Genomic DNA, 72,089 nt, shown 5'->3' on the forward strand with positions numbered 1-72,089 from the left:
ACCAACTGGCTGATGCCCTGGCCACTTTGGCTTCAATGTTCAAAGCAAGTAAAGAAGCAGAAATAATGCCCCTCAAAATGAGCATATACGAGGTCTCTGCACACTGTTGTAGCATTGAGAAAGAGGCAGATGGACGGCCATGGTTCCATGATATCTTAGAATATATCAAGAATCAAAGCTATCCCGAAAAAGCGAATGAGAACGACAAAAGAACAATCAGAAGAATGGCAATGGATTTGTTCTTGATAGGGATATCTGATAAAAGAGGAAAGGATCAAGTACTTTTGAGATGTGTGGATGATGTCGGCCGAAAGATACTTGAAGATGTCCATGAAGGAATCATGAGACACATGCCAATGGTTTCAAGATGGCGGAAAGATTATGAGACTCGGTTACTCTTGGTTGACGATGGAAAGCGATCGTATTAGTTTTGCGTAAAATGCCACAAATGTCAAATCTATGGCGATAAAATTCATGTAGCCCTTCGCCCTTCACATCATGACTTCTCCGTGGCCTTTTTCTATGTGGGGCATGGATGTTATAGGCCAATTTCTCCAAAAGCATTAAATAGACATCGATTCATTTTGTGGTTATCGATTACTTCACAAATGGATAGAAGCTACTTGCTTGCCAATGTGACGAGGATTGCAGCTTGCAAGTTTTTGAAAAAGGAAATCATTTGCTTAAGATGGTTTGCTCGAAAGAATCATTTCGAGATAATGCCACGAATCAACAATAAAATGATGAAAGAAGTGTGCGGCGGTTCCAAATAAAGCATCATAATTCTCACCCTATCGCCCAAAGATGAACGGGGCTGTTGAAGCAACTAACAAGAACATTAAGAGGATCATTGGGAAAATGACTGAGACATATAAAGATTGGCACGAGAAACTTCCATTTGCTTTGTTTGCATATCGCACATCTGTGCGAACATCTACGGGAGCAACTCCTTTCTCTCTAGTCTATGGAATGGAAGTTGTGCTACCTATCGAGGTTGAGATCCCCTCTCTACGAGTATTGATGGAATCAAAGTTAGAAGAAGCAGAATGGGTTCGAGCTCGATATGATCAGTTGAACCTCATTGAAGAAAAACGTCTAAGGGCAATTTGTCACGGGCAAATGTACCAAAAAAGAATGATCGCAGCCCATAACAAGAAGGTACGACCAAGAGAATTCCATGAAGGAGAACTCGTGCTGAGAAAGATTCTCCCAATACAAAAAGACCTGCGAGGAAAATGGGCACCAAATTGGGAAGGACCATACGTTGTAAAAAAGGCATTCTCAAGCGGAGCTTTGATCCTTACCGAGATGGATGGGAAGGAGCTACTGAATCCAGTGAACTCAGATGCAATGAAGAAATATTATGCTTGAGATGAAAACCTGAAAAGGGCATCTAAAAAAAAAAAAAGGGATCAGAGCGAAAACCCGAAAAGGGCGCTTTGGTTAAACATAAAAGATTAGGATGAAAACCCAAGAGGGCGTTCTAATGAAGCAAATATTCGGCTTACAAGGCAAGGTGTTTTAAACTGTACGACAAACAGTGAGACTACAGTATTTGAAGCATCTCTGAAAGCTCGAAATCTTCTACGCAAGGAGCCAGACTCTAAAAGATTCTTGATTGAGGAACGTGAAGAGTTCATGTGTCGAATATCTAAAGCATTTGTATCCATTGAATACGATCTCTTCTTTGCACATTTGTACTATCATTGGTTAACTTTCTTTGTTGGCCACATTTGAAATAAAGGAATATGATATATCCTTTTTGTCCCTACCTGACCATTTTCATGCATCTCATTATGTGTTTATTTGATGATAAATAGTGAAATGACATACTCTAAACAAAGGAAATGTTAAGCATTACCTAGATGAAAATTTGATAAGTACAAAAGCCTTAAAGCAAGGACAAAATTCAACTAGGAAAAAGAGTGTTATCTGAGAAACGTCGATTACTCGTGAAGCTTGAAGACGGGTACATGGCGTAAAGAGAAAGTCAAGAGCCGAAGTAATGAATGCGGACCATCACAAGAATCGTGACGAAAAGGACATACGACAAACATGCTTAAGGAACACTGCATAATCATGTAGGCATAAAGGCATTTAAGACAAACACGTGCATATCATGATAACATCATGCATGGCATATACAGTTAATCCAATAGAGCAAAGGACGTGATGATAGTTGTATTGAATTAAAGGAAAAGACACATGGTTTCCACCAGATGATATGTTTTGGGTACTCTGAGGTATCTTTAATTCATGTTTTCAAAAATCAACTCATATTATGAGAAATGAGTTGAGCCTCAGGTCACACGCTGAGGTATTTTTTATTTATGTTTCAAAAAATTGACTCATATTGCGAGAGGTGAGTCAAGCCTCAGGTCACACGCTGAGGTGTTTTTAGTTTATGTTTTAAAAATTGACTCATAGTGCGAGAGGTGAGTCAAGCCTCAGGTCACGTTGAGGTATTTTAATTCCTTTTGTTTCAAAAATCAGCTCATATTGCGAGGGGTGAGTTGAGCCTCGGGGCACGCCGGGGTATTTCTAGTTTATGTTTTAAATTAACCCATATTGTGAGAGGTGAGTTAAGCCTTTTAATTTTTGTTTTTCAAAATCAACTCATATTGCTAGAGGTGAGTTGAGCCTCGGGGCATGCTGAGGTATTTTCAATTTTTTGTGTTTTAATTTCAACTCGTATTGCGAGAGGTGAGTTGAGCCTTTCAATTTATATTTTTCAAAAAATCAACTCATATTGCGAGAGGTGGGTTGAACCTTTTAATTTCTACTTTTTCAAAATCAGCTCATATTGCGAGAGGTGAGTTGAGCCTCAGGTCACGCCGAGGTATTTTCAATTTCTGTTTTCATTATTATGTTTTTGAAAGAATCAACTCATATTGCGAGAGGTGAGTTGAGCCTCGGGGCACGCTGAGGTATTTTCAATTTCTATTTTCCAATTCCTGTTTTTCAAAAATCAACTCATGTTGCGAGAGGTGAGTTGAGCCTTTCAATTTATATTTTTCAAAAAATCAACTCATATTGCGAGAGGTGAGTTGAGCCTTTTAATTTCTGTTTTTTCAAAAAGCAACTCATATTGAGAGAGGTTAGTTGTACCTTTTAATTTTTGTCTTTCAAAAATCAACCCATATGGCGAGAAGTGAGTTGAGCCTCGGGTCATATGTCGAGGTATTTTCAAAATCTGCTTTTCAAATTAGGTTTCAAAAGACCAGCTCATGTTGTGAGAGATGAGTTGAGCTTTGGCTCACGTGCTGAGTTATTTTCAATTTCTGTTTTTAATGTCTGTTTTTAAAGAGTCAATTCATATTGCGAAATACGTTGAGCTCGTGGATCACATGCCGAGTAAGAATAAAGATTGAAGTTGATGAAAGACACGGACTTGGTCTCCCCGGCTACTGATGTGAGCCGGTCAAAGTTGCAAGTCTTGTCCCCCTGAAGCTGCAGTGGAGCCGATCAAAAGTTGCAAGTCTTGTCTCCCTGAGGTCGCAGTGGAACTGACCGAGGACATCAAATCTTGTCTCGCTAGAGTTACAGAAGAGAAGATCACGAATCTCATCTCACTAAAGCCATAGAAGAGCAGATTGAAGTTGTAGATTTTATCTTCCTGAAGTTGCAGTGAAGCAGATCGAAGCCACAAATTTCATATCCTCAAAGTTACTTTGGAATAGATTAAAGCTATGAGGCATATATCAGAAGGTGCAGTGGATTGAATCAAAGCTACAGGATGCAAAGGACTGAAAGGAGACTACCTGAACAAGAAGAGCACCAAAGAAGTCAATACTTGGCAGTATTGGGCAAAATTGGCCTTTCTTTGTGTCTTTGCTCTATTCTCGTTACACGACAAATAGCAAAGAGGGGCAGCTGTTGTAGGCCAATTTTGGGCCCTTCTACAAAATACCCACAGCCCAATAAACCCAAATATTTAAACCACTGACCCACAAAACCCCAAATACATTACAATACCCGGAGCCCAATAATCAAAACCCAATACACAGAAGCTCAAACCCCTTACAAACCCAAAACCCAAAATCCCAAAACCCTAATCAGCCGAACCACTCGCCGTTACCCCCATGTGCGAGATCACTCAGCCCCCATGCGAGCTGCCAGACCACTTCCTCCTCTGCCCGAGACCTGGCACTGCCCATACCGTCTGACACTCCCACCACTAACACCGGCCACCACACCCTGCAATCAGACAAGCACACGCAAACAATAAATTAATATTTGTGGAAGGGTTATAAAAACCCGAAGAAAATAATGTAAAAGGGTCCCCTTGGGCAGTTCAAAAAAAAAATCAGAAAAATAAAGAAAGCATTCGAAAAATCTTGATAAAAAACCAAACTTTAGCATTCAAATACAGAAGGATACCCCTGAGGTATAAAGAGCAGAAGAATAAATCGCAAATCGGAGAGTCAGACACCAAATAAAACCTAAACTAAAGGCCCAAGGTGATTTACATTATTTCATTCGCATTTTGAACCTATTTTCTTAAATCTATCAACACATCTAATAAAATATATATATATAAAAGAAAAATAAAAAAAGGGGAAAATTTTACCTCTTTTTCGAATCAAAGCCACTGCACGGTGGTTTGCAACGCCGACGAGCTCCAAGGATCGTCCGTGACCGTCGATGATGCCCGTGGTCAAGCCCTCTTCCCCGCTCCCTCTTTTCTCTCCCTCTTCTTCTTTTTTTTTCTTTCTTCTGTTTCAAATGAAAAAAAAAATTTGGCTTATATAGGGGTCCAAAACGCACCGTTTTGGACCCCCCCTTTAAAGCAGAAAACGACACCGTTTAGGCCCAGGGTCAGGTCGACCCGACCCGCGAACCGCAGGATCCGCGTGTTTTTAAACGCGGAAGGGCTATTTGCGCAATCAACCCTTTCGCTTTTTCAGGTGTTTGCAATCAGGTTTTTCTTGCTTTTAATTTGGCCCCGTTATTTAGCGTTCTTTGCAATCTGGTCCCCCACACTGCTATGCGTTTTGAGGAAATGGAATTATTGCTGTCCTGACCCCCCATATTTTTCTCGCGCGTTCAAATCAATCCTTTCTTTTTATTTTCTTTTTTAAATTAGCCTCATAACTTTGTTTTTGATTTAATTTTAGTCCTTTTTTCGTTTTTTTATTTTTAAATATCCATGTTTTGTATTATTCTTATTCTTATTATTATTATTATTAGGTATTAATAAATACTTTTTTTAAGTACGTATAAATATATATATATTTTATATTTTACTCACTTTATTTTAATAGTTTATTAATAATATGCTTGTTTCTTTTGTATTCCAATAAAATCATCATTGTTATTATTATTAGTTTATGTTCAGTATATATTTACATTTATAGTAATGTATACATATTTAATATATTTGTATATATCTAAATGATATTATTACTAGTTTTCTTTTATGTGTATATATTACTCAAGTGTTTTAGCATTATATATATTTTTGTGTTCTTAATACTATACTTTATATGTATCATATATTTTAATATTTTAATATTATATTACACATGTATATTTTCATATCACTTTATGTATAAGATATATTCTCGTATACCCTTATATATTATACATATATTTTAGTATTTTTTTATGTTTTGTTATATATTAGTATACATATTTTATTATACGCACTCTATGTGTGCTTTTTGTTTTCGTATATCATGCCATTCATTATTATACTTTATTATATAATTAACATCCGTGTTTTATCGTATATATGTATATACATGTGCTCTTTATTTGTATTATTTTCGTATGTCATATTATTTATTCTTATATTCATTATTTTCATTATTGTCACATATATGTTATTATTTGGTGTACATACATTATTATTATTGTTAATATAAATACACTTTTATGTTTATAGTATTCCTAATATATATTATGTATGTACATTTATACTATGTGTATATATATCTAGTATGCATATATTTAGTATCATTACGTGTATGTCTACGAGGCCTTATATTTTCATCATCTCGTGTATGGTTCAAACAATATATATAATATATTTCTAATATTATCACTACCTATACGTATATGTTTTATGTATATATTCTTAATGTCATTCTACATATGTATATTCATTACGTGTTCGTATTCAATATTGTGATCATATCTAATTTTATACGTATTGTTAGTATCTTTAAATATTTTTACCATATTACGATATTCGTTTCAAAATGTTTAAATTCTTCCATTTATTTATTCCAATTTACTTCACGTTATTTCAAAATCACATTCATGTTTTGCTAATTAATTTCAATAATCAAGGCAATATACCGATTTAACATTAAGTCATCGAGTTCATCGCTATCTTGGGTGAACGTCAATTGACTCGTGTTAAAGCGATATACCCTTCTCAAAAACCGAAATAAACCAAAATTTCTCGTCTTTTTAATCGGATTACAATTAAATTTTACATTAAACTCGTATTTTTGAAAATTAAGACAACACGTGTTTATGAGATACCAATTTTTAGGCGTCGCGAGGGTGCTAATACCTTCCTCGCGCGTAACGGACTCCCGAACCCTAATTTTTCTCTGGCTTTTAACCTAGACCTAAATTCAGCCTCCCTTTTGTTTTAAAAAATGAATCTAATAGGTATCCGATCACACCTAAGAAAAAGGATCGGTGGCGACTCCCTCTTTATTTTAAACTCAAACTTCAGGTTTTCAATTTTTCTAATCGCCACAATTAGCGGCCGAAAGCTAAAATTTTTACGTCGCTACATAAACAAATTAGAAATTTAAGTTATAAAATATAATACAGAAGTGGAGCTAAGGGGCTGACAGGGGATTCAACCCCTCAAAATGAAAAATTTTCCTTTTAGGACCCTTTATAATTTATATAATTTTAAATTAATAATAGTAAAATTATACTTTGGCACCCAAAATGATAAAAATTTGATTTAATCGTTTAAAAATTATTAATACATAAACTATTAAAATGGTGAAATTTTATTTTACTATTGTAAAATATACAATTTAATTCTGACCCTCAAAAAAAAATTTAGCTTCGTCCCTAATGTAATATATATATTTGCTTAGTCAACACAAAGACAACAAATATGGAAAGATGTTGGAGAAATCCAACCTCTTTCAAAGACAACAAGATTACAAAACATCCATAGTAGTCTTACATTATGAAGAACAACACGACTTGAAGCAGCCAATAACAATTCAAACAATCACAATAATCACCATCAGACTTTAAATAGCAAAGGTCTCCTTATACCTACTTTTGTCGGAGCATTAGCTATAATATTACCTTGTCATTGAATAATTGTGAATTGAGCACGCAACAATAGATTAATATCACAACCGATACCAATGAATAGATTCCACAACATCCATGGTCTATAGCTCCTATCCAACAACCCCTCCAGAACAACACTCAAGCTAGACTCAATAACTAGAGGAACTTTTTCATGCCAACCTATACTCATAAACATCTCCACGACTATTTTTATGGCTCTTACCTCTGCTTTTCCCAATCCTGTAGCTTCAATCGGCAATCACAATAATCACCATCAGACTTTAAATAGCAAAGGTCTCCTTATACCTACTTTTGTCGGAGCATTAGCTATAATATTACCTTGTCATTGAATAATTGTGAATTGAGCACGTAACAATAGATTAATATCACAACCGATACCAATGAATAGATTCCGCAACATCCATGGTCTATAGCTCCTATCCAACAACCCCTCCAGAACAACACTCGAGCTAGACTCAATAACTAGAGGTACTTTTTCATGCCAACCTATACTCATAAACATCTCCACGACTATTTTTATGGCTCTTACCTCTGCTTTTCCCAATCCTGTAGCTTCAATCCGCAATCACAATAATCACCATCAGACTTTAAATAGCAAAGGTCTCCTTATACCTACTTTTGTCGGAGCATTAGCTACAATATTACCTTGTCATTGAATAATTATGAATTGAGCACGCAACAATAGATTAATATCACAACCGATACCAATGAATAGATTCCGCAACATCCATGGTCTATAGCTCTTATCCAACAACCCCTCCAGAACAACACTCAAGCTAGACTCAATAACTAGAGGAACTTTTTCATGCCAACCTATACTCATAAACATCTCCACGACTATTTTTATGGCTCTTACCTCTGCTTTTCCCAATCCTGTAGGTTCAATCGGCCTAGAGAACATAACATAGGCCACTCCTTTATTGTCTCTCAATCCCCCACCACTACCCGCTTCATCCTCCATTATGACACCTGGGACACTGAACTTGATCCACCTAGGGGAAGGTGGCTTCTACTGAATAATGTTCTCGTTGACTATGCTTCTCAATGAACTACATTTCATAGGCCAGCACCACCATTATCCTTCCAAAAATTAACAGACATCATGAGCCGCCCTTGCCTCTATCAAAGCTCTCATTTTAGAATGGAACAACAGTGTATCAACAGTTATCAATCTTCTGTGAAACACTTTATCCTTACGTGCCAACCGTATTGGTCAACTTGACGTCAAAATCGATATCAGCCATAAACTTTTATGGAGTCCTGTCAAATTCACATTACAACATAGCAAAAAGAAATCATCAAAACTCCTAACAGGTTTCCATTGCAAAACCCCACCAATGGAAAATCTTGCACCTAAAACCATTAACAAATTTATATTGAAAGTCACCCTGTCAATATACCACAGACAACCATATTTTGACAGATCCAATCGCACGTCCCCTCATGTCAGAAAATTCGTATTTAGGATTCACTAAATCGCCATCATCCACAAGAAATTGCAAACTCTAGAACCTTCAGTTCCATAATCTCTTGGAAAAATAATGATTATAAAACTGTCAGTCTTTTTCATCAATCCACATTAGACGATCCTCCACTACAGGATCTAGCACCAAGTTCCCAACCAATGATTTCAACCTGCTCAATATACTTTTTTTCGAATCCAATAACGACCTTGAGAAAATATCATCCCACTGAACCTCACTAAATCCATTAAAGTTGCCTCCAATGATCCATGAATTCTTTAATTCTAGATTATCCCTCCATAGTGGTTTTTTATCTGAAATCCCATTAGGTGCATAACATCAATCAAGGATGCTTCCATTTCCTTAGCAATCCATTTACCTTCTGTCGTAACTATTCTTTGGAAAACGGGTATCGACTTGGAGAAAAAACGAAAACGGGAGTCGCCACCAATCTTTTTAGGTGTGATTGGATCACCTTGTAAAAGTGGTTGTTTTTAATGAATGGTTTGATTTATTTAAACAACGATTTTGGTCCACGTAAATCAAGAAAATAGGTTCGGGAGTCGGTTACGCACGAAGAATGATTAGCACCCTCGTAGCGCCCAAAAATTGGTACCTAGTTGATTAATTAATATCTTAGTGTCGGAAATGGAAAGCTTGAAAGACATTGAAATACGATCCCTCTTCGTAAAAATGCTAATTTGAAAATGACCGAATAAATTAAAACAAATGTTAAAGACTCTCTCATCTCGAAGTAATAAAATGTCATGCTCAGTAAGTTAGGACACAACATCTCAAACTTTGAGAATGAGCTTGCCTTTATTTAAAATTCATATATTCTAAAATTTTTTTAAAAGGCTGTTCGGTTATTTAAGATAAACAAGAAAAGTCGAAACCCAGTAAGTTAGGGCACGTTTTCTCAAATTTCCTAATACCCAATATTGCCTTTATTTTTAAACAAATTCTTATTTCGAGGTGACAAAATGTCGTACCCAGTAAGTTAGGCACAACACCTCGTACTTCCGAAAATAAGTGTTTTTTTGTATTGCGATTTAAGAGGATTATATCGTTATTTAGATTTAAACGAGGAAAACCGAAACCCAGTAAGTTAGGGCGCAATTTTCTCGAATTGTCTAAATACGAAACTTGTTTTATTTTAGAAAAACGCAATTATATGCGTCGAGTAAAAGACCAATGTAATCATAATCGCATGGTGAAATAAGAAACGAGTTGCAGTATTAACATGCATAATAATAACAAAGGTGGTGATATAAACAACAATTATAATGACAAAATAATATGGATTTGCAGATATATTGAGACATATAAGAATAAACGAATAAACATAATGAAATAATGATAATGAGAAACAAAATGAAATAAAAATACAACGATAAAGGAAATAACAAAGTAAATTATAGTATAAATTAAATTTTAAATTGGGGTAAGCAAATAAACATATGAGTAAGTAAACAAACTTATAATAAATAAAAAGCATAAAATAGTAATAATGGTATAAACATAAATAAGTATTATATAAAATAAAATAATGATACAAAATAAATAAAAGGTTTGGAATTACATAAAAGTACAAACGAATAAGTGGTAAAATCAATGTATTATATAAAACGAAATGTATAAAAGAGAAATCATAATAATAGTAGTAGGTATAATGAAAGTAAAAAATAATACTAGATATGACAATAGTAATATTAGTAATAAAAATAATAGCTATAAGAATACTAACCATGACAATAAGGAATAATAGTAATAATAATGATAAAATAAAAGTCATGTTAATAATACATTAAAATATAATAATAAAATAATGACAAAGGGTAGTGATAATATATGAGTAACACATAATAGAAAGAATATAAAAATACAATAATAATAATTGTAATAATATAAATTATAACGTATATGTATGTACAATAATAGTAATACAAAGAAGTAATAATAATAATAATATAAATGATAATATGTACGTAAAAATCATAATAGTTAGAGATAAAAGATAATAGAAGTAGTAATAATAATGGTATTAAAACAAAATATATATAGATATAAGTACAATAACAATAATGGTAATAAAAATAAAAATAATAGTAATAATAGCACGTTAAGTTATAAAAATTGTGATAAGAAAAATGATAGTAAAATAATAATAGTAATAATGTTAATAAAGATACGAAATGATAATAAGTAAAAATGTCAATGAAAATAATAAAAAAAGCAATAGTAGAATAGTAATGTTCATGCATAAATATAAAGATAGGTATAATACATAAAATATAAACATAAATATAAAGAGATAAATAAAATTAGATAAGACGAATATAAATTAGGATATAATAGCAATAATAGCAATAATAATAAATATTGATAATAAACAATAATAAAAGGAATAAAAATAATAGTAATAATAAGAATATTTAATAATAGTAATGATAACGACAATATAATATATACATGAAAAATACTAATAATAACGCAAATAATAACAAAATTAATAAAATTAACTAATTTAACAGTAAAATAGTTAAATAATAAAAAAGGGATTAAATTGAGCAATCAGAACAAATTATTAAGTACAAATTTAAATAAACAAAGAACTGATTGCAAACTGAATTAAAAGCGGAAGGACTTATTTGGCAAATAACCCACTATAGCAAAAACGCGCGGATCTCAGGTAAGGCGGGTCGGGTCGCACAGGTATGGAATAAAACGGCGTCGTTTTGGGTGTTTAAGACCAGTCCCAAAACGACGTCATTTTGGTGGCCTATATAAACCCCAAAATTTTTTTAAGTTCATTTCTTCTCCTCTTTAAAAAAAAAATTCCTTTCTTTTTTGTTCTCTGCAAGGGCCATTGCTCCGGCGAGGTTTTAGTCCGGTCGCCACCGTGGACCACCGCCATCGCTGCAGTCATGGCCACCGCCGCATGTGGGATTTCAAAGCACGCTTTTTGCTTCTTCTTCTTTTATGTCCTTATGATATATTGTATGTAGAGGTAAGCAAATTCGAAAATAAAATAAAAAGGAAAAAAATAAATAGAAAGAAAATAATAATAATGTAATATCACCTTTTGTTTTAGATTTTGATTCTTGATATTTCAACTTTTATTTTCCTGTTTCTTTGGTGTTGCTTGGATCTCTACTTTCTTTTGTGTTTAGATCTAAAAATTGTCAAATGCTTTTTTTTTGTATTTGCTCCAAAAAAAAAATTCTTCTTTCCTTACATTGAGATTGTGGCTTTATATAACCTTTTACAACTTGTTCTTTTTTTTTTAATTTATTTGTCTTTTCCATTGCAGGCAAGTGGAGCAAATGGGAGTAGGTGGCCAACTATAAAGTGGATTATGGTGGCAGACAGTAGGGCAGCACACCTAGGAATTTTTTTTTTTAGATATTGGGCTAGAGTTAGGTATTAAGTTGGGCCGAAATTGGGCATCAACACCTTCCACTAATACAAATCTCTTATAAATGAAACAATTACTTATTTGAAAAGTACTCTTATCCTATATTCTTATAACACCTTCAGAAGACCGCTCTACTACCAAAAATTTAAATTCAAGATTTTTATCACCAAACCTTCCTAAAAATATCGACAGTAATCGAGTTTAATTTTGATTCATGAATACAACACATATTCGCTTTAGCTTTGCATATCACTCTTCTAACATAGTCTAACTTAGCCTCCGGAGTCATACCCTTTATATTTCAAGACAAAATCCTATTTTTCCACCACCAAGAGAGAATCACCGAAACAAAAAAAATAAAACCACGAAACTTACAAATACTAACCTTCTTGGGTCAAGGTCGCGACCCACATTTCCCCCTGTCACACGGTTCTACAGGCCTTTTAACCTCATAATTCCTTCAACAACCTCTCACTCATTACCTCTAATGCTAAATCCCAATTTTTTTTCCAACTTCCCACGTGTTCCTTGCCTCCCTAAGGATCAGCCGCTTCCTACTTAGAATCTGAAAGTGAGGTGTTTGCTACGGTCTCCTCTCTACCCGAATTTTCTTTTCATTTTTGTCTCCTCAGCGCCCTGTCTCTCTTCTTTTTCTCTGTAATGGTGAGAATTCAATCTTGGATATTATACATCGAACAAATCCTCCTTCGTGACCTTTTTGTTTCTTCCTATTAAGAATTGATGGTGACTCCCCACCAGAAGCTCTTTCTTCTCTAATTTTAACCACCACATCCTTATTTCCCAACTGCTCGTGGATGATACTGGAACTTGATCCCCCTCCAGACCCCAACTGTTGGCCCGTTACATTCTCCAAGTCCACTGCCACTTCATCATCCCTTTGTTCTTCTTGACCCCCAACTTGATTTACTGAGCCTAATTCAGCTACTTGAAAGCCCATATTGCTGACATCTTCCAAAGCCCGGATGTTACAACAGTTTTTGACCTTCTCTCCCAAACTAATACCGGCCCTATAACCACTCAACTGTTCCTCTTCCCTTTTAAAACATTTTCTGCAGAACTCTAACACCCAACGTTGACGTTTGTTTTCTCAAGGATGATTACATTAATTACTTCGTCCTCCAGATTTTGTCTCTCTTCTGAAGCCTTTTTCGGCCTTGTCCTCGTCACCGATTCAGAATCTGACACAATGGTGTCATCCCTTTCCTGCACTAATTCCCACTCTTCTTTATCCTTCACTCCATAACCCCTGCTTGATTCGTCAAAAAATTCCGATAATCCTGTTTCAATAACTCTAATCGAAAATTCACCTTCCCCACCTCTAAATAGTTTAACTCATCAGTCCTTTCTGGTTGCTTGGTGGATACCAGCACCGCCATTTCATCGAAACTTTTCACCATCGTCGAATTCTCATCGAGAAATATTAATTCTCCCCATACTCCAACTATTCTTTTGAAAGAAGTATAGTTCCAACAGTGTAAGGGAATGCCTAATACTTCAATCCAAAATACTCTCTCTCCTTCACTGCCAAGCTCTCCGACCAAGGCTCAATTTTAACAAAAAAACTCCCTCAGATACGTCCAATCGTGCTGCTTTAATAACTCTAACGGTTGCATGTCGGGTATTTCAATCAAAAAATTCCTTCCTTGAATCCTTCTGATTTTAATCTCCCCCAATCCAATTCTAGCTATTCTTTTAGTTAAACTCTTTTTATCACAACACATTTGAGTAAGTCCTACTAGGCATTTTTTAAGCTTTCACAATTGCTCATCGTCAACATGTCCCTGAACCAACTTACTCAAGTTCCTCTCCTTGCAATCTTTACCTTCCGTCTTACTCAAATCGTTGCTACTTCTCATGGAGTTTTTTCCTAAATCCATTCTACTATCTTTCAATATTTTTACATTCTCCTTCCCTGCATTGTTATTAACAACCTGCTGTTGTTTTGGTATCCCTTCCGAAGAAACTTTTCTCCAAACTTGTCTTCCCCCTTGAATCTTGCTAAGTCTAGCCATAGCCTATTCCCTAAAATCACTAAATTGTTTTATTGGCTTATAGCCCTTTGAGCATCCATCATTTTCTCATATCTCACAAAACTGAATCTTCTTCCATTCTTACTCTTTTTTGGCCAGAATGAATGCATCAATGACGTCTCCATGGTTCCTGAACAACACCCATAATCTTTCCAGTGCATGGTCACCGGAATGTTGTGAAAGGAAACTGTTATCAGATCTGTCGTAACCATTTTTTAAAAAAAAACGGGAATCGACTTAGATTTTGAAAATAAAAGAACGGGAGTCGCCACCGATCCTTTTTGATGAGGTGTGATCGGGTCACCTCGTAAAAGCGGTTGTTTTTTTAATAAATATTTTGATTTATTTAAACAACAATTTTGGTCTACGCAAATCAAGAAAACAGGTTCGGGAGTCGGTTACGCTCGAGGAAGGATTAGCACTCTCGATACGCTCAAAATTGGTACCTAGTTGATTAATTAGTGTCTTAGTGTCGAAAATTAGAAAACTTGAAAGAATTTTAAAATATGATCCTTCTTTATAAAAAGCTCAAGTGTTAAAAACCTTCTCGTCTCAAAATATGAAATGTCACACCCAGTAAGTTAGGACACGACATCTTGAATTTTCGAGAGCGAGCTTGCCTTTCATGGAATCTGTGTATTTTATTAAAAGGGTATTCGATTATTTAGAATAAACGAGAAAGTCGAAACCCAGAAGTTAGGGCACGTTTTCTAATTTTCAAACACCGAATATTGCCTTTATTTCGAAACAAAATTCTTATTTCGAGATGACAAAATATCATACCCGGTAAGTTAGGGCACGACACTTCGCATCTTCGAGAATAAGCATTTTTCAAAACTCGTATAGTAATTTGAAAGAGTATTCCGTTATTTAGGTTAAATGAGAAAAAATCGAAACCCAGTAAGTTAGAGCACAATTATCTCAAATTACCTAATACCTAAGTCGCTTTTATGAAAGAATTATTTTAATACATTGAGTAAAAAACGTGATTTATAATAAAACATAAATGCTATGGTATTAATATGTATAATGACATAATGATAGATGGAATAGCGTCAAAAAAACAATTATAAAAGATGAAACAATAGTGAAGCTTAGAAATATGAAAATGTAAACACATACGTGAGGAAAATGAAATAATCGAACACGCAAGCAAATAAATAAATAACCGAATGTAAAAAATGGTAAAATAAAATGACAATGGTAATGATAATGATGATAAAAGAGTATATACATATATGTATTTAGGTACATACATAATAATGTAGTAATAAGAAATATATAAAAATATATACATACATAATAATAGTATAATATTAAAGGATATGTATGCGTAGTATATAAAAATGTATACGTAATAAAATTATATAGTATGTATATGTTAGTAATAATAACGATAATACAAATAATGGATGATTCAAAGTTTGAAATAATTTATAAAAGATGCAAATAAATAGGTGATGAAATGATAATAATAATAAGAGTAATGGTATATATAAGCAAAATAGGTGCGTCAAAATATATATATATGTGTATATACTAAATTAGTTAGTATAAAAATAGTAGTATATAAGTGATTGCAAAAGAAAAATGTAATAATAATAATGTTAAAATACAAAAAGTAAATATAATATGATAGTAAATAAGTAATTAAAATAATACTATACACATAAAGAAATGTATATACGTACACATGCAATAAAGTATATATATTAATAGAATAATGTAACCATGTAAGTGATAATAATAATAATGGTAATAATATTTAAAATATATGTATATGAATAATAATAAAAGGCATGTATATATAATAATAATAACAATAACAGTTAATATAATAATAAATAATGCTACAAAATAGAAAATAAGGTAAAAATAATATAAAAAATTAGATTAAATCTAAAAAAGGATCAAATCCGAAACTAAAACAGAGTTTTGGGCCTAATTCGAAAGGAAATATAAAAAGGGGACCTATTTGAATACGCGTGCGACTACAGAGGGCAAAAGGAAATTTTCCCAAGTCCTTAAAAGCGGCCATCAAGGAGGACCAAATCGCAGCGATAAACTTCGTGGCTAATTTAAAAGAAATGAAAACTTGATTGCAAAACGTGTGAAAAGCGGAAGGACCTCGCGTAATTAGACCATCGAGCAAAACACGCGGATCCTGTGGTAGGGCGGGTCTGGTCTTGGGTAGCGCCTAAACAGCTGCTTTACAGTTTAAAATGGTCAGCAAAACGCACCGCTTTGCCTTACCTATATAAGACATTTATTTTTTATTTTTTCATTTCTCCCTCTTCTCCTAAAAAGCCAAATCCTCTCTCCTCTCTCGGTCTGCCCAGGCCCAGGCGAGGTGCAGCCGAGCATGCGGGTTCCCGTCGCTTGACCACCGTGACACTGGGCGGAAATCGCCTTAGGTAGACTTTTCCTCTTTTTTATATTTTTTATTTATTGAATATATGTGTTGTTTTGTTAAAATGGGGATAATATATGTAAATAAATTCAAAAGAAAAAAGAAAATAGACCTTAGGCTTGCTGTTTTTGGTTCTCCGATCTTTGATATGAGGGTATTCCCTGCTTTTGATGTTGATAAAGTCTCTATTTTTTTTGAAATCGAATATTGTTTGCTTTTTATTTCTAAAAGAATCCGAATGTCCTCTCCCTTACATGGTTCTCTGATTTGGCTTTAAATAGCCACTACATTTCTTTTTTAATATTTGTCTATTCTGCTTTTTGAATGTTGCAGGCGCAAGTGGGGCGGTGGTACAGTGGTGGTGCTTGCAGACGTCAGTGGTGGAGCAGAAGGGAGCATGTGCTGATGGCTAGGGTTTCTTGAAGGAGTTTAGGCTAGTGGGCTAGGGTTAGGTGGGGTTTAGGCTTAGTGGGTTTTGGGTATTGGGCCCAAATTGGGCTTGTACAGCTGCCCCTCTTTGCTTGTTGTCGTGTAACGAGAACAGAGCAAAGACTTGAGAAAGACCAATTTTGCCCGGTCTCACTATGTCTGGACTTGTCTAGCGCTTCTTTTCCCCAGGTAGCTTCATTCCAATCTTGTTGCTTCACTCCGCTTCACTGCTCTACCGCAGCTCTATGGAGCTAAGACATGTGACTTCAATCTACTCCACTGAAACTTCAAGGAGATCTGCTATGGCTTCGATCAACTCCACTTCTGTTTTAGGAAGAAGACATTTAATTTTCAGCTGTTACCCTACCGCTAAGGGATTAAGGCTTGTCATCTTTGATTTGTTTCCCTCTCGCCTAGGGTTTTAGATCAGATACTCAACCTGTTACCCTACCGCTTGGGGTTTAAGGTTCTTCGTCTTCGATCTGCTCCATTACTGCTAGGAGATAAGATCTGCAATTTAACCTATTACCCTCATGCTAGGGGTTTAAGGTTCTTCGTCTTCGATCTACTCCACTACCGCTAGGGAGATAAGATCGCAATTTGGTCTTTTCTACCGCTAGGGGTTTAAGACCTATGAACATCGACTTGTTACCCTTCCGCTTAGGGGGTTAAAGCTTGATGGTTTGAATCTGCTTCACTGCATTCGAGGAGGCAAGATCTGTAATTTTCAACCTATTACCCTACTACCTAGGGGGTTAAGGTCTGTAAATCTAGCTTGTTACCCTACTGCTTAGGGGGTTAAAGCCCATCATCTTTGATCTGTTTCCCTACTGCTTAGGGGTTAAGATCTTCATCTTCGATCTGTTTCCCTACTGCTTAGGGAGATAAGATCTGCAATTCGGTCTGTTACCCTACCGATTAGGGGTTTAAGACCCTTCGTCTTCGATCTGTTTCCCTCTCGCTAGGGGTTAAGATCTGTAAATCTTCAACTGTTACCTTCTTCGCTCAGGGGTTAAAGCTTATAAATTTGGCTTGTTACCCTACCGCTAGGGGTTAAAGCCCATCATCTTTGATCTGTTTCCCTCTCGCTAAGGGTTAAGATCTTCATCTTCGATCTGCTTCCCTACCGCTAGGAGATAAGATCTGCAATTGATCTGTTACCCTACCGATTAGGGGTTTAAGACCCTTCGTCTTCGATTTGTTTCCCTCCGCTAGAGGATTAAGATCTCAAAATCTTCACTGCTATCCTATCTCTTCGGGGGTTAAGGCTTATGAATTCATCGATTCTAGGGACATGACCAGAGAATCGGTTCCTCAGATATATGCTTATGTCAAAGAATTAGGATGTTATGATCAAAATGAATCAAATGTTCCTAATTAGATGCACTTATGAATGATCTATGAATGTATGAGTGCAGCATGTTGTAAGCATGAATCCCTGTTTAGGTTGCCATTGCTCTTTGTTTATCAAGGTTCCTTTACTGAAATGGTATCCTGTCTTCTTGTTCAGCTCAAATTTTGAATAGAAAAACCCGAAGAGGTAGCCCCAATTTAAACTCTTTCTTCTCAGATGCTTCCAATCTTTGAGTTTGGTTAGTTCTAAATAATAGTCCTGTTTCAGGTCTCTGTACTATTTAGAAACTTTTGAAGTAATGTGCAGAACTCTTTTTACAAAAATGGTTTTAGTCCATTAATCATCATTTCAATGCAAAATGTTTGAAAGAGATTATAACAACGACAAAAACTGAAATTTATCAGAAACAACATTTGAAGGGAATATATTAACCGCAGTCAACAAACATTGCTGGAATACAAAACGAATAAAAGGGAATAGGTGCCCTAGATACCGCAGCGTGAGTTTCTCTGTACTGACTTCTTGAGGGCTCCTTTTTGCCCAATATATGTTTAAGGGATCTAGGGTACTCTTGCAGATGCCCCAAGATGTAACATCTCTCCTCCTTGTTAGTTTAGGCACCATAAGACCATCGCATGCCCCGCCTTTGCTCAAAATTTGAATCGCCCTTTACGGGTTTTCAATTCAAAATCCCTTTGGTCTCAAGATGCTCTTTGCGAGTTTTCACCCTGGCCTCTCCCCTTTTTTTTTTTTTTAGGCGAAGTATTTCTTAACTGAATCCGAATTCACGGGATTGGATAAGGTCTTGCCATCCATTTCAGCCAATACCAATGCTCCGCCAGAAAAGGCTTTCTTCACCACATAAGGCCCTTCCCAATTCGGCATCCATTTTCCTCTGAAGTCTTTTTGTATGGGCAGGATCTTTTTCAGTATTAGGTCTCCCTCGTGGAACTCTCTGGGACGAACCTTTTTGTCGTAAGCTCGCATCATTCGCTTTTGGTACATCTGACCATGGCGAATAGCCCGTAGCCTCTTTTCTTCAATCAAATTCAGCTGATCGTATCGGGACTGGATCCATTCTGCTTCATCCAACTTTACCTCTGACAAGACTCTAAGGGAAGGGATCTCGACCTCGATAGGTAAAACTGCCTCCATTCCATAGACTAATGAGAAAGGCGTTGCCCCAGTAAAAGTTCTGATAGACGTTCGATAAGCATAGAGGGCAAATGGTAGCTTCTCATGAATCTTTATAAGTTTCTGTCATCTTTCCTACAATCTTCTTGATGTTCTTATTGGCTGCTTCGACTGCACCGTTCATCTTCGGGCGATACGGTGACGAGTTGTGGTGTCTGATCTTGAACTGACTGCAGACATCCGCTATCGTCTTGTTATTTAAATTCAATGCGTTGTCGATATGATCCTTTCTGGCATTCCATATCGACAGATGATTTCCTTTTTTAGGAACTTGCTAACTGCTGATTTAGTGACATTGGCGTATGAAGAGGCCTCCACCCATTTGGTAAAATAATCGATGACCACAAAGATGAAACGATACCCATTTGAAGCTTTTGGCAAAATTGGCCCAATCACATCCATGCCCCACATCGAGAAAGGCCATGGCGAGGTCATGACATGCAGAGATGAGGGAGGCACATTAATCTTGTCTCCATAGATTTGGCACTTATGACATCTTTTAGCGTAGTTAATACAGTCTCCTTCCATGGTGGACCAATAATAACCGAACCTCATAATTTGCCTGGCCATTGTAAAACCATTAGCGTGTGTCCTGCAGATGCCCTCGTGGACTTCTTCCAAGATTTTCTTAGCCTCAATGGCGTCTACACATCTTAATAGTACCTGATCATTCCTTCTTTTGTATAGGATCTCCCCATCTAAGACATAGTCACTAGCTAGTCTTCTTAACGTTTTCTTGTCGTTCTTAGTAGCTTGGTCGGGATACTCACAATTCTTCACATATCGTAGGATATCGTGGTACCAAGGATGATCATCATTTTCCTCTTCTTCTTCAAGGTTGTAACAATGAGCCGGGGCCTCGTAAATGCTCATTTGGATCGGTTTCACATCTTCTGGTTGGTTCACCTTGATCATAGAAGCCAAAGTTACTAAGGCGTCGGCCATCTGATTTTCTTCTCGTGGAAGGTAGTAGAAGACAATATCATCAAACTCTTTAATTAACTCAAGGATCACCTTCTAAATTGATCAATTTGGGATCTCTTGTCTCCCATTCACCTTTGAGTTGATAAATCACTAGGGCAGAATCTCCGTATACTTTTAACACTTTGATTTTACGTTCCATGGCCGCGCGAATTCCCATGATGCATGCTTCGTACTCTGCCATATTATTTGTGTAGTCAAAATCCAATCTACTAGTGAATGGATAATGATCTCCGTTCGGGGATATCAGGACTGCCCCGATTCCGTTACCCACGGCATTTGATGCTCCGTCAAAGTTTAGCTTCCAAGGGTGACCTTCTTGAGGGTCTTCTTCAGTGGTTGCTATACACATTAGGTCTTCGTTTGGGAAATCAAAGTTCAGAGGCTCGTAGTCCTCTAGGGCTCTGCTGGCTAGGAAATCTACTATCGCGCTCCCTTTTATGGCCTTCTGGTTCACATAGACTATATCGAACTCAGAAAGTAGAATCTGCCATTGGGCTATTCTCCCATTCAAGGCAGTCGACTCCATCAAGTATTACAGAGGATCCATTTTAGAGATCAGCCAAGTTGTATGGTACAACATGTATTGTCTCAGTCTTCGGGTTGTCCAAATCAAAGCACATCACAACTTTTCGATGAACGAGTATCTCATCTCACACTCAGTAAACTTTTTACTGAGGTAATATATCGCTCTTTCTTTCCTTCCCGATTCATCGTGTTGGCCGAGCACGCATCCCATAGAATTTTCAAACACTGTCAAATACAGTATCAATGGCTTATTTGGATTAGGTGGTGTCAACACTGGGGCATTAGACAAATATTGCTTAACCTTGTCGAAAGTCTTCTGGCATTCCTTGTCCCAACTACCCGGGTTGTGTTTCTTAAGGAGACGAAATATGGGGTCACATTTCTCGGTTAGTTGTGAAATAAACCGAGCGATGTAATTTAGTCTTCCTAGGAATCCTCGAACTTCCTTCTGAGTACGTGGTGGAGGTAATTCTTATATGGCCTTGACTTTGTCTGGGTCGATCTCAATCCCTTTTCCATCGACCACGAATCTTAGCGCTTTTCCGACTGCTCAAGGTACATTTTATGGGATTGAGTTTCAACCGAATTTTCTCAACCTCAAAAATAATTTTCTTAAGACTTGCACATGCTCTTCTTCATCCGAGATTTGGCGATCATGTCGTCGACATAAACTTCAATTTCTTTATGCATCATATCATAAAATAGGGTAACCATGGCTCTCTGATATGTTGCTCCCGCATTTTTCAATCCAAACGGCATTACTTTATAGCAAAAGGTTCCCCACATGGTCACAAATGTGGTTTTATTCATGTCTTCAGGATGCATCTTGATCTGATTGTACCCCGAGAAACCATCCATGAAGGAGAAGAGTAAGTAACCTGCCGTGTTATCCATCAAGGTGTCAATATGAGGCAACGGGAAATTATCCTTCGGGCTGGCTTTGTTTAAGTCTCTGTAGTCTACACACATCAGTACCTTTCCATTTTTTTTAGGGACGGGGACGACGTTGGCTACCCATTCCGAGTACTTGACTACTTGTAAGAAACCAGCATCAAATTGCTTCTTGACCTCCTCTTTTATTTTCAACAGAACATCGGGCCGCATCCTTCAAGCTTTTCTTTGAACGGCTTGCATTCTTCTTTGATGGGGAGCACTGTACCATAATGTCAAGATTTAGCCTGCATATCCCGATATGACCATGCAAAGACATCTTTGAACTCTTGGAGTAACTCAATAAGGTGCCGCTTTGTCTCGTGGTGATGCAAGCTCCGATCTTTATTTCTCTCCTTTCTAGTTCATCTCCCAAGTTCACGATTTCTCGACTCCTTGTGAGGTAAAATCTGGTTCTCATCTTATTCTACCATTCTTACCAAATCGGGGGATAAGTTACAATCACTGTCATCTCCAAAATCCTCGGATCCCTCTAGACACATATCGCGCTCAAAAGGAGATTCCGAATTAATAGCAAGGTCACTCACATCGTTGATATCTGGAGACCTGTTTTGGGCAGAAAGGAAGATGCAAAGAACAAAAGAATCTAAGAACAATGGCATGTACGGTATGATTATGAATGAAAGAATAAAAGAATATTTGCACTGAATAAGACGAAAGGATGCATTTCATTGAAATAACGATTTCGAACATAGGTCTATTTCACAAAAAGACACTTATTACTCCTAGGCCTAGGGTAATAAGCGTGTTTTGGGCATTACTCTGTGTTAGTTTTAAAGACTACAGGAATCTCTTCCGCAGTCCAATTATTCAAAACACTTTCTGGCTCATAAGGGCGAATGCCTTCCCCATTCTCTTCTCTAGTTCTTCCTTCGAACGTGGCATTAATGCTTAAGCTTTCCCGCATTTCTTCAGTGGACTCTTGGCCTACCGATCTTCCTTCGGCATAAATAGTTTCTCCCGACACAAACGTTCTGGATATATGGGGAAAGGTCATTAGCTTCCATTTAACCTCTTCCCCGTTCAAACACGCTCTTCTCCTTTCTTGTTTCTTCTCTTGCTCCTCTTTCTTTTGTCTTGCATCTGGCTTGAATCCTAAGCCAAAGCGGTCCCGTTTGTCCGTGAGCATAGGTACTTTGACCCTTCCTTGTAGGCTTCTTCCAAGTCCTTTCCCTGGCAAGGCTCCCTTCCCAACCATCAGTTGTAGTCCCATTCTTGTGGTTTTGGAAAGTCTGGGTGTTGGGACTTTATTTCCTTCGACAAAAAAGGTCGTATTTACGAATTCCAACGATCGAAAAGAATATTCTATGGCTTCATCATCTGTCCTCACATATGGTGCATTACTGGTAACAGATGCAATGATGTCTTCCTCCGCATTTATAGTCACCAATCGACCTTCCGTTATAAGTTTGAGCTTCTGATGTAATGATGACGGCACTGCCCCTGCCGAGTGGATCTATGGTCTTCCCAATAGGAAATTGTAAGAGGGTTTGATATCCATCACTAAGAAATCTACCTCATACGTGCTAGGACCGATTTGAAGGGGTAATTCAATCCTCCCCATTACTTTCCTTTCAGTACCGTCAAATGCCCTTACTACATTTTGGCATGTCTTCATATGGGAACTATCCACAGCAACCTATTCAAGGTGGATAGGGTAAGACGTTTAGTGCTGATCCATTATCGATCAATACCCCGTAATGTGTATCCCCGCAACGCGCGGTAACGCAGGTGGCCTTTGTGGACCCCATACCTCCTAGTGGTATTTCGTTGTCGTTAAAGAAAATAAAATTGTCGTACGATATTGTTGACCAGCGGTCCAGTTTGTTGACAGAGATGTCATGCGCGACGTATGTCTCGTTCAGCACTTTCATTAACGCGCTCCGATACGTTTCTGAGCTCAAAAGTAAAGCTAGCACCGAAATGCGAGCCGATTGCTTATGTAGCTGTTCCACGATGCTGTACTCACTGTGTTTTAAAAATTTTAAGAATTCCCTGGTTTCATTCTCGGTTACAAACTCATTGACTGGCGATTCGAACCCGACTGTCTTTTCTTTCCTTTGCTCAACTGTTGGGATTCTTTCTTCGGCAATTTTGGTTCCTGTACCCTCGGAAACATAACGTCTCCCACTGCGTGTGAAAAAACCTACATCTTGGTTTTGTTGTGAAGTACTGGCCGGGCTCTTCTTTCCTGGGATCGTCACATTGCAGCTGTAATTCCATGGTACCCTCTTGCTATCTTTATAACGGAAAGCAACGGGCTTCTGGATCACGACTTTGGATGTGACTTGTGTCCCGTCTTTATTAGTTCTTAAGCGTGATATGATAACCAATGGGTGGTTGATTTTACAAGCGTTTCTCGTCGACCCTTCCTCTGAAGCACACACGTCTGTTCTTTCTGGGCTCCTAGCATACTCGAAGAATTCCAGCTCATTATTATCCAATAACCCTTGTACTAGAGCCCTGAATTCGCAGCATTTCTGAATCTCATGGTCCTCTTGATTATGGAACTCGCAATAACTTTTTGCTCCTTGGTGTCTCCCCCAATTCGTGTTACCAACCCTTTTCCACCATTTTCTTCCATACTTTTTTAGTGGAGTATTCACTTCTGCAACATTCATCTTAATTTCCTTCCCTGAACTCTCGATTATGGCATTTATACCCTTATCCCCATGATTAGGTAACGGGTTTTCTGCACTAGGTGTATCGTCGAATTTCACGATGCCTATGTTGATGAGTCTTTCAACCAGCTTCTTGAAAGTGGTGCAGTTTTCTATTGAGTACCCTGTGGCTCCTGCATGGTATTCGCATTGGGCGTTTGTGTCGTACCACTTGGGGAATGGGGGTTGCATTGGCTTTAGATAGAAGGGCGACACTACATGGGCATCGAATAAGCTCTGGTACAATTCCTTGTAGGACATCGGGATAGGAGTAAACCGGACTCTTTCCGTGTTAGGCCTTGGGTTGAAGTCCCGCTCATGAGCCTTGATGGTCGGTAGTCACCACCTTTGGTTGGCTCCTAGTGATCGGCTTATTATACATACTCGTGTTGTTCACATCGTTCTCTTTCCTTCTGGGGCTGATTTCTTGGCACTTTCCCTGCTTCAATCCTTCCACATCTTATCGCGTTCTCTATCATTTCTCCGACATTACTATGTCCGAGAAGCTTTAGTAGCGCTCCCTAGCATGTGGTTAATGAATGGAGCCTTCAACAGTATTGATAAAGAGCATGGTCGTTTCTTTTTCTCCGTAAGAGGTGGTTGAACTTGCGTTGCTACCTCTCTCCATCTTTGGGCGATTGCACAAAACTCTCATTTTGTTTCTTCTCCATGTTCTGTAACGTGACTCTATCAGGAGCCATGTCTGTCACGTGACTGTATTGCTTCATGAAAGCCTGTGCTAAATCCCTCCATGAACTGATCTGGTTACGACTCAGTTGGTTGTACCATCTAGAAGCGGCCCCAACCAGACTTTCCTGGAAACAATGGATCAATAGTTGGTCATTATTGACATAGCCTGCCATTCGTCTGCAGAACATAGTGATGTGAGCCTCGGGACAGCTAGTCCCGTTGTATTTCTCAAATTCTGGGGTCTTGAACTTGGGAGGGAGTACCAGGTCTGGAACCAAACTTAATTCCTTAGCGTCGATTCCACCACGATAGTCGGTGTTTTCCATTTCTTTAAATTTTTCTTCCAACCATCTACATCTTTCTTCAAGCTCTCTCGGGAATTCTACCCTTGTCTTTTCTGCTTCTATTACTTCATCGAGATTGAGGACCACAGGGTTGGTCGGATTGTCCCCCGGATTAGAGCCCAAACCAGTCTAATAATTCATCTGTGTCGAGACACCGGCTTGAAATGGTTGAGGCCTGATTGTGACTGATGGCATTCTTGGGTACACATCAGGTTGTGTCTAAAAAAAAGGATCAAATCCGAAACTAAAACAGAGTTTTGGGCCTAATTCGAAAGGAAATATAAAAAAGGGGGACCTATTTGAATACGCGTGCGACTACAGAGGGCCAAAAGGGAAATTTTCCTAAGTCCTTAAAACGGCGTCACTGAAGGGAGGACCAAATCGCAAAGCGCGATAAACTTCAGGGCTAATTTAAAAGAAATGAAAACTTGATTGCAAAACGTGTGAAAAGTGGAAGGACCTCGCGCGTAATTAGACCATCAGAGCAAAAACACGCGGATCCCAGGGTAGGACGGGTCGGGTCTTCGGGTCGCGCCTAAACGGCGCCGTTTTTGGGTTTTAAAATGGCCGGGCAAAACGCACCGTTTTGCCGGCCTATATAAGACATTTATTTTTTTATTTTTTCATTTCTCCCCTCTTCTCCTAAAAAGCCAAATCCTCTCTCCCTCTCTCAGTCTGCCCCCGAGTCGGCGAGAGTGCAGCCGAGCGCCAGGGTCTCTGTCGCTCCCTACCACTCAGACACGGTGGTCGAAAATCGCCTGTAGGTAGATTTTTCCCTCTTTTTTTTATATTTTTTTATTTATTGAATATATGTGTTGTTTTGTTAAAAATGGGGATAATATATGTAAATAAATTCGAAAAGAAAAAAAGAAAATAGACCTTAGGCTTGCTGTTTTTGGTTCTCCGATCTTTGATATGAGGGTATTCCCTGCTTTTGATGTTGCTAAAGTCTCTATTTTTTTGAAATCGAATATTGTTTGCTTTTTATTTCTAAAAGAATCCGAATGTCCTCTCCCTTACATGGTTCTCTGATTTGGCTTTAAATAGCCACTACATTTCTTTTTTAATATTTGTCTATTCTGCTTTTTGAATGTTGCAGGCGCAAGTGGGGCGGTGGTACAGTGGTGGTGCTTGCAGACGTCGGTGGTGGAGCAGAGGGGAGCATGTGCTGACGGCTAGGGTTTCTTGAAGGAGTTTAGGCTAGTGGGCTAGGGTTAGGTGGGGTTTAGGCTTAGTGGGTTTTGGGTATTGGGCCCAAATTGGGCTTGTACAAGATCTTTCTCCATTTTAAAAAATACCTCGCTTACCTATTAAACCCTAAACTCGAAAAGTTAATAACCATGTTGATTCTTAATTTATTGTAAATAGTAATTAAAATAGGGTAATCTATAAAAATAGTCACTTTTGTTTGTTTCAGGTTACATTTTAGTCATTTATATTTGAAATGTTACGTTTTAGTCACTTATGTTATTATTTTGTTACGAGGTGATCACTCTACTGTTAGGTTTCGTTATCTCTCTAACGATAATCCTACGTGGCAGTCCAACTAAATTTTAGGTGCCAACTTGGATTTCTAAATAGGATGAAAATAGATTTTTAATTAAAAATTTTAATTAATTAAAATTTTTAAACCTAAACCTTAACTAAAAAAACTGTTCATATCCTCTTTTCTACTTTTCTTCCTTCTCTTTTTTTTCAATGGTTTTTTTTTTCATTTGATTGATAAAACTATTATTAAGATCAAAATAGTTGAAATCAAATTGACTGCTTCATAAAGATGGATTCAATGGAGGATTTAGGTATTTCCTCTTTGCATTCCTCTATCTTTTTTATTCAATATTGAAAAACAAAAGATTGAACTTTTTATTATTTAGTGAAAACCCTAAATTAAAATTTAGGTATTTTTGTTCATCAAACAACAAAAAAACAAAAGACAAAAAAGAGAGAAGCTGTTCACTTAGCACAATTTCTGTCTCTTCATCAATGGTGGCTTCGGTGGAGCTTTACACAAACCCAATACTCACCCAACTAAATATTCTCTCTTTTATTTTTATTTTTCTTTTGATAGAGAAATAAAAGGAAAGACCAAGTAAAATTTTTTTCTCTTCTAAACTCCTTTCGATTCCAAATAAGTTTTTTTTTTTCATTTTCTTGGTTTTTAAGGGAAAAATGAAAAACTAAAAAAGCATTGAAAAAAAGAAGAAATGGAAGAAAAATAAAAAAGGGGAGATGACCAGCTCTTTTTAGTTAAGGTTTAGGTTTAAAAATTTTAATTAATTAAATTTTTAATTAAAAATCTATTTTCATTCTGTTTAGAAATTTAAGTTGGCACCTAAAATCTAGTTGGACTGCCACGTAAGATTACCGTTAGAGAAATAACGGAACTTAATGGTAGAGTGATCACTTTGTAACAAAATAATAACATAAGTGACTAAAACGTAACATTTCAAACATAAGTGACTAAAGTATAACTTAAAGCAAATAAAATGACTATTTTATAAATTATCTATTAAAATATTCAATTCAAATGTTATCGCGATATTTAAAATAGTATATAATATATAGTATATATACATATATATCATTCGTAAGCATATCGAAACCGTCAGTGTCTATGTAAACAGATTAATCCAAATGGTTGTGATTTGTGACGGCCGGCTGCTAACGAATAACAAAAAAAAATAAAAGGAAAAAAAACAATCTTACTGGGAAAGTTAATATCGCTATTCATTGTATAAATTATTTGTATAATAGAGATTTTTTTTTTCACACAAAAAAATAGTTTATAAATCTCCTGAATTGTATATAAAAGGTACCATTCAAGCATTATTGTTTGATATAAACGCAGAGATGAGCTCAACAACTCAGGCAATGGTTCCAGTCATAGATTTCTCAAACCAAAACCCGAAAGCGGGCAGCCCCGAATGGGATTTAGTGAAATCCCAAGTTCGGGAAGCACTGGAGGGGTACGGTTGTTTCGCAGCTTTGTTTGATCCAATCCTGGAGCTACGAAAGGCCGTATTTGGGGCTTTGCAAGAGGTCTTTGACTTGCCTTTACAAACAAAAAAACTGTGTGTTTCCGACAAGCCCTTTCGTGGCTATTCGTGTTCTCCATCTGGTGTGTTTCAAAGCATGGCGGTGGATGATGCTCATATTGCTGAAAACATTGAACAATGCCTCACCACCAGTTTATGGACTCAAGGAAATATAAGTTTCAGGTACGGAAATTGTCCCCTCTAGAAGTTAGATTACAGGGATAAAATATAATCTGATTTTTAATTTTAAATATGCAAAAGCCCCTTTAGCAAAACTACTAGACTTGGATTTTATTAATTATTTGCTTTCTATTTGGCAGTAAAACTCTGGCATCTTTCATTCAACTAACATCAGAGTTAGAAAAGACAATTTTGAAGATGATTTTGGAGAGTTTTGGGCTTGAGAAATACATGGATGAGCTCACTGACATCGCAAGCTATCAACTGAGGATCATGAAATATGAAAAGCCAAAAGCCAACGAGCAAACCATTGGGGTACCGGCACACTGTGACTCTAATATGATGACCCTTTTGTATCAAAACGAGGTTAATGGATTGGAGATTCAAAACAAAGATGGTGAATGGATGAATTTGAAGCTTTCCCCCAACTCTTTCATAGTCATAATTGGAGAGTGCCTTTGCGTAAGTTCAACTTATTTTGATATAATCAAGTATTAATTTTTAATATATATGTTAGCAAAATATTAATTCAATCGGTAGTCAATTCACATGATTTATTTCTAGCAAAGAGGAGCAAAATGTCTAAATTCTTACAATAGTTTTTACTCGTATCTCTAGTTTCAAATCAAACTTATACTGAATATACTTTATGTTATATCTAACAATAGATACATAATAAATAAAAAATTTATACCAACTAATAACAAAACTGGTCACAACTGTTTAAATAGCTTGACTTAAACATAAACTTTTATATTGTTGCAGGTATGGTTAAATGGTCGATTGTCTTCGCCTTATCATCGTGTCTTGATGAAGGGTAACGATGATAGGTATAGCCTTGGACTGTTTGCAACTGTAAGAGGAGGCTACATGGTAAAGGTTCCAACTGAGCTTGTGGATGACAAAAACCCCATGCTCTTCAAACCTCATGATCATGAAGAATTTTTGAAATATTTCTCCTCCGAAGTCGCTAAAGGTGTTGTTAAATCTGGGGCTGCTATATCTCGTCTTAAAACTTATTGTGCTGTCTAAGATTTGGCCTGTCCATAATTACTATATATTGTAGCCAAATTGCTTATTGCAATGTTTAAGATTTGGCAATCAATAATTACTATGTTATAAAATTATGTGTGTTGGCTTGATAATTATACTATATCGTAGCCAAATTGCTTATTGCAATGTTTAAAATTTGGCCATCAATAATTATTATATTGTAATCAAATTGTTTGAGGTCTTTCTATATATATATGTATATGTAGAATTTCATGTTTTATGTATCCAAAATGCAATGGAATGCTTAAATGGATATTATATATATATATATATATATATAGGTTTGGATTCTCTTTTCATGTATGGGTTAGATGTATATATTAATTTTATAATTTTTATAGCATTAGTTTTCTCTAAAGTCATTAATGAATTGAATTGAAAAAAAGAAATTTCAAAATATTTTTAAATTTATTTAAATAATTTTAAATATATTATATAAATGTTATTTAAACTTAAAAATATTTAATATTAAAGTACTACAAAAATTCTTCCTAGTATAAATATTAATATTAATTTGTTATAATTTTAAAAATATTATTAATATTTTATAGGTTTTTACTTTATATATATTGTTAAATTTATTTATTTTTGAACCAAAAAAACTAATTTATTTTAATAAATTTTAATACTCAATTTTTTATAATTTTATAATTATCTTTTCTCTACTTTAATAAATAAATGTAATTAAAATTTATTATATTCGAGCAAAATCTAAATTTACTTTTGATAAATGTTTTAAGCTTAGAATTTTGATATTAAGTATTTTTAATATAAAAGGTAATTCAATTGAGTAAATTCTTAAAATAAAAGATAATTTATTTAAAATAAATTTTATATTTAATATATAAAAATTTTAAAGAAAATAAATTTGAACAAAAGACATGAAATAATTAAAAAATTAAAAGGCAAGGCGCAAAAATGTAATTTACTAAAATTGAAAATAAGTGTTTGAAATAAAGAGTATCATGTATTAAAAATTGTAATATAAACATGAATATTTATTTTTTTATTTAGTTAGAATATTGTAATATTATATATATGATTTTAAGTTAAATGAATGATGTTAAAATTATAACGTTGTAACACTTTCTATTTAAGATTATAAAATCATTAGAATATGTTAAGGACTAATCTACAATTTTACCCTTTTTCAATTATTTTTTCGATTGATTCAATTCTAGATCAATTTTGAAGGGTTGAATGGTTTGGAATCTAAGAACGGCTTGCTAGATGTCACCCACCACTGCTTGAGCATTTAAAAATGGTCTTATTGCTTAATTGGTCCATCAATTAATTAATCAACTTTTATTTCAATTAAACCTTAATTAATTAGAGGCCTAATAGTAGTTATCCCAAAATTTAATGGAGTATGGAACCATCCACCACCGCTTGGACTTTTGACAATGGTTTATTCATCATTTTGATCCCTTAGCTATTTAAAATCTATAGTGACTAACTTTTACTACTTTTACAATTTAGTGCTTATACCTTAATTAACTATTTGAATGAAAAAAATTAGTAGACCAAATTTTAATTAAACTTTATACTAACCTAATAAATATTAAATAATAATATTTATGAACTCGATCATTGGAATTGGGGTTCCAAAACCACCGTTTCCAACACAACTGAAAACAGGACTATTACACTTGGTATACCATCAAGCAAGCCCTCAAGAATACCGATGGAGAAAGGAATTTATTATTGTTTGCATCTGATCTATATGGATTTGTTAATGTAAATCTGTATTAATCTAATTCTAGCTTGATTCTAGCATGTAAATCTGATTATAACATGATTCTAGCATGCAAATTAGGCTATAATCTAAGATTTTTGTCTAGTTAGTTTTCATGTATAGTTCATAGGTACTAGTATAAATATCTAGCACTTGTACAGCAATAGACATACATAAATTCATTTCTTTTTCTTTTTTATAAGTTTATAACATGATATCAAGAGCTTAGGTTCCCCTTCTTATTTTTTTCCTTTATTTTTTGGTCCTATTTTTAGTTTTATCCTCTTTTTCTCATGCTTTGCCTTTCTTTGCCTAAGCCGAGCCACCTCCAAGCCAAACTATCATACTCAAGCCATTTTGAGCCATTGAATACTTTTTTGACCAAACCGCTCTCACAATTTCCATCAATCTACTCTTATTTATTCGCTCTATTTTTATTTGATTTGTCTCTATCATGGGGAAAATGGATATTACTTGCCCTTAGCAAGGTTTTCTGTAAAAATTGTCGTCAAATCAGTGAAACTACAAAGGTTGGTGGATCTTCTAACTCCAAAGGAGTTTTTCCTATTCCTAGTTCATTAGTTGTTATTGTTGCTTCCACAGATTCTACTTCCCTCTCATTAAGTGGCTTAGTACCTCTCCTGAAACAAGTTTTATCTTCTAGTTCCTCTTTACATTCCATCCTATCTGTTACTTCGGGTAATTTTACTTGGCTTTTCGATTCTGCTTGTTATAATCATATGACACCTAATTTACAAAATTTCTTCACACATGTCTGTACCTCCTTTCTTCCACCTCTTCATACAACTAATGATACACAAATGCCTTCACATATATAGGTCATCTATCCACTTCCACCCTTAATCTCCTGGACATCTACTGTGTTAGCTTTTAACCTCATTTCTATTAGACAGCTTTGTGATCTTAGTCATACAGTTATTTTTTTCTTCATCTAGTTGTCAAGTGCAGGATCTAGCTACGAGGAAGATTCTTGGAACAGTTCAGAAACTAGAAAGATTATCTGAGCTTGTTATGCTACATCTACCTCATGAAACTATCTTTGCTATCACCATCTTATGACCTTCTTTACTTCAGTGGCATTTTTGACTTAGTCATGCCTTTGAAAGTAAACTTCGTCTATTAGTGTCTCGCAGATTATTAGGATCCACCAAATTTGAGTTGTTTAAATATTTTGAGTGCAACTTGCTAAACAACCAACTTTTTCTTTTACTAATAACACTTATTTACTCTAACAATTGGGGTCCTTCGCATGTTTCTACTGTTATAATTGATTCTCAGTATTTCGTTATTTTTATTGATGACTACTCTCGTTTTATGTGGATTTACTTTATGAAAAATAGTTTTGAATTATCTGTTATTTCTAATAATTTTTTTAATATGATCAAAACTTAATTTTATTCTACTATAAAAACTTTTCATACTAATAATGTTGCAGAATAAAAAGAATCATCTCTTCTTCAATTCTTTTCTCAACAAGGTACTCGAGTTCAATGTTCTTAGCCCTATACTTCTCAACAAAATGGTCGAGCTAAGCATAAACATAGACACATCTTGGACTCTACTATGGCCCTCCTTCTTTCAACCAAATGTCTTGAAAAATTCTAGGGGGAAGCTACTTTATATGTTGTCGAAACAATCAACCATACACACACTAAAGTTCTTAATGATCTCTCTCCGAATGAATGCCTTTTTTACAACCCTCTAGATTATTCAATTTTCAAAACCTTTGGATGTGCTTGTTTTGTACTCCTCCAACCTCATGAACATAATAAACTTGAACCTCATGCTCGTCTTTGTTGTTTTCTTGACATTGAGCATAAAGACTAGAGTTGTTGGGATCCAATATCCTATCTCCTACATGTTACCTTTTGGGAGAATGTTAAGTTTTCTTCTTTGTCCACATTTCATTCTTCGTTGTCTTTTTCTCTATATTTTTTCACTAATTCTTCTATTGAGTTGTTCCCCTGTTTTGATGAATCCTATGAGCTCAGTTTTTTCCATCTTCCACTTCTACATCGACTAAATTTGAACCAGTTGAAGATCCTGTTCCACTTATGTTATTCATTGGTCTAATCGAGTAAGAGAACCACCTTCTCACTTAAAATATTATCATTGATTTTCTTCCCTTGTCATTCTCCATGAGCTCCAATCTTACCGTTAGGCTATGCAACACCCTTAGCCCGTCTCTGTCGTTGGATTAGGGTTACGAAGCATTACTGAATAAATCAGAACATATATGCAAAATAATTAGTATCATTCATTAATTCATTCAAACCAGAATAAAAATACACTTACAAGCCTTAAATTTGGTTTATGAGGCCTTAAAAAAAATGGAATCAACCCAGGATCAATTTGAAGCAAAATAGAAATTTTAAGAAAAACTTGAAAATTTTGAGAAACAGATGTCACACGGCCGTGTGAAATAACCCAGACCATCTAGACATTCAAGGTCAGGATACACAGCCATGTCTCAAACTGTGTATTTGCTCGTGTGAATATTCAAAATAAGGTCACACGGTCGTGTCACAGGCCGTGTGCCAACTCGTGTGTACATTCGATGTTAGGTCACACGGTAGTGTCACAAGTCGTGTCTCAGACTATGTGAAACCTATACTCAAAGCTATAAATGATACATGGCCATGTGGAGAGACCATGATGTACCTTCAAAATCAAGTTTACCAAAACATGATTACTTAGACATCAAGCAACCTAATTACCATCAATTAAGCTCACTTAAAACGCGATTAAACAAGCTTAAAACATGTCAAAACATACATCCATCCAAAGTGCCTAACCAATGTACCCTCATTGACACCATAATTCAATTATCAAATCATGATCATGTTCAAACCATATTATAATCATTCAAATACACAACCATTAATAACAATTCATGCCAAAACACTACTTATTTCAACTCATAAAGCACTTAACAATATTCACACTTTATAAGGCTTATCTACATATACCAAGCAAGTTTCATATACACATATGTAACAAACCTAACATCATATTTACAAATGCCTAAAAACTAACTAAGACAAGTATCATCCATCTTTTACATCTTCACATATAATCAACATAAATTCAATCACCTATTACATGCCATATAACCCCTTAAGTTAAACATTCAAAAAACTACCAAAAGATTTCTGGGTAGCGTGATTCTTTGAGTCGACCCGGTCGCCCGTATCAACAAAACATATCTACAAGAAAACAATAGAAAAACACGAGTAAGCTTACTTAAGCCTTGTAAACGAATTTAAAACAATTAACTTACCAAATAAACTTATCTAATATAGAATACAGAAAAGACATAGATTATAATCCTGTCATCCATAATCAAACCATGGGTAAGTTTTAAACTTAATTACAATAGAACAAGCCAATCAATTACATTATACCATCGAAAATAAACCCGATGAATGTTATAACGGACCAGGATACATGGTTAACTATCCAAACACACCAATAAACTCAAATGAGCTAACCATCTGAAAACACACCTAGGCACCAAGTGCCAAGCCCCTAGGCTAACATCCCTCTGAAACATACCTCGGCACTAAGTGTCAAGTTTAAAGGCTTTACATCTGCCCCCGAAACACACTTAAATCACTGTAATATAACGCAATAGTTTGAAAAAAAATGTTGAACTTTGGTATATTCAGCAAACAATAATAAAACAGAATCATCATCTCAATGTTAATCAATCTCGTATAGCGCGATATAACCTATTGGCATGTCAATCGTATCCTATCCTACGTTCATCAGTTCACTTATTTATCCCATAACAACATTCAATATGATTTCGAATCATTTAGTAATTTCAATTCATAAATAATTAAATGATTAAATGATACAAAATAAAACCGTACAAACTTACTAGGGTCAAACTGCAGAAACAACAAAAGTCCAAGGACTGATCAACAACCTTCCCTTTTCCACGATTATCAACTTGATCTTGATCTATAATATAACTTATTTCAATTATTAGCCTCAATTTTCTCATTCTATTCAATTTAATACATCTAATTTCTTATTTACGATATTTACACATTAGCCTCAAACTTTTATATTTTACTCAATTTGGTCCTTAAGACCAAAACGTAATTATTATTTCTAAAATTAACCCCTTTTCCCCATAGAACCCAATTTTAACTACTCCAAACCAACCCCCACTCATGCTAAAATTTCCAAGAAAACCTAGTAATTTCAACATCTAATAATTTCAACATTCTATTTATTTAATCCCTAATCTTAAAAATCACTCAAACATACTTTACAAAATAGTTAAAAATTCATCATTTAACTTTAATCCAAAACATAAACATCAAGAAACACCAAAACATCAATGGACATTTTTTTTCTAAACTTCATCAATTTCATAAATTAATCCCTATACTAGATAAATACCATTTCAACTAACTCGAAAACATACAAATCATGAAAAATAAACTAAAATACAGTTACATGCATTCAAGAATAGCAAAAACCAAAGCTCCCAGTCTTAGAACAATGGTGTTTTGGCCAAAACCTAAGAAAAATAAAGAAGATGACAACTACCCCACTTTTATTTTACTTTACTTTTATTATTATTATCATCTTTATTTAATGTAATTATAACATTATAAAACATCAATTTAATATTTTTTCTCCTTTACCGTCCATATTGCTTAATTATGGACTAATTGCAACATAAACCCCTACTTTACTTATTTAGGCTATTGTTAAAATAAATCAATAATAAACAACTTTTCCACCTATTACAAATAATCATTTTTCTTTAATTAATTAACTAAACGATAAAATTTCTAAATCAAAATTTAATAAGACACTAATGACTTCATAAAATATTAAATAATTGATATTTACATAATAACATGTAAGAATTATGGTCCCAAAATCACTGTTTTTGACACTATTAAAAATCGGGTTGTTATAGGCTAGTACTGATCCTTCATGGCAGCAAGAAATGTTTGACTAACTTCAAGCACTGAAGAAAACTCATACTTGGGATCTGTTGATCTTCCTCCTGGCAAGATACTGATTGGCTATAAATGGGTGTACAAGATCAAGATCTGTTCTAATGGATTTGTTGAGTGCTATAAAGCCCGACTTGTAGTCATGGAATACATCTAGGAGTATGGTATTGACTATAAGCAAATGTTTTCTCCTGTGGCTCATCTCAGTTCTATTTGTAGTCTACTGGCTATATCTACAGTAAAAACACTGCAAATTGCATCAGATGGGTGTCAAGAATGCCTTTCTTAATGGTGATTAACAGTAGAAAATCTACATGCATCCTCCACCAGGTTTTTCTCATTCTCTCAATCAAGTGTGCAAACTTTAGCGTGCTTTGTATGGTTTGAAAAGGACCTTCGAGCTTGGTTTTTCGGATTCAGCTCTACTATATTTGCATTTGGCTTTGTATCAAGTCCTCATGATTTTGCATTATTTATTCGACGCTCTAATTATGGTATGGTCTTACTTCTTCTCTATGTGGATGGTATGATTATCAAAGGGGATGACAAAAATGGCATTATTGAACTGCAATAGTACCTTAGTCAACATTTTGAGATGAAGGATCTTAGGTCTCTTAGTTTTTTCGGGGGGCCTTAAGGTTTTCTTTGATGATGATGGCTACTATCTTTCTCAGGCAAAATATGCCTCTGATTTACTTTCTCCTGCCAATATTACTGACAATAAGATTGTCCTTACTCTCTTGGAACAAAATGTCAAACTTACTCCATAGATGGAACTACTCTTTCTTACCCTACTTTGTACCGATAGCTTATCGACAACCTAACCTACCTTATAATGATTCGACCTGATATCACTCATGTAGTTCATCTAGTTAGTCAGTTCTTGACATCTCCTAGATCATCTCATTTTTTAATAGTTCTTCGTATTCTTTGATATGTCAAAGGTACACTTTTTTGTGGTCTTCATTTCTCTGCTTACTCCTCCTTGGTTCTTGCCAGATATTCTAACATTGACTGGGTAAGAGATCCTACTGATCAATGTTCAGCCACTAGTTATTGTTTCTTTCTAGGTGATTCCCCCATTTCTTGGCAAAGTAAGAAATAGATTGTTGTTGCTCACTCCAACACCGAATCCGAATATCATGCTCTTGCTAAAGCCACTTCGAAGTTACTTTAGCTACACTGACTACTTTAAGATATGAGACTCTCGTCTCCCTGCTACAATCCTACAGTGTGATAATTGCAGTACAATTCGGTTCGCTCATAATGATGTGTTTCATGAGCGTGCAAAACACATAGAGATTTATTGTCATTTTGTACGACATCATGTTACTCAAGGCACTCTACACCTTACTTTTGTCTCATCATCAGCTCAGATTGTAAACATTTTCACAAAGACATATCCTCCAACCAAATTTCAAGACTTAATTTCTAAAATCAAGCTACGGTCCACAATACCACCTTGAGTTTGAGGGAGGAATGTTAATGTAAATCTATATTAATCTAATTCTAGAATGTAAATCTTATTATAGCATGCAAAGTAGGCTATAATTTAGGATTTTTGTCTAGTTAGTTTTCATGCATAGTTTCTAATAGTAAAAATACCTAGCATTTGTAAAACAATAGACATACAAAAATTCATTCCTTTCTTTTTCTTAAATTTATAATAGGATTGTTAGTCTTTCTGAAGGTGTTGGGGCATGCTAATTTGTGGCTCGAGGATTTCCTTTACAAGATAGAAGGTGGGATGAATTTAACACCTGCTTTTCTAGCTGAAACTATCATGTCTCTTAATTACATTACATAGAGAGGTGAGGGACGTGTCTTCAGTTGTATCCAAATTTTGTATGTATGGATGAGACATCATTTTGAGTGCAATGCAAGTACTTTCAGAAAGTCCATGTACCTTTGATGTGCTCGTTATCTAAATTCTAGAGAAGTTCCTGGTTTAGTTTCAAGCATATAGATGAATAAGTTTTTTCTTCAATACTCTAACTCACTCAAATATAGGCTGGAGAGGCCCATAGATGCTCAAGAGTTCAATTTTAATCGAACGTGGGAACCATTTTTGGGTTCCATTAACTGATATTTGGAGACCGATTAGTTATTTTTCATTAATGGTGCTTTGGCAATTTGGTTATGACCATTGTGTACTGGCCACTTATGGTTTAAATCAAATTGGGACCTTGGTATCACATGATTGTTTTTGGAAAACATTAAAGGACATCTCTTTTCATTCTTCTTCTACCATGGTTTCATCACATATAAACCCTATTCATGCATCTAGTAATTAATAAGACTCTAACACATACATGCATCTTAGATAAGCACATCCATGCATGTTAATCAAATGACTACTAGTCTCCCTAGATTCATCCATCTTAATCACTTTTATCAAATACAACATTGATGACATCACATTATTTAACACTTTGACAGGGTGATTTTCGTTGATTTTTTGAGGGGTTGTACATGTTTCGATATGCTATTTTGTGTTGGTGTGTGTTTTGTAGGTGACTGTAGTTGTATTGTTGTTGTCTTTAAGCATGATGTATGTTCTTTATCTCTAACCTTTTGGTTTGTCCTCCCTTTGTGGGATTTAATAAAAATTTTACATTGGCTGAGAAAAAAATGTATCATTGTTGTCAGCAGATGTTCATCTTTTCTCAAAATTTTATCCTCGTAACAAAGTTCATCCTTTTTTAATTTTTTTAATTAATTTTCTACATTAACTTCTAAACTTTTAAATCTAAAAAAATCATGAAAGTTTGACAAAGCCTTAACTCGGTTGGTATCGGTATTACTATCAATGCAAAAGGACGTGGACTCGAGCACATTGAAATGTATTTATCTTCATATTTGAGTTTTAAGAGAGACTATGAATAATTTTAGATATTAAAAAAAAAATCATGAAAAATAAAAACTCGTTGAATAAATGGAGGCTGCTAAACCACTCACTATTCGGTTGGCTATTACATCCAACCAATTTTTTTATAGGTTCATGTTCATATAATTTTTACTTACGGTATTATAAATTTATATATACTTTTACATGTTAATAATTCACTTTATGTACACGGTTTTAAAATTTATAGTAATTTGTTAGGTAAATTATAAGTTGAATCATTAATTATAAATAAATTGGAAACACTTACAATGAAATATCCCATTAAAATTTATATTAAAAAGACAGAAGGATTTATATTGCAATTTTCCTTTCCACAAATACTTTCTTTATTTGTCACATTTCAAATTTTCTTAGCTAAACCCTCAACAAATTAGAAATTTATGTTGTAATATATGATAGAGAGGAGAAACCAAGAGGCTGGCAGGGTCCAACTCCTTTAGAATGGAACATTTTCTTTTAGGTCCCTTTAAATATAAAGTTTTAAATTAATAATGTTAAAATTGTACTTTAACGTCTAAAATGATAAAATTTTGATTTAATCGTTTAAAATTATAAATATATAAACTATTAAAATGATAAAATTATATTTTTACTATTATAAAATATACAATTTAATTCTGATTCCAAAATAATTTATAACTTCGTCCCTCATATAATAAATAATATAATTCGTAAGCATATCGAAGTCGTCAGTGTCTATGTAAAAATAACAGGATAAAGAATTCAAATTAATCCAATAACAGTGTCTATGTGATTTGTGACGGCCGGCTGCTACTTGCAGACAAATAACAAAAAACCAGGAAAAAAACAATCCCAACTGGGAAAGTTGGATTGTATCTAAAAGGTACCATTCAAGCATTATTTGTATAAATTATTTGTATAATAGCGATTTGTTTTTTATCACAAAAAAAAGTCTACTTTCCTTTGATTTGCAAGGAGGGACGCAATTATAAATCTCCTGGATTGTATCTAAACGGTACCATTCAAGCATTATTGTTTGATATAAACACAGAGATGAGCTCAAAAACTCAGGCAATGGTTCCAGTCATAGATTTCTCAAACCAAAACCTGAAAGCGGGCAGCCCCGAATGGGATTTCGTGAAATCCCAAATTCGGGAAGCACTCGAGGAGTACGGTTGTTTCGAGGCTTTGTTTGATCCAATCCTGGAGCTTCGAAAGGCAGTATTTGGGGCTTTGCAAGAGGTCTTTGACTTGCCATTAGAAACAAAAAAACTGTGTGTTTCGGACAAGCCCTTTCGTGGCTATTCGTGTTCTCCATCTGGTTTGTTTCAAAGCATGGCGGTGGATGATGCTCATATTGCTGAAAACATTGAACAGTGCCTCACCACCAGTTTATGGCCTCAAGGAAATATAAGTTTCAGGTAAGGAAATTGCGCTAGAAGTTAAATTTAATTTTGTCCTCTCTATTAAATAATTGGGCAAATTAGTCATTTTATGTTAAGTTAAAGAATAAGTTAATCCTTCTATTAATCAATTTCTATTATTGAAAACTAATCCCTGTGTCCCAGCACGAGTAACACATGGTAGTCACGTGTAACCGTATGATTATTTCGTTCACCAAACCAGTTTTTAATAATAGAGAAGGATAATTTTTAATACAAAAAATTAATTTACTTTTTAATTTAATATACATAGTTGAATTTTTTCATTTTTTGAATCAAAAAATAAAATACAATCTAATTTAAATATTGCAAAAACCCCTTTAGCAAAACCACTTGACTTGGTTTTTATTAATTATTTACTTTGTATTTGGCAGTAAAACTCTGGCATCTTTCATTCAACTAACATCAGATTTAGAGAAGAAAATTTTGAAGATGATCTTGGAGAGTTTTGGGCTTGAGAAATACATGGATGAGCTCACTGACACCACAAATTATCAACTGAGGATCATGAAATATGAAAAGCCAAAAACCAACGAGCAAACCATGATGGCACCTGCACACTGTGACCAAAATATGATGACCCTTTTGTATCAAGACGAGGTTAATGGATTGGAGATTCAAAACAAATATGGTGAATGGATGAATATGAAGCTTTCATCCAGCTCTTTCATAGTCATGATTGGAGAGTGCCTTAGCGTAAGTTCCCCTTATTTTCACATCATCAATATTAAGTTTGATATGAATATTATTTTTTTATCATGTTATTAGACTAATAGCCAAAGGGAGCACAAGTGTTTAAATAGCTTGACTTAAACATAAAACTTTTATATTGTTGCAGGTATGGTTAAATGGTCGATTGTCTTCGCCTTATCATCGTGTCATGATGAAGGGTAACGATGATAGGTATAGCTTGGGACTATTTACAAGGCCAAGAGAAGGCTACGTAATAAAAGTTCCAAATGAGCTTGTCGATGACAACAATCCCATTCTTTTCAAACCTCATGACCATGAAGAATTTTTGAAAATTTTCTCCTCCGAAATGGCTAAAGCTGATTTTAAATCTGGGGTTGTTATATCTCGTCTTAAAGCTTATTGTAGTGTCTAAGATTTGGCCCCCTCAATAATTATTATATTGTAGCCAAATTGAATATGGTATCTATATCCCTTATTTAATAATTTTATGCCTGAGTATTTTCATTCTAAAAAATTTAAATCCAAATTAAAATTTTAAAATTTAGGATAAAATTACTATTGTAGCATAAAAATATTGGAAAGAGATAATATCTTTATTTCATACAGTCATTTCTCTATTGTAATAAAAGTGTTTCATGTTGCAATGAAATGCTTAAATGGCTATTATATATATTTATCAGTTTGTATTCCTCTACAATGTAGGGGTTGATTGTTTATAATAATAATATTAATATTTTATAGATTATTTACTTTATATATTTTTAAAATTTAATTTATTTTGTTTTAAAAACTAATTTATTTTAATGTCAAAATTTTCAATTCTCAATTTTTTTAAATCTATATTCATTTTTCCTCTAATTTAATCAATGAATGTAATTAACTTTTATCATATTTGAACAAAATATAAATTTACTTTAATAAATGTTTTTAAGCTCAAAAATTTAATATTAATTAGTTTTAATATAAAACTCAATTCAATTGAGTAAATTCTTAAAATAAAAAGATAATTTATTTAAAATCAACTTTATATTTAATATATAACAAATTCTAAAGAAAATAAATTTAAACAAAAGACATAAAATAAAAAATTAAAAGATAAGGAGAAAGAGAGTAATTTACTCAAACTGAAAATAAGTGCTTGAAATAAAGGGTATCATGCTTCAAAATTTATTGTAATGTAAACTTGAATATTTATTTCCTTATAACCTTGTAATAATATATATATGATTTCAAGTTAAATGAATGATTTTATATATATATATATATATATGTATGTATTGTGTTGGTATGGAATATATATATATTTTTTAATGTATTGATAGAGAAATTGTATTTTTAAAAGTTATTTTTGAAATAATATAGAAAATATTATGATAGTTTGAATACACTAAAGATAATATTATTGTGGATATCTAGAAGTATTAAAAGTGGTTAACTAAAATATACTTTCAAATTAAAATATTTCTTTGGACTTGGTAAGTATCCGATGAAGATCAGATTAGGCTCGTGATAAGGCTTGGCAAAGGAGTTAAGTCAAATATGAGTCAAGGTGTGGGGTATGCCTCGCATTCCAGGCCAAAACAGAGAGTGACGTTGCAATTAGGGAAGACACGACATCGCAACGAGTAGCCATCGTCACGATGAGAAGAAAATCTTCTTCCCGACAATGTGACGAGATATGGAAATATGCAATTGATTCCTTGGATGGAAATTTTGGGATTAGTTCTTAATTATACCCTAAGCATTTAATGGTATATTGCATTAATTAGTATCTAGAGGAAATGGGCACCAAGTAACATATGGCCTGTATAAGTTACCTTAGAGCCACTGGGACTGAAGAAAAAGTTAGACCTAGATATAGAAAATAACACAATTAAAAGAGAATTCTGTGTTTCAGTTTGAAGGGGCTTTTCTTTTAGGGTTTTGGGTTTTCTTTGTTTTGACTCTCTTCATCGTATATTTTTTTTTATTAGTGAAATCTCCTTTTAGCGGTGATTTTTTATCCTCTTTGAGAAGTTTTTCCACATAAAATTTGTATGTTCAATCTTTTCAATTTCTTCGTTATTATTCTTGTTCGTTGCTTACACGAATTTATCTCCAACAAAAGTAATTGTAATTCATAATAGAATTCATCATAAGTTCATCATTAAAATCAAATGAATTTGTAGCAATGTGAAGTACAATCATCCCAAAAAAATAAGTTAGATTAGACTTAATATTGTGAACATTAGTTGAAAATAGTAAAGTATGTAATGATTCTTTGTTAAGCATGTAATTTTTTTATTGATATGAGATAAATTGATTATTTTAAAGAAAATTAATTAGGTTGTTTAGTTAAATTACATAATAGATTAAAGGTACCTAAATAAAAATGTTTGATTTTATGTCATATGAGATTTAAGCATTATAGATATTTGTAAATATATGAATGATTGAATTGATTGCTATTCTTTGGTTTAATTCAAAGCACCAAAGAAATTGTGAATTGTGAGATGTTTAGGGATGATCTAAGGTATTGTTCGAACAACGAGTTTCCAAATGACCATACCTTAATGTTGTAAGACTCAATTTGTGCCCGAGCTTACACAAAAACTAAAAAAACAAATCAAAATATAAAATAATAATAATAATAATAATAATAATAATAATAATAATAATAATAATAATTCAATGTCCATTTCTTACATAGCCCAGCAACCAAAATAACAGGATCAAATTATTAAACTTAACCCAACTAGCCTAAATAACCCAAAATACCCCAAGCCCAAAATACCTATGGAATTTTCGGCAGAAACCCTAGAAGCTTCAGCCACCGCAGCCTCTAGCCCAGGGGCGAAACCAGGGGGGGCAGGCATGGGCCCCGGCCCCCCCCTAAAATGGGAAATTTTCATTTAGGCCCTTTAGATTTTTTTAAAATTTTAAATTAGTAAAGGTAAAATTACACTTTGGCCCCCCTAAAATTATAAAAATTCAATTTAATCCTTTAAAAATTATAAATATATAGACTATAAAAAATTAAAATTTCCTTCGGCCCCCCCAAAATTTTTTTTCTGGCTTCGCCCCTGCTCTAGCCGATTCTTCCACTCGTGCCATGCTCCACGAACGACTCCTCCACGCCATACACACCTACAACAAAAAATAACCACAAGCAATGGACAGCAAATGACAGCAAATGACAGTGATGAAATTTGTATTTTTTATTTTATTTATTTATTTTTGTTTTTCGGCTATAAAACCGAAGGAAAATGGTGTAAATGGGGGGTTCCAAAAAAAGATATACGCATATTGAAAAAAAGCAATAAAAAATCGAAAAGGTGATTCTCAATCTGATAGTTTTTTTTTTCCTTTTCTGCGTTTTTCTTCTTTAAGTCTACAGGAAATTTTAAAATAAAAGAAAAAGGGATTTACCTTAGTGGTCGAGACCCGTCTTCTTCGTCGCAATCGAAGTAGGGATGATGTTTCGAAATTGAAGTAGAGTTCTCAAGGTTTGATCCTCCATGGCTCCCCTGCACCACTACTCAAATTGAAGCAAGAACATGAGAATAAGGGGCTATGGAGATTGGCCGAATGGAGAGGGAAAAATTAGAATGCTTCTGTCTTTTCTCCTTTGTTAGTAATTTAGGTTTTTTTTTTTTCCCTTTATAAACAAGATGAAACGGTACCGTGTAAAGCCAATTCCAATGGATCCCTTATTGACGGGATATTTGCGCACATAGCCCTCCCCTCCTGCACTGATCTCTAATTAGGTCTCAATTAGGATTTATTTGTTTTTTACATTTTCCCTAAGATTTGCACATTGTTACGATTTAGTACTTATTTGAACACTGCGTTTTAATATTCGGTATATTCTCGTTCCAAGTCCTTGCTCATTTGTGCGCGTTTTATTTGGATCCTCGTTCTGTTTTAATAATTTGTTTTACTTATAGATTATCCTTTTGATTTTGATTTTATTTCAATTAAGTTAAATTTAGGTTTTATATTTTTAGGATTTATTTATTATTTTGTTTGACCTATTATTTTAACATGTTTTTTTTATTTTTTTAAAGTTCCATTTTGTTTTAGTTTTCTATATATTGTTGAATTGTTTTACTATATAAGCTATGGTTTTGAAATTCTCTTTATGTAAATTTATATTTAAAATATTTATGTAATATTCATTCTCATGCATTGATATTTATATATACATATACATATTTTATGTCAAATTACTCATTTGAATCCTCTTTTGAACATGTTCATATAATTTTTCTTTAAAATTTTATTTATATATTATTTGTTTCTTTTAAATCCAATTTTGGATGTTATATACTTTGTTTGTTTCAAATATTTTCCTATATTATTATTCTCTTATATATGCATTCTTTGTACTAGGTCTTTACTCCATGTATACTATTAATTTTATATTATTTTATACATACGATTTTTTAAAACCTATTCTTATATTTTGTTATATATATTTTGTGTTATTTAAAGGAAAATTCACATATTTCATGTTATCATTTAAACTATTATTATTCACATACCGGTGTATATTTGATCATGTTATTTTAAATATAGAGTTTTTTTTGAAGAAAAGAGATCTATTTATATAATTATGTTGTTAAAATATATTACATATATAGCTTATGATAAAGTTAATTTAATCTTATAATTTACAATTAAAAAAAACCTTCAATAAATTTACAATTAAAAAAAATGTAAAGCGCACTCCGGCACACCATCACACTACGGACAACTTATCGATAAATTTCAAATGTTCACTCCTCTTTTAACCAGAAACTCCTTTGTCGGTATTCTGTCAATCACGAGCATCCAGAAAAAGCAACGCACTCTAGAAGGAACCTTAATTTTCCATAATTTACCACAATCAAAAATATTGTTCTTCCCATCATAATAAAAGATGATTTTATACTCTTCTCAAGCTTCCTGGTTGTGAAAAACTCTGACATCAATCCAAATAAATCATTCTTCACAATCTTCCAACATTTTCTAAAAACACAAAAGTTAAAGCCATCTGGCCAAAACACTTTAGATTCATCGCAACTCCAAACTGCTTTTTTAATTTCTCTCATAGAAAATGGTTCCTTCAATTTCCTCAACCTATCCTCGTTAAGAATTTTAAATTTCAAATCTAATCCTATTTTCCAACTTCTTACAGAGCAATAAAACTAATTTTTGAAATAATTGAACAGCCCCTCTTTCATTTCTTTAGGATCCTTGAAACACCGACCCCTAATTCTTAAGCTAAACACCATTTTCCTCTTAGCTTTGATTTTCACGGCTCTATAGAAAAAAGCACTGTTGGCATCCCCTTCTTTTAACCATGTCATTCTCGATTTCTGTCGCCAAATGGATTCTTTGAATCTTATTGATTCCCAAAGCTCGGTGTTCAAATATTTTAGCTCTTCCAATTCCTTCACTGTCAACTTCCTTTTTTCGCTTGCTTCATCAATCTCCTTTATTCTACTTTCACTTTCGATAATTCTATTTTCCAGCATGTTTCCATCTTCAACATTCCATTTCTTCAGGACTCCCTTCAATTTTCGCAGCTTAATAGCTATTTTCCTTCTTAAACATCCCATTCCAAACCATTCCCTTTCAATCAAACTCATACAATCTTTCTTTTTAAACCAAGCATTTACAAACTTAAAAGGCCTAGGCCCCCAATCGATCGACTCATTGACCAACAAGACTGGTATAATGCCCCAAAATCCCATATATTTATTTTCGTATTTCTGTGACACAACTGTGTATCTGCTTCAGTGGTTAAGTGTTCTGGGTATGTAACGCCCCAATTTTCGGGAATCCTGTGAATGTTGGCATAGGTTTAATTATGTTAGTGGGCCTCTAGAAAGCCCAAGCTTAAGATAGAACCCGACAATTTTAGTTAATTTTTGTTCCATAAGAAAAAGGGGGTGAAATTATGAAATAGGACCTATGTGAAAATGTTTGAAAATGCTATAGGCTAAATTGAAATGGCCAAATAAATAGGAGTGCAAAATAGGAGGATTTGCATGACAAACCTCCCATTTTACATGAAGTGGCCAGCCATCATGTTGAATATAGACAAAATGTACACTTGATATCCATAATTTATGGTACAAATTGATACAAATTGATAATAGGTTAGGTAAATGTTCCATGATAATGGGTTAGGTAAATGTTTCATGATAATGGGTTAGGTAAATGTTTCATGATAAGAATTTCATGTCTTTTGTATTAAAGAATTAAATGGATGAAATATGAAGTTTTATTAAAAGAAAAGGGTGAAAAGAACAAAGTTTTGTCCATCTTTGTTCATCATAGCTGAAAGTTAGAGAAGAGAAAGGAGAGGAGAAAGCTCTTGAGTATTCGGTCATTAGGAGGAGGAAAATTGAAGGTAAGTTCTTGGTACCTTGCTTCTATTTTGAGGTTCATGAGTTCTTCTTGATTCTACCTTAACTCTTGAAGTATATTTTGATTTTTAGTTGTGTTGTGAGCATTTGGTCATGAATTAAAATGAAGGAAATGGTTGTTGTTTCATGTTCTTTTGATGAAAAATGGAAGATATGTGAAGTTGAGCCAAACAAATAAGCATGCATGTGCCTTAGATGTTAAAGGAAAAATCAGCTAACATGTTGTGCTTTAAAATGATGAAATGGAGATTATACTTAAGTAAAATCATAGATATGTGATGATTGATTGGTGATATACAAGTTTAAATAACATGCATGCAAGTTATGTGTGAAAGAGTGATTTGGTAATAAATCTGCTTGGGACAGCAGCAGTAACGTGACTTTGGAAAATCACCATAAATTGTGGGAGATGAGTTAGAAGGTGAATAAATTATGTAATTAAAGCTTGTTGAGTCTAGTTTCAAATGGAATAAACAAGAACATATTTTGAATTCTGTACAATGAGAAATTTGATTCGTAATGAAGAGTGGTCAGATTAGTCAAACAGTGAAACATGGGAAAATTTAAGAAAAATCTGGTATTGATTGGACATACCAAAAATTCTGAAAATTTTATGGATAGAAGATATATGAGTCTATTTTCAGGGAAAATTAACGGCACTTGATTTGGAGTTTCGTAGCTCTAGTTATAAATGATTTAGTGACTATTGTTCAGAAAGACAGCTAGCAGTGAAATTATGATTATGTGGTAAACATTGACAAAAATTTGTTAATGAGTTGCTTATTGATTTCTTATAAGCTTACTATGATCTGTAGGTGTGGTTGGCCGAATATTGTAAGAGGTTAATATGTAGTTCGTGTTTGAATAGTTAGATTAACGTGTTAGTAATCCAATTGTAGGCAGTTCGTGTGTGTGGATCTCGTCAACATATCTTCGCAAACAGGTGTGTAACTAACACCCTCTTTCTTAGTCTGGATCGGCAAAAGTCGAAAAGCCGAAATGCCAAAAACTGGTATTTTGTAGATTTGCGAGTGTGCGAATGCTCGTGAGATAAATCGATTAATGTTTTTGGTAAGCTGCAAAATTTGAATTGTAAAGTGCATGATTTACGTGCCTCGATATTTTTGGGCTTAATGGGCCAAAATTGGAATGATGGGCCAACTGCCCAATTCGTAAGAACCCTCAGTAGTGATTCATTAGTACGTGAAAGGTAGGAATATGCATGAAAACCCTAAAATAGATAAATTATGAAATACCTTTAAAAGTGGAAAATTTACGCTTTACCCCTAGGAGATAAATTACCAAATACCCCTAGGTTAAATTGACCTAAATACATGTTTGATCGTTGTTATTTATCGCATGCCATGTTGTTATTATCGATGCATGGACCGGGATATTGACGAGGAAGTACTTGAAAGTGGCTTGTCCACGTCTTGGAGGCTTTGCCTCAATTTATCGATAATCGAGCAAAGAAGGTCAAGAATCGTGGAGTGTTAATGGGTGGGTTGAGCTATTCCCCACATGGAGTGTATGGCTGGTACGGTGGAGTGTAGTGGTTGGTGGGTTGAGTAGTCTCCCAAATGGGCTTGCATATGTTTACTTGATGTTACATGTATTTTGAAATGGGCCTATGGGTCATCTTGTTATCTGAATAAGGGCTAAGGCCCGCTTTATTATAATTTGAAAAGGGCTCGCCCAAGACCACTATTACCCAAATGGGCTTGCATATGTTTATTGATGTTGCATGTATTTTGAAATGGGCCTATGGGCCATATTGTTATCTGAATAAGGGTTAAGGCCCGTTTATTGTAATCTGAAAAGGGCTCGCCCAAGATATCACATTACTTGAATGGGCTTAGGCCCAATGGGCTTGAGTGACTTGGACTTTGAATGGGGTTTCCTTACACACGAGTTTCCCAAACTCACCCTTTTATTTTCATCCACGCAGAAATACCCAACCATAGTGGGCTTGGAGTCGTGAGGGAATTCGGAGTGGCCACCCGCTCGAAAGTTTGATTTTCTTCGGTGAATGACATCCTTTTATTACGTTTGAGGTTTTGGGCTTTTAAATGTAATAAGGCCGCTTATTTATTTTTGATGGTTTTAATATGTATTACTAAGATAGGTATTACTTATTTTAACTGTTGAAATTGGATAGCTTTAGGCGCTTTTCAAAAACAACAATTGATTTCAAAATAACACGACAACAAGCAAAGCTTCCGCAATGAAAGTATTTTCCAAAATTAATCACTTTTCCTAAAAATGACTTAATCAAATCGGTTTCCTAGAAATATCCATGACGTTAAGGTGTGGCAATGGCGGTTTGCATGTCTAGGATTGGATCCGAAGGGAGCTTGGTACTTAAGCAGTCCGATGGACTCACCACCTCTTTTCCGGTTTCCTACCTGGTGCACAGCTTCCATTCACTTTAATCCTTAATGAATTAATCTTTTGAACATCAAGTACGATTTTCTGGACTTAGAATGGAAATTTTTTTTTAACGTTTTTGATGTGGCATGCCGGATCCGGCCATAACTTCTGGGCCGGGTTTGGGGTGCTACAGGGTATGTGTTTGAGGTCCCAAGTTCAAGCCTTGCATTTGGCAAATTTTGTTATTTTTGTGAATAAAGTCTTACTCTTGTTCAGTAGGCTTAAGTTTAAATGTAAATAAGATTATATCAGAATGGGCCTGCTGGTTTAGTGGATAAGAGGAGCGTTGGTGTTGCTGGAGATCTGGAGTTCGAGCCCTTGCGCGAGTAAGGAATTTATTTTTGCTGCTAGTGCTATGTAAGAGTTTGAGTTTCAGTAAAATGCTAGCTAGTGGAGAGGTTGATGGAGAAAACTAAGGAGTGGGTGATAGGGGAGTTGTCAGAATCTGAGTAGTTGTTTCAATAAGAAATTTTTGGCCCCTCTCTTTCTCTCATATTTTCTCCCTTTGTTACCGGGTTCTTCACCACTCTCCCTTGCTGCCGATTTTTGCTTTCACCTTTTTGGAGAAATTATTCTCTTTCTCTTTTCTCCTTGGTTGTTACTTTGTTTCATGTCTTGACCTCTCTACTGTCTTTCTGCTCATCGTCCCCGTCAATTGTTTGGTAAGTATAGTTTTGATTAACTTTATTTGAGTTTTAGACAAGTGCTAATAAGGTTTTTAGCTGGTGGTTAGGAGTTATTCAGAGGACTGATTATTGTTCTTGAACGAGTTAAGCGCGTAGAAGTCACAGTTTTTCGTGAAGGTAAGGTTGTCGATATTTTTTGAGAGTTATTTATCCCTTAGTAATTTGATTTAAGTGACTGAAATTGGACTTTCTATTGTCGAATATAGGTTCTGGAGTGTTCGGGGGTGATTTCACGTAAAAAACGATTAGATGTGTACTCGATTGCACTGAAAATAGGAATCAACGAAAAGCTAAAAAAGCTCTCTATCGACACCATACGAACGTGTGGTCGCCCGTGTGGTAGCCTATGTGACGATACATGGACGTATGGTCGACGAATCAAGTCGTGCGCACATGACACGGGAGTAAGACACGGCCGTGTGATGGCCGGTGAGGCCGTGTAAGAGACACGGGCTCGACCACTTGGGCCATGTGGGCCACACGGGTAGGTGGGCCCACACGAGTGAACCACAATGGCGTGTGGGATTTTAGACCAGGTCGAGTGGCCCACACAGGCGTGTGGGCTCACACGGGTAGATCATATGGGCGTGTGAGCCCAATTTACTGATTTGTTTGATAAGGTTGCACGGGTCGCCCAAGAAGACTGTAAACCTACTGTGGGGTCGGTAAGCAATCCTTTGATCCCTAATTGACTGAATGATACATGTATGACTATTTACTGAGCATGATTAAAAAACTGTTCTGATTATATGCATGAGACTATGTGATAACTTGTCATAACTGTATGATGCATTGCATGGGGATGGGATGATATGATTGGAGGAAGTGTATTGTACTGGCAGCTCTGCTGCAAATCACTGATGGCTCTAAGCCTAATATACTGGTAGCTCTGCTGCAAATACTGTGTAGTGCCGCAACCGATGATAACTTGTAAGTGTAGGGATGGGTGGGTAATTTATTCCCCACAGGAGTGCAAGGTTGGACAAGAGATGGTGTATAGCGGTTGGTTGGGTAGGATTTGCATGTTGTACACCGTGTTATTGCCATCGCATCTTGACATAATAATGGTTAAGGCCTGCTACTCATCAGATATCGAGGTCAGAATGGGCTAAGGCCCAAACTGATCTGTTACGGAAAAGGGCTTAGGCCCAATCTGTTACTGTTTGTATTTGACGGTGTTACTGCATGGGGATTACACACTGAGTCTTCGTAAACTCACCCATTTTGTTTTACTGTACAGGTAATCCCCAGTCTTAGGCGGATCGGTGCAGCGAGGGACTTAGAGGTGGCCACACGACCGTAACTATTTTTGTACTTAATTTTGATTTCAAGTATTTTTATTTGGGAGTATTTTTACTGTAATTATGGCCATTATGGATTTTGGATTAAATTCGGATTTTATACGGTTTTATGACTAGAATATGCTAGTGTTAGGTGAAACTCAAATTTTTAAAAGATATGCATGATTTACCAAAACACCACGAATACACAAATTATTTTAAAAGCTTCCGCAAAGTATAACGATTTGAAAGTAAATAATATTTTGAAAATGTATAACCTATATGGAAACAAATGACTTGATTCAAATAAAAAAAACAAGATGATAAAAAGAGATTGTTCAAATGGGGAAAATGATTCAGCAACGACTTAGTTTGGGAAAGCACTTTCATGTGACGTCGCTGGATTCAGCCATAACGTCCAGGTTGGGTTTGGGGTGTTACAATTAGGATATGATCCGATATAGATCTGTTAAGGCCTTGCTATTGAAGATCCTTTAAATGAACCATCAAATCTTCCTCTATTAAAAATTATCCAATCTACTATGTTTACAATCCAGACCAAACCACGTGAAATTTTTCCCTACTAACGGCAAATCTACCAACTTATATCTATCAATAAACTCACTGAACTCCTTAAAGCCCTTCTCAATGCTCTTACAGTTTATGTGTTCACTTCGATTTCTCACCACATTAAAATCTCCACCAATAATCCATGCACTTCTAAATTAATTTCTCAAACCAGCAATTTCTTCCCATAAATTTCTTTGGTCAGCAAGGCTGTTAGGGGCATAAATATTTATCAGAACTGCCTCATTCCCCTGAAGCACCCATTTACCAGCTACAACAATGAATCTCCGCCCACACAACACGACATCCCCCGAGAAACATCTCTTGTCCCAAATCGATAATAATCACCCTAATCTATCTACAGAAGTAGCAAATTTGAAGTCAAAGCCGTCATCCCCCCATAGTTTTCTAACTAACTCTATCGATACCGATTCTAGTTTGGTTTCTTGAAGAAAACAAACTTTCGCCCTCATCTTCCTTACTACTCTATTAACGACCACAATTTTGGGATCCAAACCCAATCCTCTAATGTTCCATGTAACAATTCGCATTATTCCTACCAAATTAGAATAAATGCCAAAGCAAAACTCAAATACAACCACTCACCAAAAAATCGAAGACCCTCAAGCTCCTTATCACATTCCTTTGATCCTCATGATTTCTTCAATAATAATCTCCTCATCACCTTGCACACTAAATCCCAGTCTTTTCCCTACCTCCTACGTCTTCTTTGCTTCTCTTAAAATGACTCACCTTCTGTTGCTAATGTCTGAATTCGAAAGCGATAAATTAACCATGCTATCGTCGAAATTCGAAGCCCCATTTTCCCTTCTATTTTCTTGATTCCCCGTCTCTCATTTGCTTCTCCTTCGTTGTGAGCATGATATCCTGGATCTCACGCATAGATCTAATTTTCTTGTTCATACTTTTCTTATTCCTTTTACTCTACTTAATTTAGAGAATTTCCTCTTTAATTTCAGAACCAGAAACACGATCCCTAATGCTTTCTGTATCTACTAAGTAAGAAGCATTTTGAATAAACATTGGACTATTTGCCATGCCTGAACGCAGCAGCCCATTTTCACTACTCCCCACTTCAATACCCTTCGACATAATATTCTCCACCCCAACATTCTTTCCGGGCCCACATCAACACCCTCTAAGTATTGGTTCTCCAATCTTTCCACCCCAACAATCTATTCCCCTCAAAGCATTGGGTCTTCAATCTTTCCATCATATCCAAGCCCAACTTTGAGTTAAGACCCTAGTCAAATGAGTCGGCATTTGCACCCTTCCTAAATGACCACTCGACACATTGCAGGGTGAAATATCTTCCTCAATAAAAGCCACATCTGACAAAACTTGCACCCCACTCACATTTCCTTCATTTTCAAGACAAGTTGCATTAACTCCTACACTCCCGTCTATGCGTATTCCATCCGGTGACACTTCAGATTCTGATTTGTTTGCCCGATCCATTTCCGATGATGCTTCCTCTTCTCTCACCATTTAATCCTCCCCCTTTTTATGCCTATCATCTAGTTTTTCCACCAAGCCTCTTTCTGTTATACGAATTGGAAATTTTTCACTTCCAACCTCCAGCATAATTGTAACACCCCTAACCCGTATCCGTCGCCAGAACAGGGTTACAGAGCATTACCGGAGATTTCAGAACAATTATAGATAATTGTGATATTTACTGTTCATAACAAAACTGTCCACTTGAATTATAGTCATTAAATTACTTATATCTTGAGCTACAGAATTCTAAATTAAGATCTGCTTGATTTTTCCGAAACTAGACTCAAATATCTTCCTACATAAAATTTTCAGAATTTATGGTTTAGCCAATAAGTACAGTTAATTCTTCAAATTCATCCTTGTTTTGCTATTTGACAGTTTCGACCTTTCTTCACTAAAAATTAATTATCTCTTAGTACGGGATTTGGATGATGTTCCTGTTTGTTTCTCTTGAAATTAAACTCATTAAGAATTTCAAAAATATAAAATTAAACCTCCAAGTATTTTTATACAATTTTTAATGATTTTCCAAAGTTAGAACAGGGGAACCCAAAATCATTTTGACCTTGTCTCACAAAAATTCAAATATCTCATAAAATGAAATTATTTTGCTTATATAGTTTCTTCTATGTAAAAGTACTAGACTCAATACGCTTTAATTTTATATTTTCTTAATCCTCTAATTCAATTTTCACAATTTTTGATGATTTTTTAAAGTTATACTATTGCTGCTGTCCAAAACTGTTTTAATGCTAATTTTACTCTTTCATGATTTCTTTGTATTAACTTTCATTTAGACATACATGACACCAAAGCATATCCATAACTAGTCATTCCAATAGCTAGTCATTATCAAATATTTACATGCCATTCATTAGCCAATTTAACATATACATCAACAATAAAGGCTTAAACATGTCATTTCCTTACCTTCATATACATCCTCATAACATCATACTTTATCAAGTCCACACATACCCAATCACATTCAACATAACAATTTCCCACATGTATCATCTAGACTAATTTCATTAATATACCTGTGAAAATAAAATAAAATAAAATAAAGAACACACAGATTTTACGTGGAAACCCTTTCGGGAAAAAAATCACGGGAATCACGGGTAGATGAGAAGAAAATTCACTATGTCGAATTCGAATGATTACAAGAGTTTCAACTACATCTATTTATAGGTTAAAAAAACTTAATTCTAATCAAAGTCAAATATATCATGCTAATAAATGCTAAATATATTATACTCATAAATGCTAAATCTTCTAGAAAGAAGATATATTTTGTTTAACTTGACTTGCAAGCAATCTCTTAGAATTTGGGTCACACAACTCTAACAATCTCCCCCTTAACACGAATTCTCAACGAACAAGTTTTTCACCTCTTCCATAAAACCCCTTAAGGGTTTAACTTCAACAATGAACACCAACCAAGTCTAAGCAATGCTCAAACTTGGTTATAGGAAGTGACGTAGTCATCATATCTGCATGATTTTCATGAGTACTAATTTTGCTCACAACAATATCACCAGGAGCAATAATATCACGAACAAAATGATACTGAACATCAATGTATTTTGTTCTGTCATGAAACATTTGATCTTTTGTAAGAAAGATTGCACTCTGACTGTCACAAAATATTGTACTGATTTGAAGGTCTTCATTGAGTTCATTAAAGAGTCCCTTCAACCAAATAGCTTCTTTACAAGCCTCAGTAATCACCATGTACTCAGCTTTAATGGTAGACAAAGCAACTATAGTTTGCAAAGTTGCTTTCCAACTGATTGCACAACCTCCGATTATAAAGGCATAACCTATGAGAGATCTTCTTCTATCAAAGTCTCCAGCAAAATCAGCATCAACATACCCAATGACTCCATCTCTAATTGTTCCAAACTGTAAGTAGACATCAGTAGTACCTCGTAAGTATTTTAAAATCCACTGAACTGTTTTCCAATATTCTTTATTGGGATTCATCATGTATCTGCTAACTGCACTAACTGCATATGATAAATTTTGACGAGAACAAACCATAGCATACATGAGAGATCCCACTGCACTAGAGTATAAAACATGTGACATGTACTCAATCTCATCATCTGATTGTGGAGACAAAGCCGATGAAAGTCTGAAATGGGCTGCTAAAGGAGTACAAACAGGTTTAGCACTTTGCATTTTGAACCTGCAAAAAACTTTCTCAATGTACCCCTTCTAACTTAGGCACAATTTACTTGATTTTCTATCTCTGAGAATCTCCATACCAAGTATCTTCTTTGCTGGTCCCAAATCTTTCATCTCAAATTCTTCACTTAGTTGGGCTTTAACCTTTCTTATCTCTCCTTTATATTTTGCTACTATCAACATGTCATCAACATAAAGAAGTAGATACACGAAAGAACCATCACTTTTTTTCTTAAAGTAAACACAACTGTCAAAACTACTTCTTTTGAAATCATGAGAAGTCATAAAGGAATCAAACCTTTTGTACCACTATCTTGGGTATTATTTCAAACCATAAAGGGACTTTTTCAGCAAGCAAACATAGTCTTCTTTTTCTGAGACTGTAAAACCCTTTGATTATTGCATGTAAATGTCCTCCTCAAGTTCTCCATGCAAAAATGTAGTTTTTACATCTAACTGCTAAAGCTCCAAATCATGCATGGCCACAATACCAAGCAAAGCTTGAATCGAACTATGTTTCACAACTGAGGAGAACACATCTATGAAGTCAACTCCTGGAATTTGATTGTAACCCTTTGCAACAAGTTTTGCTTTATATCTAGGTTCTTCAACTCCTAGATTCCCTTTTTTGTTTTTAAATACCCATTTACATCGAACAGCCTTTTTACCTTTAAGAGGTTTCACAAGATCCTATATTCTATTTTTGTGGAGTGATTTCATCTCCTCTTGCATAACAAACATCCACTTTTCTAAGTCTTCACAGCTAACTGCCTCAGAATAATTAGATGGCTCTCGGTTTGCATCTATATCTTCAGCCACATTTAAAGCATAAGTAACTAGATCAACCTCAGCATACTTCTTTGGAGGTTTAATTTCTCTTCTAGTTCTGTTTTTGGCAATAGAGTATTGTGGTGAAGAAGCAACTCTATTCTCAATTTTTGTACTGGCTTGAGGAGTCGACTCTATATTAATCTGATGCTCCACCTGCTTTTGATTTTCTTTATTGAAAGAGTCTTTAAGAAATAAGTTAGGTAGCATATCAGTTTTATAAAAAACGACATCTCTACTAATTACAACTTTTCTATTTTCAGGACACCATAACTTATACCCTTTTACACCGGCTTTATAACAAAAAAAAACGCATTTAATGGATCTCGGTTCCAATTTTCCATTACCAACATAAGCATACGCAGGACACTCAAAGATCTTTAAGTTATAATAATTAGCAGGATTACTAGACCATAACTCTTGTGGAGTCTTTTTTTTAATGGCAACGGATGGAGATTGGTTGATCAAAAAACATGTAGTAGAGGCTGCTTCTGCCCAAAATGACTTCGGTACGTTGGCATTTGACAACATACATCGAACCTTCTTCATGATCGTTCTGTTCATTCATTCTGCAATGCTGTTTTGTTGTGGAGTATGACGATCTGTCAAGTGTCTCACGATCCCTTCTAACTCATCAGAACAGAACTCTAAGCCATTATCTGTGCGGAAATATTTTATTTGTTTTCCCATCTGTTTTTCAATTATAATTTTCCAAAACTTAAATGTGGAAAACACATCGCTTTTCTACTTCAAGAAGAATGCCCAAACTTTTCTGGAAAAATCATCAATAAAAGTTAGCATATAATTAGCTCTACCTCTCGAAGGCACTCTAGATGGCCCCCCACAGATCAGAATGAATATACTCCAACGTTCCCTTCGTGTTATAAATTCCTCTAGCGAATCGAACTCTCTTTTGCTTCCCAAAAACACAGTGCTCACAAAACTTCAGTTTGCAAATTTCTTGCCCATTAAGAAGTCCTCTTTTGCTCAATTCTATCATGCCCTTCTCACTCGTATACCCTAGGCGCATATGCCAAAGTTTAGTAATATCATCATCTGAAAAGGAAGAGGAAGCGACAGCTGCATCACCAGTAACAGTAGAACCCTGCAAAATATATAACTTGGTAGTCTTTCTCTGCCCTTTCATCATAACAAGGGAACCTTTGGAAATCTTTAAAACTCCATTTTCAGCTATGTATCTGTACCCTTTTAAATCAAAAGTACTCAACGAAATTAAATTTCTCTTCAATTCTGAAACATTTCGTACGTCACTAAGTGTTCTGACAACTCCATCAAACATCTTAACTTTAATTGTTCCAACACCTTGAATTTTACATGAAACATTATTTCCCATCAAAATAACACCTTCAGACACTATTTTGTAAGTTGTAAACCAATCCTGATTGGGACTCATGTGGAAGGTGCAGCCTGAATCAAGTATCCACTCCTCACTCACTTTAGAATTGTTGATAGAAGGGACTAGAAGTTCACCATCACTGTAGTCTTCTAGAACATCAGCTTCACCAGAATTTTCTGGTTGTTTTCCCTTTTGATTCACAGCCTCCCTTTTAATATTGTTCTGTAGCTTATAGCACTCAGATTTAATGTGTCATTTCTTCTTGCAGAAGTTACAAGTTTTACCTCTATTTGAAGACTTCGATCTACCCTTAGATTTACCGTGAGGATTCCGTTTCTGTGTCCTTCTACGATTATCATCTGCATTCCGATCTTGTCTCCTATGAACAATGAGACCCTCTCCCTGAAAGTCGAGTTTAACCACAAGATGTTTCATCTTATCATACGAGGTCAAAGAATCATAAACCTCATCAACTATAAGAGACTCACGGCTATATAAAATCGAGTCTCTAAAGGTTGAATAGGACGGGGGCAACGAATAAAGTAGAATCAACCCTAGATCTTCCTTATCATATTGAACCTCTATGGCCTCCATGTTTGAAAGAATTTCTTTAAACACTGTTAAGTGTTCGTGTAAACAGACGCACCTTTCTCCAAACGATGAGCATAAAGACGCTGCTTCATATGCAACTTGCTTGTTAGAATTTTCTATATACATATCTGTTCTATCCTCTTCCATAATGCAGTGGCAGTCTTCTCCTTCACCACATCCTGTAAAATTTCGTTGGACAAATGCAGATGTAATTGTGTTAACACCTTTCAATCCTTACGCTTCTTCTCTTCATCTGTTAATGTCGAAGGCATCTTATCTATCCCTAGCAGGGCATCCTCCAGATCCATCTGTGCAAGAACTGCTTACATCTTAATCTGCCACAACGTAAATCTGGTGTTATGATCCAATAGCAAAATTTCATACTTTAAAGACGCCATTACAGTGATTGAGATGAACTACCGGAAGCTCTGATATCAATTTGTGAAAATAAAATAAAATAAAAATAAAAATAAAAATAAAGAACACACAGATTTTACGTGAAAATCTTTTCGGAAAAAAAACCACGGGTAGAGGATAAGAAAATTCACTATGTCGAATTCGAATCATTACAAGAGGAGTTTCAACTACATCTATTTATAGTTTGAAAAAACCTAATTCTAATCAAATTCAAATATATCATGCTAATAAATGCTAAATATATTATACTCATAAATATTAAATCTTCTAGAAAGAAGATATATTTTGTTTAACTTGACTTGCAAGCAATCTCTTAGAATTTGGGTCACACAACTCTAACAATACCATTATAAACCACATCACACAATGATATTGGCATAGGCATATGAGTAATTAATATGCTTGCAACCCATTAGCCAATATAAGCCAATTTATATGGCTACATACCAAACCAAATCCTTACCATCACAAGCCAATACATTTGGCCATATCATAATGACACATACACAAAATGACTAAGTCCCTATACATGCCATAGACTCAAAGGTTTGCGTTCATTTACCCAACATGATAGCTTGATAGTGTGATAGGATCTCCAGCGATCTCCAACCCGGGCTAGCTTAATAACCTTATAATACATGGGAAAGGAAGGGGGTAAGCTATATTATATAGCTTAGTAAGTTCATATTCAAATAATAAGCAACTTTTACCAATCATTTATCACTTCCCAACAATACAAGCACAAACTAACAAATTTAAAAGCATAATTCAACATGTCTTGGTATTAGTCTAACAGCTATAATTTTTCCATTGCAACATATTACACAGTTTATTTCAAGTCTTATAGTAAACATACACATAATTTATGTGTACTCATATTTCCAATCATACACATTAACATCTTTTTTTTGTCAAAAGTACTCATATTCTCATAATTTCATAACCATATTTAAAAGACATTTGTACTAATCTTTTCTTCTTTATATTTTCATTGAGTCACAAACCAAGGAATTAAAATATCCCATATCTCAATTACATATTGCCTAAAAGCCCTTCTCGTAGGTATCAATCAACCTTACCATGATTTATACATTATACACATAAACCAAAAAATCACAATATTAACTCAAAGTCACATTCATAATGATCATGAACTCATAATATCATGAAGCCAATGCTTATAAACTTTATGTACATACCTGTACCAACTCGTAACATAATCATACCTTTCACATCTTTGTCATAGTCTCTGAGTTACCCGTTGAACCACTTGGAATACTAAAGGATACTCGGGAATCTCATACACATAATATCATACCAACGCCATATCCCAAACATGGTCTTACATGGAATCTCATTTTGATGCCAATAGCCCAGCTATGGTCTTACACGAAGTCTCATATTGATGCCATGTCCCAGACATAGTCTTATACGAAATCTCAAATTGATGTCATATCCCAAATATGGTCTTATACGAAATGTCATACGATGCCGTATCCTAGATATGGCCTTACACTTAATGTCAATAACCCTAATGTCATGACATTTGTATCCTATCTATTCCTAAGGTTCAACCAGGATTCTCATTCTTCGATTCTTCGTCAAATCATCATCAATTGAATCCGTAAAAACATATATATACAATTCATGCAATATAAAAATATTAAATATGTAATATAATGTTGTATTATTTACACACGAACTTACCTCAGAAGCAAAATTAGTGAAAAGGGACTTATTCGTCAAATACTTATTTTTTTCTCGATTTAGGTCCAAACCTCGTTTTCTTGATCTATAACATCACATTTAACTTATTTTATTAACATAATATTCAAATCAGCCAAAATCACATTTTATCAAAATTTACATTTTTGCCCCTAAACTTTATCATATTTACACTTTTGCCCCTAGGCTCGTAAAATGATTTTTATTTGATTTATTTGTACTGTAAGCCTATAAAAACCATTTTTCATGCTTCTAGAAACCAAAAATTTCCATTAAAACACACTTTTACTACATATTTTATAACTTTTACAAATTAGTCCTTTTAGGTATTTTCACCGAAAATCATTTAGTAAAAGTCATTTCTCTAACCATAAACATGCATTTTCTACCATTAAACATCAAAATACACACATATTCAGCATGGTTAAAAACCATAGACTTTAACCATATCTCAAATTAGTGGTAGAAATAGATAGATCTTATTACGAGGATTTCAAAAACGTAAAAATCATTAAAAACGGGGCTAGAACGGACTTACAATTGAGCTTGGAAGCTTGAAAACCCATATTCATGGTTTCACCATACAATTTTCGGCCAAGGGGTTGAAGATGGACAAAAATTGGCTTTTAATTTTGTTTTGAATTCATTTTAATAACTAAATGACCAAAATGCCCTTAATGAAAAACTTTGGAAACATGCCTAACCATGTCCATTTTTGTCCAAAAAATTAACCAATGGTCTAATTACCATATAAAGACCTCCAATTTAAAATTTCATAACAATTGAACACCTCTAGCATGTAGAACTCAACTTTTTCACTTTTTACAATTTAGTCGTTTTGACTAAATTGAGTGGCCAAATATCGAAATTTTCAAACGAAATTTTCATAAAATCATTCCATGAAATTTTAGACCATAAAAATATAATAAAAAATAATTTCGCGGCATCAGATTTGTGGTCTAGAAACCACTGTTCCAACCAGGCCCAAAATCGGGCTGTTACAATAATCATTTCTTCTAGCTTATGGATGTGCTTAGTAAGAATTAAAATATCTATCTTATCAAAGCTGTTTGCCATTGTAAAATTCTCTCCTATCGCAATAATCTCGCCCCATAAATCCACCACTCTCTTAAATGTTTGGTAGTTCCAGCAATGAAGAGGAATCCCTGCAATTTCAATCCATACTGCCCTTTCCAAAACTTTGAATTTTTTCGACCATGGTTCTATATTGATGAAGAATTCTTTAAGATATGTCCATTCCCTTTGTCTTAAGATCTCCAGCAGTTCTTCATCAGGGACTTCGACAAGGAAATATCTACCCTGAAGTCTCTTGACTTTTAATTCTCCAAGGCCCATGCAAGCGATTCTCTTTGATAAGCTATTTGAGCCGCAAAAGGACGCTGTCTCCCCTACTAAGCAACGCTGAAGCTTCCATAGTTGTTCATTCTCAACATGGCCGACAATGACTTTTGAATTGTTCACCACTTTGTCCTTCAAAATATCCCAATCCCTATCCTGATTTCTCATTCCTTTCGACTGACTCACCTTCAATTGACTAATATCTTCTTTAGCTTGTACTTTTTTCAAATTATTCTTTTGCCACTATATCTGGCTATCTTCACCCTTATCTTTTTACCTAACATTACGAAACCTTCGAGCCTAATAATTGCCCTTTGAGCATCCTCCCGTTTGGAAAACCTTACAAAACCAAACCTCTTACCCTCTCTTAGCTAGAATGAAAGTATCCAATACATTCCCATGAAAGCTGAATAGCATCCATAATCCTTTCCAGTACATGCTGTCTGGAATATTGTATACAAATACCGTTCTCAGATTTTCTCTGCCACTCCTATTGCCCATGATTTTCTCTCTACTTGATTTAATAAGTTTTGTCACCTAAGTTTTTGTTGATGCCTAGATGCGATACGTGGGGGTTCTGAACTCTAGTTGCCTATTTGAGTCTAATGACTCCTTTTTGATGAACCAAATATATTGAAACCATAAGTCGAAATTATATTGGAAACTTGAATCTTTCATTCCTTTTGTGGTCCCTTATTACATTACAAAATAGATGTCAGACTATAAAAATATTGAGGATTTAAATAGAGACATCTCAGAGATTTCAAAAGAAAATATATATTATATTTTTTATTTTCATTATATTTATATCATGCCATCCATCCAAAATTATCATATGGAGCATTGAGAAAATATAAAAAATATGAGAAAGATATATATAATATGCAAGCTTTTCTTTATTATTTGCATATCTCAAGCAGTAGAAATAACATCACAATCGCATCAATCAAACACAAACCATACATGAAACTTTAGATTCTAATTTCCTTTACCAATAAAACACAAAAGTTGGCAAATTTATTAAACATAATATTCCGAACATAATATTAATGGCGCTTTAATCGTAAGTCGGGCACTTAGGAGGAGTCTTTGGAGTACAACTCGATTAGGATCTAGTGCACATTGAGTTGGAGATGGGTTTGCCTCTACAGAATTAACAAACAATAAAATAAACCAGAAATTAAAGGAAATATATGGGTATTATTAACAAACTATGATTGTTCTTACCCTTCTCAGCCAGTTCTCGAGCCATGGTGGAAGTGGGAAACGCTAGAATGGAAGCCAAGAGAATGCATAGTATGAGAAATATTGCTTTCATTTTGGACAATATATTAGATAAAATTTATAGGATGAGTGAAGCATAATCCTCATTTTAGGCTACTATTTATAGGGCAATCCATGTGTGTTGCGATTTTAAAAAATAGCAGATGTCGAAACCATTTTTGAAAACGGGAATCGACTTGGTTTGAAAGCGAAAATTAAAACGGGAGTCGCCACTGATCTTTATTAGGTGTGATCGGATCACCTTTGTTTTAATAAATCAATTTTAGTTTACTAAAACAGTTCCTTTGGTCTACGAAACTTGAGAGAATGGGTTCGGGAGTCGATTACGTGCGAGGAAGGATTAGCACCCTCGACACGCCCAAAAATTGGTACCGAATTGATTAGTTAATGTCTTAATGTCGAAAGTTGAAAATCGGGAATGGATTTTAAAATACAATCCTTTTTATTGACGTCTATTTTTAAAAATACTTGAGTTAGCTTGAATCGATTGTTTAGAGATTTCCTTGTCTCGAGATATCAGAGTATCACATCCCGTAAGTTAGGACACAATACCATGAATTCCCGAGCACAAAGTTGTCCCCTCATTTGAATGAGAATTTCATGTGTTTTAAAACTTGAAAAGGATATTTTGCTATTTAGAAACGGCGAGAAAATCGAAACCCCGTAAGTTAGGGCACAATTCCTCGATATTTTAAAATGCATGACATTGCCTTATTTGGAAAATTTTGCTTTTGAATAGTAGCGAATGCAATATTCAAGCAACATGTGTTATTTATTTAGGTTAAAATAAGGTGATTTATTGGATAAATACATTGAGGTTTAATTATGAGGCAAAGATATGAAATAAAATATGGTACGACATAGAACAATGATCCACGCATAAAATATTCCACAAGCGCATGGCAATAATATGAACGTGAGTAAGCAAATTTACATACATGCAATAGCAATAATCATGCAACATTCAAATAATAGCGTCGATAACTAAAAAAAGCCAATGGATTAAATGGTAAAAGATATAAGGCAAACTTAAATGCATAAAATGTAAACAAATTTACGAATAATAACAAACGAATTTAAAATGAATAGCGTGAAAAGAAATTTACTATAAACAATGTACAAAATAAATTAAAAATAGAGTATGTGTAAAAGAGATTTAAAATAGTTAATATACGAGACATCAAAGAAATAACTAGTATGTATATATATATGAAAAATGGATATAATAATTTAAAATTTGATAATATATATATATATATATTTATATAAATTTTAAAGTAAATAAATAAACAATTTCAAATGAATAATACATAAAGCGAGTTTAAAATAAATAATGTAGAAGAATTTTAAAATCTATATTACACAAAGCAAATAAAAAAAATCATACTAAATATTTTAAAATAGATAATATATATACAAATAAAAGTGTAAAATGTGGAATAAGTAGAATGGGTCTAAAATAAGGTATATAGAATAATTTTAAAATAAGTAATATACAATTTAATTTAAAGGTAATAAATAAGAAGTTTAAAATATATAATACGTAAAAGAATTAAAATAGACAATATAAATAGGTTTTATAATGTTGATAGTTCAAAGGTAATATAAAGAGAGTTATTCAAATACATAATAAATAATAATTTAAAATATAAAATAATTTGAAATAAATATATAACATTTTTAAAGAATTATAAATATATAAAAAAGCTTGAAATAAACTATATGTATATATATAATAGGTAAGGAATAAAAATAAATAATACATATAAAATAGATTAAGGTAACAAATATACATAAAGCAAATTAAAATAAATAATAAGAATTTGGATAAACAATACATTAAAATAAGTTAGAATAGGTGTAAATAAATAACATATAAAATATTTGAAATAACATATAAATGAAACGTTTAAGAAAGGGTTAATAGGTGAATTAAATAGATTCAGGACATGGCTAAAAACGAATTAGAATTCGGGGTTTAAAAGTATAAATATTGGAAAGTTAATTAGGGATCAAAACGAAAACCAAACAGGATTCGAGGGCTAAATTTTAAAAAACAAAAGAAGACAAAAAATGGGGTTTGATTGAATGGGGGTTGCGAAGGAGAATGACCAATCGCATAAATATCCCTTTTAGGGAGAATTCACAACCCCCAGTACACCAACTGCACCGTTCCATATGACTTAAAACAAAAAAAAGGTTCATCTTTTTTTATTTTGTTGGTTCCTCTTCGAATTTCCAAGAAAAAAAAACAAAAAAAAAACTTTTTCTTTTCCCCCTTTTTCATTTTCGTTTCTTCTCTGCTAGGGTGATGCACCCATCATCGCGCCGCCACCAGACCACCTCTCCTCCACCATGGACGGTGGTCGGAGAGGTGCTAAATGGCTCTTTTAGCCCTTGTTCGCTGCAGAAAACAAATAAAAGAGGACGCTTTGGTCCTTTTACCAAACCGACGCACCACCGGCCGAGACCAAACCTTGAAAGGTTTTGAGGCCCTTGGTGCCGGTGAAACACCCTTGGCCACGGTGGGCGTGGGACCACCCAGTAAGTTTATTCCTCTTTCTTTTTATTTAAAAGATTTGTGTTTAGAAATAAAATAAAATGAAAGAAACAATAAACGAAAATATCTAATGAAAGATTGAAAACCTTCAAAGTTTACATTACGCCTTGTATTTTCGATGTACGTATCCCAGAAGGATATCTTTTTTCGCTTTTAAAGCGGGATTACAATATTTTACATCCATTTTTCTTGTCGTTTTGCTATTTGTTTCTTCTATTTGTCATTTTTCTTGTGTTTTTTTTTTGCTCGCGTGTTTCTCTCTTTGCGGTGTGTGTCGAGGCATGTGAGGCGGTGGTTGGTGCCTGAAGGTGGTGGCGCCGCTTGCAGAAGAGAGGCATCTTGGTGGTGAGGTGAAGGAGGCTAGGGTTGCTGAAAATCTTAAGCAAATGGGCTTATTATTTGGGCTTGGGTAATTTAGTTTGGGCTGAGGCATAATTGGGCTTGTCTGGTGCCCTCTTTGCTCATTGTCGTGTAACGAGAATAGAGCAAAGACTTTCAGGAAAGACCAATTTTCCTGGTCACCGAGTCTGACTTTTTTGGTGCTCATTATTCTTCAGGTAGCTTTATTATGCTCTACTGCAACTTCGGGGAGATAAGTCTTGCTATTTTAACCCGCTCCGTTGTAACTTTAGGAAGATAAGGTTTGTTTGGATCTGCTCTACTGCAACTTCAGATAGATGAGATCTGTGATTTTCAATCTACTGAGACTCTAAGGAGATCTGTTGTGGCTTTTAGCCGCTCCAACACCATTTCAGGGAGAAGATATTTGATTTCCAGCTTGTTACCCTACTACTTAGGGGGTTAAGATCTGTAAATTCAGCCTGTTACCCTACTGCTTAGGGGGTTAAGGCCCTTCGCCTTCGATCTGTTTCCCTACTGCTTAGGGGGTTAATATCTGTAAATTTAGCCTGTTACCCTACTGCTTAGGGGGTTAAGGCCCTTCACCTTCGATCTGTTTCCCTACTGCTTAGGGGGTTAGGATCTATAAATGCGGCTTGTTACCCTACTGCTTAGGGGGTTAAAGCCCATCATCTTTGATTTGCTCCACTACTGCTTAAGGAGACAAACTCACTGTCCTCAATCTGTCCCACTACAACTTCAGGGAGATAAGATTTGCAATCTCCAGCCTACTCCACTACTGCTTATGGAGATAGGATGGTGGCTTAGATCTGTTCCACTACTGGTTAGGGAGATGAGATTAAATCGTCTTCGATCTGTTCCACTTGTAACCCAGGAAACAAGATCTGCGATCTTCAGCTTGTTACCCTACTGCTTAGGGGGTTAAAGCTTGTGAACTTACTAATTTTAGGGATATGACCTGTAGAATCAGTTCCATGTATCTAGGCTTATGTCAAATGATTAGGATGCTATGGTCGAATCAAATACTCCTAACTAGATGTGATGAATGTGTTAAATAATTAGGATGGTATGATCGAAATGAATCAAATGCTCTTAATTAAACTTGTTATGAATGAATCAAATAACTAGGATGCTATGATTGAAATGAATCAAATGCTCCTAATTAGATGTGTTATGAATGATGTATGAATGAAAATGTCTTTTTTTTTTGCCTAATTTGGTATTACTCGTTGTTCATCAACGTATTATTCTGCCTTTCCTTCGACTGGTACCTCTGGCAGAAAACCCCAAGAATAATCACAATCTGGGCTATTCTTCCTCTAACGTTTCTAACCCTTAAATTTGGGTGATTCAAACCAATTAGTCCTGTTTCAGGTCCTTGTATCATTTAGAAGCTTTTCAGAGTGATATGCAAAACTCTTTTGTGAATATTATTAGTCCATTAATCATCATTTCAATGAAAAACACTCGACAAAGGTTGTCGCATTAGTCAAAATGGAATTTTATTTGAGAACAAAACTCAAAATAAATAGGGTAATCAAGATAGTAAATTTGCTAAGATACAAAATGAGAACTAACGAATTAATCGAGATAGCACATTCTGCCAAAAAAAAATGTAAAGTGAATGAGATAAGAATAAGTGTCCCAGATATCGTAGTATGAACTTCTCTGCACAAATTTCTTGAGGACCCTTTGAACTCGGTATGCGTTGGAAGATCAAGAGTATTTTGTCGATGCCCCAAGATGTAGCATCCCTCCTTCTTGTCAATTCAGAGGAAACAGGACCACTGCATGCCCCCAACTTCGATCAAAATTTGAATCGCCCATTCCTGGGTTTTCAACTCAAAACCCCTTTGGTCTCAAAGTGCCCTTTTACGGGTTTTCGCCTTGGCCTCTCCGTTTTGTTTTTTTTTAGGTAAAATACCTCTTGACCGAATCTGAATTCACGGGATTAGGCAAGCTTTTACCATCCATCTCGGTCAAAATCAAAGCCCCTCCAGAGAAAGCCTTCTTTACCACATAAGGTCCCTCCCAATTCGGCATCCATTTTCCTCTGAAGTCCTTTTGTATGGGAAGGATCTTTTTCAATACGAGGTCTCCTTCATGGAATTCTCTAGGGCGAACCTTCTTATTGTAAGCCCACATCATTCTCTTTTGATACATTTGACCATGACGGATAGCCTTTAGCCTCTTTTCCTCAATAAAGTTCAACTGGTCGTATCGAGACTGGATCCATTCTGTTTCATCTAACTTTAGTTCTGAAAGCACACGTAAAGAGGGAATCTCGACCTCAATAGGTAGAACCGCCTCCATTCCATAAACTAAAGAGAATGGTGTTGCCCCGGTAGATGTTCTGACTGACGTCCGGTAGGCATACAAGGCAAATGGTAATTTCTCATGCCAATCTTTATAGGTCTCAGTCATTTTTCCTATGATTTTCTTTATATTTTTATTGGCGCTTCTCTTGCACCATTCATCTTTGGGCGTCTGGTGACGAGTTATGATGTTTAATCTTGAACTGCTCTGGACCTCTGCTATCATGCTATTATTCAAGTTCGATGCATTGTCCGATATGATTATTCCGGGCATCCCATATCGACATATGATTTCTTTCTTCAAGAACTTCTTGTTGCCGACTTTGTGGCGTTGGCGTGAAGTGGCCTCCACCCATTTGGTGAAGTAATCTATAACCACAAAGATGAAACGATGTCCATTAGATGCCTTTGGTGAGATTGGCCCAATGACATCCATGCCTTACATGGAGAAAGGCCATGGAGAAGTCATGGCGTGAAGGGGTGAAGGAGGTACATGAATTTTATCTCCATAGATTTGGCATTTATGGCACTTTTGGCATAGTTGATGCAATCTCCTTCCATAGTAGACCAATAATATCCGAATCTCATGATCTGTCTGCCATGGTGAAACCATTAGCATGCGTCCCACGACACCCTCATGAACCTCTTCTAGGATTTGCTTAGCCTCGGCAATCCACACATCTTAGGAGCACTTGGTCTTTTCTTCTTTTATATAGGATTTCTCCATCCAAGACATAGTCAGCGCCAACCTTCTTAATGTCCTCTTGTCATTCTCGATCGCTTGTGCAGGTATTCACGACTCTTCACATATCGTAAAATATCCTGATACCAAGGATGGTCATCTTTCTCTTCTTCTTCTTCGATGTTGCAGCAATGAGCCGGAGCCTCATAAATGCTCATTTGGATAGGCTTCATATCCTCTTGCTTGTTCACTTTGATCATAGAAGCTAAAGTTGCCAAGGCATCAGCCATCTGGTTTTCATCTCGTGGGAGATAGCAGAAAGTGATATCGTCAAACTCCTCGATTAACTCAAGAACCAGTCTTCGATAACTGATCAGCTTGGGATCTCTTGTCTCCCATTCACCTTTAAGCTGATAGATCACTAGCGCGGAATCTCCGTATACCTCTAATACTTTTATTTTGCGTTCTATGGCTGCACGGATGCCCATGATGCATGCCTCGTATTCCGCCATGTTGTTTCTGCAGTCAAAATCTAATTTACTGGCGAAAGGATAATAATCTCCGTTTGGGGATACCAAGACTGCCCCAATTCCATTACCTACAGCATTTGAAGCTCCGTCAAAATTCAGCTTCCAAGGGTGGCCTTCTTGAGAGTCTTCTTCTGTGGTTGCAACATACATTAGATCTTCATTCGGGAAATCAAAGCTCAATGGCTCATAATCTTCTAGAGCTCTACTGGCCAGAAAGTCTGCTATTGCACTCCCCTTTACAGCCTTTTGATTCACGTAGACTATGTCGAACTCAGAAAGTAAAATTTGCCAACGAGCCATTCTTCCGTTCAAAGCGTTTGATTCCATCATGTATTTCAAAGGGTCCGATTTTGAGATGAGCCAAGTTGTGTGGTACAACATGTATTGCCTCGATCTTGGTTGTCCAAATCAAAGCACAACACAACTTCTCGATCGGTGAATATCTCGTTTCACATTCAAGAATTTCTTCTTTGAGATAGTATATTGCTTTTCTTTTCTTCCGGTCTCGTCATGTTGGCCTAACACGCATCCCATGGAATTCTCGAACACCGTCAAGTACAATATCAATGGTTTATCCGGACAAGGTGGCATCAGTACTGGGGCATTGGATAGGTAATGCTTGACCTTGTCAAAAGTTCTCGGCACTCCTCATCCCAAACACGGATTATGCTTCCTAAGGAGGCGAAATATCGGATCACATTTTTCATCGGTTGTGAGATGAACAAAGCGATGTAATTCACCTTCCTAGAAACCTCGAACTTCTTTTTGAGTATGTGATGGAGGTAATTCTTGTATAGCCCTGACTTTATCTGGGTCGATCTCAATTCCTTTTTCACTGACCACAAATCCCAACAGTTTTCCTGACTGCGCTCCGAATGTACACTTTGCGGGGTTGAGTTTTAGTTGGAACTTCCTTAACCTTAAGAATAGTTTCCTCAGGACCTGCACATGCTTATTTTCTGTTCTGGATTTTGCAATCATGTCATCGACATAAACTTCGATCTCCTTGTGCATCATATCATGGAATAAAGTTACCATGGCTCTCTGATATGTTGCTCCCGCGTTTTTTAGCCCGAGTGGCAAAACTTTATAACAAAATGTTCCCCACATGGTTACGAATGTGGTCTTTTCCATGTCTTCCGGATGCATCTTTATCTGGTTGTATCCCGAGAAGCCGTCCATGAACGAGAAAAGTGAGTAACCCGCCGTGTTATCCACTAATGTATC

General features: G+C 35.0%; 3 protein-coding genes and 1 long non-coding RNA gene across 4 annotated transcripts; 2 read left to right on the forward strand and 2 right to left on the reverse strand.

The window, feature by feature from the left end:
• Positions 1–28,546: 28,546 nt before the first annotated feature.
• Positions 28,547–30,231, forward strand: LOC108452678 (probable 2-oxoglutarate-dependent dioxygenase AOP1). Its single transcript, XM_017750479.2, has 3 exons — positions 28,547–28,990; positions 29,128–29,449; positions 29,753–30,231. The coding sequence occupies exons 1-3, from the start codon at positions 28,623–28,625 to the stop codon at positions 30,017–30,019; spliced, it is 957 nt and encodes a 318-aa protein (XP_017605968.2). The 5' UTR covers positions 28,547–28,622; the 3' UTR covers positions 30,020–30,231.
• A 10,400-nt stretch (positions 30,232–40,631) lies between these two features.
• LOC108451699 (probable 2-oxoglutarate-dependent dioxygenase AOP1) lies at positions 40,632–42,265 on the forward strand. The gene is made up of 3 exons (XM_017749359.2): positions 40,632–41,068; positions 41,464–41,785; positions 41,928–42,265. The coding sequence occupies exons 1-3, from the start codon at positions 40,701–40,703 to the stop codon at positions 42,192–42,194; spliced, it is 957 nt and encodes a 318-aa protein (XP_017604848.1). The 5' UTR covers positions 40,632–40,700; the 3' UTR covers positions 42,195–42,265.
• Positions 42,266–44,666: 2,401 nt separating this feature from the next.
• Positions 44,667–45,669, reverse strand: LOC128292717 (uncharacterized). Its single transcript, XR_008282649.1, has 2 exons — positions 45,191–45,669; positions 44,667–44,908 (listed from the first exon to the last, which is right to left on the reverse strand). It is a non-coding gene; the product is annotated as an uncharacterized LOC128292717 (long non-coding RNA).
• A 1,281-nt stretch (positions 45,670–46,950) lies between these two features.
• On the reverse strand, positions 46,951–47,499 carry LOC108451698 (uncharacterized). Its single transcript, XM_017749358.1, has one exon. It carries the CDS (start codon positions 47,497–47,499, stop codon positions 46,951–46,953), a length of 549 nt encoding a protein of 182 aa, XP_017604847.1.
• Positions 47,500–72,089: the final 24,590 nt, after the last annotated feature.

The sequence above is a fragment of the Gossypium arboreum genome, chromosome 5, assembly GCF_025698485.1.
Source record: "Gossypium arboreum isolate Shixiya-1 chromosome 5, ASM2569848v2, whole genome shotgun sequence".
Classification (NCBI taxonomy): Eukaryota; Viridiplantae; Streptophyta; class Magnoliopsida; order Malvales; family Malvaceae; genus Gossypium; species Gossypium arboreum.

What these genes read in the sequence shown, in the direction of transcription:
- LOC108451699 (XM_017749359.2), top strand. Translation starts at nt 40,701, where the DNA reads ATGAGCTCAAAAACTCAGGCAATGGTTCCAGTCATAGATTTCTCAAAC. An exon ending in CAAGGAAATATAAGTTTCAG is followed by an intron (nt 41,069 to 41,463) that starts GTAAGGAAATTG and finishes TGTATTTGGCAG; the next exon opens with TAAAACTCTGGCATCTTTCA. An exon ending in TGATTGGAGAGTGCCTTAGC is followed by an intron (nt 41,786 to 41,927) that starts GTAAGTTCCCCT and finishes ATATTGTTGCAG; the next exon opens with GTATGGTTAAATGGTCGATT.
- LOC108451698 (XM_017749358.1), bottom strand. Translation starts at nt 47,499, where the DNA reads ATGGGATTTTGGGGCATTATACCAGTCTTGTTGGTCAATGAGTCGATC.
- LOC108452678 (XM_017750479.2), top strand. Translation starts at nt 28,623, where the DNA reads ATGAGCTCAACAACTCAGGCAATGGTTCCAGTCATAGATTTCTCAAAC. An exon ending in CAAGGAAATATAAGTTTCAG is followed by an intron (nt 28,991 to 29,127) that starts GTACGGAAATTG and finishes TCTATTTGGCAG; the next exon opens with TAAAACTCTGGCATCTTTCA. An exon ending in TAATTGGAGAGTGCCTTTGC is followed by an intron (nt 29,450 to 29,752) that starts GTAAGTTCAACT and finishes ATATTGTTGCAG; the next exon opens with GTATGGTTAAATGGTCGATT.